Raw genomic sequence first — 67,755 nt, 5'->3', positions numbered from 1 at the left:
ATCCACTAGTGTCTCCCCACTTGTTTGTTTACTAGTGCTGCCCTTTTGGTGCCCAAAAATGTTGCTTACTAGTGCTTCCCACTTTTGGTCGAGGAGCCGGGAAGTGTTACTACTTCATCTTTTACCTCTTTGAGTGCCTACAAGATGGTGTCGTGTTCCTCTGTTCTTGTTATTTGTTGTCTTGTATTCAGTCCATACACTTATAGTTTACATTAAATCGATTGTGTTGTAGAAGTGGTAGTGTTATTGTCGTTGTCTATCTTGTGGTTTGTTTCACTTTTTTACTTCTGGCTAACAATATTGTAGTGTCTCCTCTGTTGATGGTATTGTCTTGTGTCGCGATTATTGAAGAAGTAGAAATAGTGGTGTTGAGTTTGTTGTTCATCTTTTAATCTGAAGTGGTAGTATTGGGGCCCAAAGGATCAAAGAGAGGGTGCTTGCAGGGAGTAGCGAAAGATATCATCTTACCGTGGCATCTTGGATCGGCACTAAGTCAAGGTCGCTTGATCACGGAAACCCTACAGCGTAGAAAGGAGACCCTGAGATGGAGGAGACCCAGTGGAGGCAGGATGAAGGAAGGAAAGGATATAAAAAAGAAAGTGAAGGGAAGAAAGGAAAGGGAGAGCCATGAAAAAGTGGAGAGAATAGTGTACGAAAAGAGAGAATAGTGAGAGGAAAGAGAGAGGCCTAACAAGTGTCGAGGCTAGGGGTTAGTGCTTGTAGTAGAAAAAGGGGCTGTAACATTTAGCTGCGTTTGTGGGGAAGAAAAATGGCACAAAAGAAGGCGGATTGGGTAGACCTCGGAAGGTAAGAGTCCTAGAACAAATGCTAAGGCGGCCAGTGGAGGGGAAGGGGAAGGAAGGGGGAAGAAAGAAGTTCAAATTATGCGGGAGGAGATTGAAAGGCTGAGGGAAGAAAATGAGGGGCTGAGGAAAGAAAGAGAGTGAGGAGGAGTCAGGGGGAGACAAAGGGAGGAATCGGAGAGCGAAAGGGTGGAAGAGGAGGAGGAGCGAGGGGGCCGACTACGGTGGAACAACGATGGCGGGATTAACGATGGAGCAAGTCCAACAAATGATTAACAACGACCGGGGCCGAATCTGCTTTTAAACGAAAGTTCAGACGGGCGCGGCCCGGTCAAGTGGTGGCGGGGCCGAACCCGCGGACCAGTAGGGCATCACGATATGGACTTCCCGAGGTGCCAAAAGCGTTTCAATCGGCCAAGGTTTGAGAGATATGATGGAGCGGGAGACCCGCGGATCACATCCACCACTTTCGTGAGATGCCCTCTTTGGCAAGAGGCAAATCTGATGGTCCCGGTGTATGATGTTCCGGCCCGATCTTAAAGGAGGGCTTCCGGCCCCGTACTATCGGTTGCCGTCAAGGAGCATAACCAATTTCAAGAGTTGGAGCAAGCCTTTGTTGATCACTTTATACATCGAGCGGAGGTGGTAGACATATTGACCTTATTTAATGTCGGACAAAGGTCCGCCCGAATCCCGGTCGGGGGAGTACCTATGTCGTTTCAAAGCGGAAACACTTAAAGTGGAAAATCTGGATGAGAAGGGCGGCGGTAATAAGCGTTCGAGAGGGGCGCGACCAGGTATGGCGGTACATCGATCGTGGCAAAAAAAGAATGAGATTGCGGCGTTACCGCGAGCTCTATCATCCGTGTAGAAGTATATCGAATCTGAGGACACTATGCAGAAAAAGACTCAAAGAGGGGAGCTAAAGGCGCGATTCTGTGGTAGAAAAAAGGAAGGGGCCTTGAGGGAAGGCGAGAGGAGAAAACGAGGTGGGGAAAGGCATCCGCGGTAAGACACATCGGTGGAAGGGAGAAATGGCTCGCGGAGGGAGGCGGAGGAGAAAGCCATACATGAAGTGGAACAAGTTCCCACTGGCGAGACCCGTTGAGTGAGATCTGCCATTGATAAAGAATGTGCGGGATATGAAGGTCCATGAGCGTTTCTGCCCGAAATGCCTAATAAGCCCCTAGTCGCGAATATCACGGTGCACAATCCGCGGAACAAATGACTGCTATGCTTTAAAATGGTTGGTTCGAGAGATTAGTGGAGAAAGGAGTGATGAGGGGGAGTTAAATGGCGGAACCAAATAGGGGCCGGTGCCCAATCGCGGGAAGAATATTGGGAACCATAAGCGTTATCTTGATTGGGAAGCATTGAGTCCACAATGACCACGGGATAAGGTCGGGGAGGACGGCGAGCATTCAACAAGTTAATGAGTACCGCCGAGGGCGAGTTCACGGCCGCGAAGCTAAGGAAAGGGGAAGAGGGGATTACATTCTCCATGCAGATCTCGAACCGTGGATACCCATGAAGATGCACTAGTCATCCGCGGTAGCAATGGGTAATTATGTGGTCAAAAAGAGTCTTGATTGGTATGGCGGCGCCATGGATTTATTGTTTAAAGGGAGCTCTTGAGGAGATGGGGATGGACCGGGGCAACTAAGGCCCCGGGACCCGTTTGTATGGGTTCAATGGGAGGCGTCCGCGAACTATGGGTGAACTTTTCTTTGCCCGGTGACAACGGGTCCGGTGGCGGTGTTCTCGAGATTTATGGTGGTGGACTCCCGATCCCGTATCTGGCGCGATCCTAGGGAGGAGATGGATACATGAGATGAGAGGTGCCCTCGACTTATTATCCAGTCATCTGCACTTCCCTACCCCTATGGGAACATCACGAGAATCCTTGAGATCGGGTGGCCTCGAAACGACCACCAAACACAATTAAGAGGGATGTCCCATGAGGCGGGGGTGGATCCGGAGAATCCGAGGAAAAGGTCGGCATAGCAATTCTGATCTTGGGGGCGTGGAGGAAGAAGAGGCCGCTGATAGTTCCGAAGACTTTAGATGAAAGCAGTAGTGGATCACGGGAGAGGGAGGAGGGAAGTTGGCGTCGATTGGATCAAAGCCCGGCGGAGTGGAAGGCTAAGTTGGTGCAATGTTTGGTGGAGAACATGGGCGTGTTCGCATAGGGGAATAGAGGATGTTCACGGGCTTGGATCCGGGATTAGCATGTCGCCGCCTACATATGAGGGAGGGCGAAAGCGGTGGGAGCGAAGATGAAGGAATGAGGTCTAAATGGCGGAAGGAATCCGGGAAGAGGGTTGCCGGGCTAAAGAATGCCGGGATCATAAGAGAGGTGGAGTTCCGCGAGGTAGGCTGTCCAATATAGTCAGCGGTCCCAAAAAAAAAAATGGGAAGGTGTGAATGTGTGTAGGACTTCCGGGGCGTAAACTGGAGTGTCCAGAAAGATAGTTATCTATGTCGCGAGTGGGCGGTTGGTAAAACGGAGACGGCCGGGCTTGAGAATATTCTCGTTTATGGATCGTCCATGGAATTACAACCGACAGTTCGCGATGTATGGTCTGATCGGGGAAAAAGACATCATTTGTGGTGGAAGGAGGCACATCTTGCTATCTGAGGATACCATTCGGGTTGAAAAATCACGGGGAGCTACGTTCAGCGGTTGGGAGAAAATGTTTGAGGGCAAGATCCGGCGGGGCATTGAGATATACATCGATGATATGGTGGAAAAAAGCATGTCAGAATTAGAGCACACAGGGGGTTGAGGGAGGCGTTCGGATCTCTGCGGGTCCACAACCTGAAACTTAACGAAGAAATGCACATTTGGAGTCCTGCACGGGGAAATTTCACAGGGTACATCGTGTGGCCGGGAATAGAGGCAAACCCGAGCAGATAAGATCGGGCTGGTGGAGATGTCGCCGCAGGCGGTGAAAAAGAGGTGAAGCGGTTGGCGGGTAAGTCAGCGGCTCTCCAGCGGGTTTATCTCAAAGTCATCCGACAAATGTAGGCCATGCGATTTGTTGAGGAACACCACAGATTTCAAATGGACGGTAGTCGCGAAGAGGCATTCGGGGCTTAAGAGTTATTTAGAGGAGACACCGTTCTTTGTCGCGGCCCGAAGTGGGAGAAAACTATTTTTGTACTTGGGGGGTCACGGGTTCTGCGATCCCGGCTCGATCCTCGTTCGGGTAGTAGATAAAATAGAAAGACGGTGTACTTCGAGCAAAACCTTATTAGAGGCGAGAGACTAGAGTGCGGTCGAGTAGAAATCGCATACAGCCTTGGTGTTCTCGGGCCCAGGCTGAAACCCTATTTCGAAGCCCATCACGATGTCGTGGTGACTAACACCTTTTCTGGCGGGCTCGAGGGGCTGAAAAATCGGGAGGATGCTGAAATGGGCCGTGATGCTTGGTTCATATGAGATTGATTATCAAGTCGGGGACGGTGGGAGAGAAGGCTTCGAGGCGGTGGCGGAATTCTTGGCGGAGTTCCACGCAGAGGATCTACATGGGGGAGGAGATGGTTTTGGGCCCGAGAGAGGAGGAAGCTGGATTATCCCGAACCCACGGGATGCAAGGAATGGTTGGAGAGGTGTTTGTTGATGGATTAGCGGATCTTTGTAATACGGAATAGAAGCGTGTCTTGCGGTCCTCCGGAGAACAATAGGTTAAAGCAGACGATGAAATTGGGCTTTGGCAAAACATCAAATAACGAGGGAGTATGAAAATTTGTGATCCGGGCATGAGAATGGCGGTAGAATTGGGCGTGAGAGAACTCACCGTATACTCGAATCAATTTGGTGGTATGCCAGCCGAATGGAGGATTGCGGCTCGGTGTCCTAGAATGGCAAGGTATTTGGGTCCTACTGCGGCTTGGGCCTCGAAGTTCAACCAAATCCGATTCATCCATCTGAACGTGGGGAGAACCGCCATCTTGATGCTCTACAGCTTACGTGGCGCCGCCATTCTAGGATCACGAGGAAAGGACAATTGAGGTAAGGAAATTGAAGGCGGCGAGTCTGAGGAAAGTTAGAGGTAATGATCCGCGGCGGAGGAAGGTGATGGATGGATGGGTCCGTTCAAACGGTTCTTGGAGGGTTGAGGTGAAAGACCACAAAGAAAGCGGAGATTGGAGTAAGTCACCGGAGGTACCTGTGGTCGAGGAGAATTATATAGAAGGAACTTCAACGGGCCTCTGTTGAAATGTTTGGGGCGAAGGCTCAAGAAGGTGCTCGATGAGCTTTCCACGAAGGAGGCTAAGGAAGTCATTCATTGGGCGGACAACGGTACACGGTTGTTAACACAAAGGTTACTTTTGCGCACATGAAAAAAGATGTTGTAGAGTTCTCGGGGAAATGTGAGAAATGTCAAAGATTCTCTCAACTGATATGGGCCCCAGCCGAGCGGCCTGACTATGTGTCGAGAGTCCGTGGCCATTTGCAATGTGGGCCCTCGACATAGTAGGGCCGCTTTTGTATGGCCCGAGGTAAGAGGAGGTTCTGTTGGTTAGCGACGGACTACTTTACAAAGTGGATTGAAGTCGTGCCCGCAAGTGGTAAAGGAAGCCCAAGTAATTAAGTTCTTGTGGGAGAATATCATTTGCCGTTTTGGTTGCCGTATGCTATCGTTGCAGATAATGGAGCCGCCAGATTCACGGGATCGAGAGTTAAGAGCTTTCTGCAGAGGCCTATCATGTGAAGCGGGGGTTCGGCCCGTCTGACCCGAGGGCAATGGGCAGGCGGAGTCCTCCAACAAGACCATACTAAACAATCTCGGGGAGAAAGTTGGAAAGCAAGAAAGGGTCCAGGCGGCGAGCTCAACCCGCGTGCTTATGGGAATATCCCGAGCGGCCTTGCGGACCACTACCAAAGAGACCCCTTCTCTTTAGCATATGGTGTTGAGGCGTGATACCACCAGGCCCCGGTGGCGGCTACTACTAGAACCTCAGCCATCGAGGATGGATCAAAGCTGGGGCATCTAGCGGAGATATGAATCTAGCTGAAGAAAGAAGAGAGCCACATGGCGCATCCGACTAGAAAGAGTACCATCGCCGCCTCAGCGATCTGACAAGAGGTGAAGCCTAGGAGCTTTAAGGTGGGAGACACAGTGCTGCTTGGCCCGAGTAACCCCAACACCAAGAAGGTGGCGAGGAAAGCTGGGTCCAACATGGGAGGGGCCTTATGTGGTGATTGAGGTGGGAGGGTCGGGCTACCTCTGGGTTCTGCGAACCTTGGAAGGAGAGGCTTGTGAAAGACCGTGGAATGTAAGGCTATTAAAAAATTTATGAGTAAATGTAATGGGGAGTGGCTGTAAACCACATGAGCTAGTTGTACATATATAAAACTTTAGCACTTTTGAGATGGTTAATGTCGGCGTGAATTTTTACTTCCTTGAGTAGAGGGAAGCGGAAGGGAGAGCCTTCCGAGGGGCGAAAGTCTAAAACTTCGGTCGGGGCAAAAGAGTGTCCACGGCCAGGTCGCGAGATCTCGAGCAAGCGAGCCGGGGAGAAGAGTCGCCCGGACCGCGATGAGAGATGCCGGCAAGGGAAGCGAAGAGGCTTCCTCTGCCCACGGACAAAGGGTCCGACATGAGTATAGGTCAAAGGCGTGGTCCCGACCTGAACAAAGCAAGGGGAGGGCGGGGCTCCGACAAGCGGGTGAAAAGCGATGATGGAGGATCATTACCACTAAAGTCATGCAAATATCGGATACTTGACAAAGGACACTTGGAATTTACAAAGACAAAATATTTGGTATATCCATAATCAGTTATCCTCAAACGGAGAGAGTAAAAATAAAAGCGAAAGGTATCAGAAACACTACAAATAGTAACAAAGAAGCGGGCGAGGGCACAAAACGAGCCATTTCAAAGCGGAAACACTTAAACATTTTCATGGATCAGCGACTCGGCTTCCTCGAGGCGGCATCCATCAGCAGGCGGCGTCAATCACCCGGCCACTATGACGAAGCGGCATCATCGACCCGGCTGAAATAGATTCGAAAGTGCGCCGCCACCTCTGAAGGGGACCCGCGATCGGGCGTCGGGGAGAAGTCGCCCCCTCTTTGATAAGCCGCTCGTGCTCCTCCTTAATCTTTTTGCCCCTCTCTTTGTCGGCTGGGCGCGAAGTGATCCCGGAGCTCATCCATGTCGGTGTCGTCTTTGCTTATTGGCGCCGCCATTTCAACTGGTGCTTCTCGAGAGGAGGCGAGGCGGTATCTTTGAGCCAAGAGTTTTCCGCTGATTACTCGGCGGTCATTAACCTTATCCATATAAGCGAAAGGGCGGGGCTCGGCGATCTTCCGGCTTCGTCTTGGGCCTGAGAAAACTCCATCTCCGCGCCCTCATTCTTTTGCTCCAGGCGGCAACGTCGCCGTCAATTGGTCGATCCGGCCCTTGCACCAAAAGGCCTCGGATCATGTAAGAGATGTCCAAGCTCATCTGAAAAGAAATAACGAGAGGTTAGGAGCATTCAAAGGAGGGGAAAAAAAGCACCCAAGATCTGAGAGAGAGTACCTTCTCCCGGCCCGGTAAAGGAGGTCCGTGAGAGTCAAACATTCCCCATCAGCGCAGGCCATGTCCCCAGGGGAGATGAGACTCATAGAAACGGAGAGGCCACGGCCACGCGTTGTCGAGGCGAATCGCGAATGTTGAAGTCGCGGTTCAGAACCTTGAAGGTGGGGTAGAAAGTAGGAATGGGCTCGGTGCCCCTCTTTCGAGGCGGGGGCCACTTCGCTTCCCGGGGCGGCCGCTTTCGGCCGCGAGGGAGCAAAGAGGGGCGGTCCAGCGGACTAATGGGCGAGGTCTTCTTCAGATGTCGAAGTCCGCGCACACTTGGAAGCGGAGGAGAAGAGGATGGGGCAGCGGTAGGGGGCGACAACGGCGACATCCTCATCATCGAAAGTCGCTGTCGAAAAGCTTGCGCTTGTGGCGCCATGTTGGGATGAGGAGAAGAAGTGGAGAGCGAATGAGGGGAAGAGTATTAGTCTTCCCAAGTGGTCGAGGGACGGTAAGGGTGTGGTCGTGGAATGAGGGTGGGAAGCGGAGGATGGCCGGAGGGGGGCGATTTTGGTCGGGTGGCGGGGAAGCTTTGTGGTGTGGTTCTTCTCTTGGGGAGGGTGAATCCGAGGCTTTCTCTTTTTGGCGGTGGGGCGGTAAAAGGGAACAATATTTTCCAATGAACTTCAATTTGGGGATCGGAGAGGAGGGAGAGTGGCAGTGACGGGATCAATTCCTAGTACCACAGACTGGGCCTGTCCCAGGTCGCGAATCTTCCTGAATGTGGTGGAAAAGAAATTCTCGTAGGGCTGCTACTTCAAGTCCGGACGCCAACCTGAAAAAGAAAATGGTCAAGTCAGAAGGGGGAGCAAAGAAGACCTACACCAAGGGATTAGTAGAGAGGCAGACTCACCGCTGGGGAGAAAGGCCAGATGATTAAGGCTCAAGTCGAGAGGAAGATCCGCGGAGAGGAAGTTCCCAGAGATGTAAAGGGGGTAATGGTGCCACAACTTGTCCGAGGAGGTGACACGAAGTATAAAATGTTGCTTCCTAAGTCGAACCACGAAAAGAATGGTATCCCACGACACATCCTTGGTGCTCTTTTTATGTAAAATGAAGCGATCATGTCATGATCCGTTATTTTAGGGACTTCGACCGGTTGTAGTGGTTCGCAGCATACATAACCCTCCACAAATTGCCGATGCCTCGGCAAGGAGGGATGTTGAAGTGATTGCATACGCCGACGTCAAGACGGCGAGGGGCAACAGAGGCCGGCCACAAATGCCCCACCGCGGGCAACTAGATGTACCCGGCTTATAGGGAACTAGATGAGGGTAGTAGGTTAGAGGCGGGGACATGCTCAATATGACGTCCCGGGTATGCCGTAAGCGCCTATGACAACCCGAGATTAGGTCACGGCTGCGGGGTGGGGGTGAGGAAGGGCAAAGGGGCTTCAGGAGGTGGAAGGAGCCCGATCCCGTCGGGGGGAGGCGACACCACGGGACGGGGAGGAGGATGAGGTGTCGGATCACGGAAGCCGACATCGAGGTCGAGGAAGAAGTTAAATGCATAAGACCAGTTGGAGAGAGAAGAAGCCAAATAGTCTCAAATTCAAGAGAGAAACACGCATATAGCAAATAATGGATTAAGGAGGAAAGGGGACCAACCTTGAGGGAAGGGAGGAGCAGCGGGAACAAAACCCTCCACAAAAGAAAAACGGGAAGAAGCGGCCGCGGACCGACGAGCGATTAACCAAGGGGAAGAGTAGAAAAAGGGAGAGCAATTAGGAGGAAAATGAAAGACTAAATGGAAGAAGGAAAGAATCGAAATGGCTTTTATAAAGAGGAAGGGCAAAAGAGTAATTGGAAGGGATCAAATCGAGGCGACACTAAAAGCGATCAATCGAGGATTGACGCGTGGATCGCAAAGAAACGAGGGGCGAGGTTATAATTGCGATGGGACTCGTGAGTCCAAATGAGGAAAAAGAATCTTGGGGAACCGCGGAGGAAATGTGACATCGGGGACTCTCGACTCCCGATCACCAAATGGTCGCGGACTTCGAGAGGGCATCTGTAGTGGTAGTATTGGGGCCCAAAGGATCAAAGAGAGGGCGCCCGAGGTAACGAAAAGATAGTCTGCCCGCTGGGCGTCTCGGATCGGCGCTAAGTCACGTGGTCGCGAAGATCGGAAACCCTACCAGCGTAGAAGGGAGACCATGAGATGGAGGGAGGAGGTGGAGGGCCCGGATGAAAGAAGGAAAGCATATAAAGAGAAAAGGAAGGGAAGAAAGGAAAAAAGGGAGAGCCATCGGAAAAGTGGAGAGAATAGTGTCCGAAGAGAGAATAGTGAGAGGAAAGAGAAGAGAACTGTAACAAGTGTCTGAGAGCTAGGGGTTAGTGCTTGTAGTAGAAAAAGGGCTGTAACAGAATCTATGATAAGGAGGAATGGATTGATGGTTGAAAAATCACTTTCTAGTCTTTCTAATCTTTCTTACTCTTGTTCTTGATATTTAAATGGTGGGAAACACTAGTTAAATAGATGTGGTTTAAAACATGAAAATGAAAACAAGATTTAAAATATGAATGAAAGGCAATGAACTAATGACTTGTAGAGAACAAGTTGTACTCATTGATTGAATACAAGTTGCTTGGTTTAGTTGGATGAACACATTGAAGAAAAGAACTTGTAGAGAATGAAAACTTGATTGAACTTGAAATAATAACTTAAAGACAACAATGGAAATTGAAATAAAGCAAATAAAATAAAATAAAAAGACTTTTAATTAAATGACTTAAATATAAATTTAGGTTACACTACTCCTAACAAACCAAATGGTTTGGACCCTAAAGCATTGGATAACTAATTCTCTACATCTCTTTGGTTTATATAGGACACCAATTATATATTTGCCCCTTCTTAAGGATAAGATTAAGCTTTGTCGGCTTTTGAATTAAACCCATCTAATTGAATTCTTGATTTGGCTTTAAGTCCTTGAGTTTTCAGCTTTTGGCTTTGAATTGAGTCTTTCAGAGTTTGACTTTGACAGTTGACTTGGAATTTTCGACACTTTTGCTCTTAAGCTGGAATCTTTCCAAGCAATGTCAATAGCAATCCTTTTAATGCTAAAATGCACGTTTCAAGAATATAAGTCCTAAATGGCCTGTATCTTGCAAACGGTATCAAAAGTTATAAGTTGTCTGTTCATTGAGCATAAGAAAGGCATATTTAAAGCATTGAAAAGGTAATAAAATGCACATTTAGGGACTGGTCAGTTATGTTTTCCATTGTTGAAGCCTAAGGACAAAAATAAATAGTAACAAAAACTTAAATGAAGAAAAAATAAAGAGTAAAAATTGAAACTTTAGACTATAAAAGTCTAGATCTGCATTGTGGTGGCCATTAATGAAGGCGGTAGAGGATGCAAATTAATATTAAGCTTTTTTGGCTTATAGAGTCTCTTGATCTAGCGAGTTGTTGTGTTAGACTGATGAACTCTTGTTTGCCTGCTTGTTTGGTATCGAGTAACAACTGTTGATGGAACTTGAAAGTAGTAGATATATTTTGACTGATAGTTGAAATTTGAATGTTTGTTTAACTTTTTCATTCCGCTTTTTGCCATGGTTGACTTCGGTGTTCTTCTCTGTAAGGGTGTGAGATCTGATAACATCTTGGAGCACTTGTGAAAATTCTCTTACGTTTTCACCAATGTTGATAGTTGTATTAGCCTCCCTTTGTTTAGTTGCTTTTGCAAGTTGTCGTTAAGTTTCTTTGTTTTTATGGGCCTTTGATGCAGCACTTCCAGGGATGTGTAGATCGTGGGCTTTCGTGGTATCTAAAGCTGCAAAGGTGAAGGTTTTTGGTATTGTGGAACTTGATTGCCTGGATCTTCAAGATTTTGCTAAGTTGTTTCCATCGGACTGTTGTGTTCTTGCTTGGTTGTTTACTTAGGATCTTGTAGTTGTCGCCATTAATGGACCTTGAAGAAAAAACTTAGAAGAGAGCCCATTGATAAGTACCGCAGATGGCGCCAATTATGTTTGGGCAATGATTCACCTAAACACACTAATGAAGTCGTAAGGGGTGTTGATTGTGGTGGAGGAGAGACTGAACCGTGTGGCTGCCTACGTATCCAGAGTGTTTTCCATAATCAAGTCTTCATGTGCGTAGTTCTTTGTTGAAATGAAATGAGGTATTTATAGGTAAGCAATAAGTGAGGTTTCTGTTTAGATAAAAAACTGTTATATTAAGCTGAGTAGGCCGATTATGCTAGCTACACAAGAGGGCAACATATGTCGGCCAATTTATTGAGCAATAAAAGTAGGCCAGCGTAGTGGGCAATAAAAATAGGCCAGCTTAGTGAGCAATAAAAATAGGTCAGCCAACTTAGTGGGCAATAGAAGTAGGCCAGCTTAGTGGGCAAGAAAAGTATGTTGCACTAGTGAGCAATGCCAGTATGCAACCTTTGGTACCCAACGATGGTTGCTTGTAGGGTTACGAATATAGTGATACATACTCCGTTATTGTATTAGACAATGATTGAAATAATAACAAATATCGTTAGTGTACGTTATTTGGCCACCACACTTCTCTCTCTAACTCTTTAACTCGATTATCGGGAAAAAAAAAACAAAACAAAAAACATCTTTAACTCTTAACTCTCAGTTTCTCAATGTCACAAAAGTGAGCAGCCAGCCCTAGGGCCTATTTGTTTTTGCCTAGCTTATGTCCACTAGGAGAAAATGGAGGTCCAATGGTATGCTATAAGAACAAGGTTAATTATAAGAAAACGTTTGCTTATTGTCAACAAAATTTGAATGGTTGAATATCCAGCAATAGCCCATTGGCATTTTCATTCATGAGCTAGTATCAATTGAAAGACAAAACAAAGAGTAAGAAAAACTTATTGGGGAGCTCGCAGTTGCATGAGAGTATGAGACCTTGTGAATGTCATGCTGCTAAAAGAATGTAGCATTTTGTTTTTTTGTTTTTTTTTCTTATGACTCAAAATCTTGACAAGTCTACATATAATAATACATTAATACGTATGTATCTTAATTATTACGAAATAAATGAATCGAAATCATAAAAAAAAAAACACCCCATTAGTTATTTAGTTTTTAGGTATGTCAAATTTACCTTTTACGCAAAATCAATGTTCACGTTTCGACAGGATATTTCAGTTTAAAAAAAAAAAGTAAAAAAACAACATAGGCTTGAAATATTGATGATTCGAAAATTAGTTGAAATCAAAATATGATATGGTCGAAATATTGTCAATTTCAGTTTTCTAGATTTTTGAAATTCTAAAATCCCGAACCATCTTGCAAAATAAAACACACCAAATCCCAATCCCGATTTATTTGGTTTTAGATAAAACTAGATTTTGGACCGGGCATACCTTAGATCTATTAAATATTTTGTGTGCTGAAAATGTTGTACAAAATGTCTCACACAAATTTTTCGAATCAATATATTTTTTATTGAAAATAAACCCGAAATACGTTAATAAGCGGCGATTATGGTGCATAAGTACTTGAAAACTAAGGGATCAAATTGAGATAGCCTCTTCACTTTGTGGTTTAGAATATTAATCCGTAATTTTCAAATAGAATTATCTTAAACTTCGATCTAGTTTGTATAATAGTTTTCTTAGATTTATGGTGATTTAGCTGCAAATTTTGAATCGTAATATATTTCTATTGAAAATAAACCGAAATACGTTAATGAGCAAATGATTATGGTGCATAAGTACTTGGAAACTAAGGGATCAAATTGAGATAGCCTCTTCACTTTGTGGTTTAGAATATTAATCTGTAATTTTCAAATAGAATTATCTTAAACTCGATCTAGCTTGTATAATAGTTTTCTTAGATTTATAGTTATTTAGCAGCAAATTTTGGAATCAGAAAATATTTTTATTGAAAATATTTGTATTGAAAATAAACCAAAATACGTTAATGAGCAGCGATTATGGTGCATAAGTACTTGGAAACTAAAGGATCAAATTGAGATTGCCTCTTCACTTTGTGGTTTAGAATATTAATTAAATAATTTTCAAATGGAATTATATTAAACTCAATCTAGTTTGTATAATAGTTTTATTAGATTTATGGTGATTTAGCAAAGAAATCATCACCGTTTAGTTTACGTACTAATGTGTACAAATCACTAAAACAGATTGATTGTTTCCATATCATCAAAGAATACACTACTCCCATCTGAAAAGATTTATCACATGAACATGTCCTATAAACGGGTGTCATTATATTAAATTATTCTAAAAAAATATTAGCAACTATGCATAGCTATGAAAAAATGAAAATTATATTAATTACTCATTTAAATTTCTTGCACCACTCTCTATAAAAAGGAAGCACCAAACCTTGATAAAACTCATCAACTTTTTTTTTATTGTTAGGTTTAATAATATAAGTTTAATTAAAATTTTGTGAGAATGTCCAATGTGGTGAAGATAATATTGAAGCTACTTGAATAGCAAGGCATTCCCAATCACAATAAAAAAATTATAATAAACACTATTTAAAATGCAAAACTATATTTGTCGAGACATTTATTCTCCCTACATATAATACAAATATGTTTTAGGGTTATTAGTTCAATGCATTTGCATCAAGTTTCTGATTTTCCATTAATTATATATTATTTGATGTTAGTCTAATGTAGCACGTTGCATCCAGTTTCAATTTCTCATTAATTATTCTTTGAGGTTAGTTCAATGCAATTGCATCAAGTTTCGATTTCACATTAATTATTATTTGAGGTTAGTTCGGTTGCAATTGTATCCACTTTATGATTTCCGTTAGTTATTCATTAAAGTTAATTGAAGCAATTGCATCCAGTTTTAGATGTTTAGTTAATTAGTCTTTGAGAATAGTTCATTGTTGATAAAAGCAAAAATATTATAGTATTCACGCTCAATTTTATATTAGTTAATTAAGTTTAATTTATTAAGTTTGATTTAGTTAGTGTATTTTCGATGATTTCCACGAGAATGGACTTAACATGATTAAAAGTGTGGAAAGCTGTCAAGATTCAGGATGTCGATTACATGAGTTTAAGTTCCTCTAGTTTGGTTTGCACGACAGGTGGTGCGGTTTAGTGGAGGTGCCCTAACAAGTGTTAGTAAACTTTAGTTGGGCTTGTGAATATTGGGCTAAGGAAAGAATAGAAGACAAAAAAAGGAATTAAATGGAAATGGGCCCATGGCTTATGGGCTTAAGTAACTAGAAGCTATTCTCTCTCACTCACGTGCCTTTACAAAAGCCATAACATTCATGTCCACCCGAGAAGTACCATGGCAGCCCTTAGTTCCTTCTCGGTTTCAAATTCATGCCATCGAATAAAATCCGAAAACCCCGCCCGATTTTATCCGGACCAAAAAGAGAACCTTTCCAAAGACAAAAAGAAGCTGCCGATCCCATACCAAAGGAAGGAGTTTCCTTTTGAGGAGGACGCCATGAATAAGGCGCAAACACAGCAAGATGAAAGGGGCTCTTGGCTGGAAGCATGGCGTAACAGGAAAACAAGTGGAGGTCGTCGGTTTGGCTGGAAAACGCTGACACACAGAGTGAAGAGAGGCTCTTGGCTGGTGCTGGAACGCAAGGGAAGCAGAGAATAGCGTGCGTCTCTTGGCTGAAAGTGGGGAGACAGCGAGGAAGGGGGAGAATCGAAATAAAGGAAAAATCGGAAAAGCGGACACTTGAACCCGGACTTCATGGCGATGTCGGTTTTGTTAATGGCTTTATTTTCTTTTGATATCATTTGTTTACAACGCATTATTTCCCATGTGTAACTAAATTATTTCTAGGGTGTAGATGAAACCTTAGATCGATATGGATGTTTGATATTTGATATTTGGTATTCCTGAATTGTTTTTAATGATTTAATTCTTCTTTGAATTAGTGATTAATATTACTATTATTTCTTTCACCGTTTCTGTGATGCATTTTCAGTAGTTTGAATAGGAGATTATTAATCAAGCTTGGAATAATTGTTAGTATTAAATCGTTTGATTGTTTGTCTTTGTAAGAAGACAAATAATGCTTTGGGTTTGATCTTTAGCTGAGTAAGAAGATAATTTTGCGAAGAAAGTACAACAAGAATTGTAACGATAATATCATCGAGAAAGCAATTGATTATCATCGATTGCTTCTCAGAAATATATAACCGGAATACCAAAGGTTAAGTTGATAGTGTCTATAAAGTTTTAAGGTGGATTCGATAGTCCTAGAATTCTCTCCACTTAGCAGACCCCTAACATTTAGTTTATTCATTTCTTAGATCGTAGTTAAATAAAATAGATTTAGTAGTAATTAATTCCAAATTTCTATAAAACAACATTGTCGAATTAGGATAAGTAATATTTTAGTATTCAATTGTCCCTAAACAGCAATCCCTGTGGGATCGACCTCGTTCTTGCGCACCTATTACGATAGACCTCGTGCGCTTGCGAGTATTAGTATAAGTAAAATAAGAATTAATTAGCCTGTTTATTTAGGCTGGTTTATTTCCTATCAATTGTATTTGCATCCAGGTTCCAATCTCCCATTAATTACTCTTTGAGGTTAGTTCAATACATCTACATCCAGTTTCTGATTTCCCGTTAATTGTTTTTCTATGTTAGTTCGATAGTTTACAATTTCTATACAGTTTACATACATATAAGAGTCTGTTTTTATAAACTTACTTTTGTTTTTGGTTCATAATTACTCGTAATTACTCATGTGAGAAGGCTAAAAAAGTGAACATTTATACTTTAAGGTCAGTGCGATGCAGTTACATCCGACTTCCGATTTCTAGTTAACTATTTTTTTAGGTTATTTCAATGCATTTACATCCAATTTTTTATTTTCCGTTAGTTAATCTCTGATTTTAGTTTAATGCAGTTGCATCTAGTTTTTGGTTTTCCGTTAATTATTCTTTGAGGTTAGTTTAATGCAATTGCATCCGATTTCCAATTTTATGTTAATTGTTCTTTAAGATTAGTTCAATGTATTTGCATCAAGTTTCTGATTTCCTGTTAATTATTTTTTTAGGTTAGTTCAATGCAATTACATCAAATTTATAATTTCCTGTTAGTTATTCATTTAGATTAGGTCAGTACAGTTTCATCCATTTTTCAATGTTTCATTAATTAGTCTTTGAGATTACTTCATTGCATTTGGATCCAATTTCCAATTTCCCGTTAATAACTCTTTAAGGTTAGTTCAATACATCTGCATCTAGTTTCTGATTATTTATGCTTTGAGGTTAGTTCGATACAATTATATCCGGTTTCTAATTTCCCGTTAACTATTCTTTGAGGTTATTTCAATGCATTTGCATTTAGTTTCCGATTTCCCACCAATTATTCTATGAGGTTACTTCAATGTAGTTGCATTCGGTTTTTGATTTTTTGTTTATTATTTTTTGAGTTAAGTTCAATGCATTTGCATCCAGTTTCTGGTTTCCCATTAATTATTATTTGAGGTTTGTTTGATGTATTTACATACCATTTCTGATTTTCCATTAAATATTTTTCAAAGGTTTGCATCCAATTTCTAATTTCCCGTTAGTTATTCTTTGTCGTTAGTTTAATGCAATTTGCATAAAGTTTTTGATTTCCCGTTAATTACACTTTGAGCTCAGTTATATATGTATTTGAATCCAGTTTCCGATTTCCTTATAATTATCCAATATGGTGTGTAATACCAACTTCTACTGATCCATCTGTAGTGTCCTTGCAAACGTGACATAAAAAGTAAATTATACTTAATTTACTATGTGGGATCATCGAAGATTATCCAGTTCCCGATTCCCCATTAATTATTTTTTAAATTATGCATGACTCACTATGTGGAATCTTCAAAGATTATCTACGAACAGGTGTTGTATATTAATTATTCTGAAAAATATTTGCAAATATACAGAACTATTATATATTAATATTATATTGATCACTCAACCAAATTTCTTATAACGTGAAAACCTCACTCTCCATTTAAAAAAAGAACTCGTCTTTGATAAAACCTTTCAACTTTATTTGTTGTTTAATAATAGAAGTTTGATTGAAGTTTTGTGAGATTGCCTAATAAGGCGAAGTTCATATATATTGAAGCTACATGAATACGGAAATAGATAAGATAAAACACCATTTTAAATGTAAAACTATACTTATCGAGACATTCTCACAGCATATAACCCAACTGTAGTGGCCCATTATACGCCAGAGGACTAAGTCAAAGAGAACGAGGCAAGGCAAGATAAGCAGGTAGGCTGGGGAGCAGAAACCCTAAGAACAAACGTGGCGTCAAATGGCTGACAAAGGGAAGGCCGTCAGATGGAGGAATGGATAGATGGTTTAGATCAAGGAGGACGGGGTATATAAAGAAGTAGAGGTGGATAGAAGGAAAGAGGCCGAAAGGGTGAGTGAAGAGAGAAGAGAGAAAAAATAAAAAGAAAGAGCGGTGAGATCTGAGTTTGGAGTGTTGTAATAATTCAATTATTGTTTCTTTCTTTGTTGTCTTAGTTTAGGTTCTTACATTTGGCGCCGTCTGTGGGGAAAAAGAAGCAAGAAAGAGATGGCACCCAAGAAACAGGTAGGGAGACCGAAGAAAGTGGTTACACAGGAACCGATGCATGAGGTAGTGGTGGGGAGAAAGAAGGTAACGTAAGAAAGGAAACGAGGAAGAGAAAAGAGATCGCCTCATGAGAGAAAAGATAGGGAGGTTGAGAGAGGAGAATGAGGAATTAAGAAGGGAAATGGAAAGGGAAGAAGGAGAGATGGAGGAAGAGGCAGGCGAGGATATGGAAGAGGAAGAAAACAATGAGCCAAATCTGGTGGAAAATCCGGTAACCAGTTTGATGGTGGAGCAGGTGTAAGAAATGATAAACAACAACATGGAGGCTAACAGGCAGCTGATGAAGGGTCGCGGGGGAGCAGCTAGTCAGGTGATAGCGGGGCTGAGTCACAACCCATTGGCGGATAGTATTTGGGCATCGGAAGTCCCGAAGCGTTTCAACCAGCCTAGGTTCAAGAGGTATGACGGAAAAGGCGACCCAGCAAACCACATCCTCCATTTCCGGCAGCAAATGCCACTCTGGCAAGAGTCTAGATATGACGGGTTGCGGTGTATGATATTCTCGGCAAGCCTAAAAGGGGGGGCATCGGACTGGTATTATCGGTTACCAGCGGGGAGTATAAGGAGCTTTCAAGAACTAGAATAGGAGTTTATAGATCATTTCATTCATCAAAAAAAGCGGGTTGTGGATATTGCGGCATTATTCAACGTTCGACAAAGGTCTACCGAGTTTGTGAGGGAATTCCTGTGTCGGTTCAAAGCTGAGACGTTGAAGGTTGAAAACCTAGATGAAAGGATCGCTGTGATTGCATTTGAAAGGGGACTGCGGCTAGGGACAAGAGTACACTAGTCAGTGGAGAAGAACGAGATTGCAACATTGTATGAGCTGTATCCGCGGGTAGAGAAATACATCCGATATAAAGATAGTATGCAGAAGGAATCCAAGAGATCTGGTAAGGCAGTGTTATCCTTGGAGAAAGACAAGGAACCTAGGAAAGGGGAAGCGACCGAGAAAGGAAGGGAGGGATACTGCGGCTACCCCCCAAGGGCCGAAAGAAACCGCGAAGGGATTAGAAGGGAGAACAGAAAGAGGAAACCATACCGTGAGGTAGAAGTTACACTGCTGAATAGGTCCTTGAGCAAAATACTACCGTTGATAAAGAACATGCAGGGATATGAGGGGCTGCGGAACACACCCAGAGAGTTGCCTGGTAAACCTTTCTACGCTTATCATCAGATACACAATCATGAGACCGACGACTGTTACGCATTAAAATGGATGGTTCAGCGTTTGGTAGAAAAGGGAAGGATGAGAGAGTTTATAAGGGGAGGACAAAGCGGGGAGGTGGTACCACCGACAAGATCGAATCCTTGGAACCATTAACGTGATCTTCAGTGGAGAAGTGCTAAGCCATAATGCCCACAGGGATAAAGTGTGAAGAACTGCGAGCATTCAGCAGATTAACGAAAGGGTTGATCGATCGCGGGCAAGGGCGGGGAAAACAGAGGACAGAGATAGGATCGTCTTTTAGCGGTCAGATTTTGGAAGTGGATGCCCCCATGAAGACGCGCGTGGTCATCACAGCGATGGCGATGGGCAATTATATGGTGAAACGGGTATTGGTGGATTGCAGCAGTGCCGTGGACCTGTTGTTCAAAGGAGCATTGGAAGAGATGGGGATTAACCATAGACAGTTGAGGCCTTCACGAACTAACCTATATGGATTCAATGGGAGCATGATCAGGCCAATGGGGAGCTCTTATTACCGATAACGATGGGCCCCGTGGATCTGTGTTCGCGTGATTCATGGTGGTGGACTTGTCTTCCCAGTACAATGCTATTCTAGGAAGGCAGTGGATTCATGAGATGAAGGTCATCCCATCAACTTACTATCAAGTGATACGATTTCCCACTCCCACGGGTATGTGTGAAGTTCGGGAGACCAAGTGACGGCCAAAATAGTCATAGGGGAACAGTTAAACGGTTGATCCAAGGGCCGAACGAGGAGGATTCCAATCCAAGGAAGAGGCAGGCATAGCAATTACAGAACACCGCGGTTGAAGAGAAGGGGGAGGCAGCAACAGGTCCGAAGACGATGGATGAGATTGAAGTGGTAAATGTGGGAGGAGAGGAGGAGAGGTTTACCGCGATAGGGGCCAGCTTGACGGGTGAATGGAAGAGGGAATTGATCCAGTTCTTATCAGAAAATCAAGGCGTGTTTGCATGGACCATTGAAGAGGTTACGGGTTACCCCTAAATTCACTGTCATCGTCGGTTACACATGAGAGAGGAGACAAAGCATGTAAGGCAAAAGATGTGGAGCATTAGACTGAAGTATGCAGAGGGTATTCGCAAAGAAGTGATGTGGTTGAAGGGAGCCAGAATAATACGAGAGGTAGAGTTCACGGACTAGTTATCCAATGTGGTGGCGGTACCAAAAAAGAATGGCAAGGTACATATGTGTGTGGATTTCACGGATGTGAATGCCGAGTGCCCGAAGGACAGTTACCCCATGCCGCGGGTGGATGAATTGGTGGATAGGACAGCATGGTTTAAAATATTCTCGTTTATGGATGCGTTGATGGGATACAATCAGGTTGCAATGTACGGGCCAGATCAGGAGAAAACAGCATTTGTGGTAAAAGGCGGCACATATTGCTACACAAGGATGCCATTTGGGTTGAAAAATGCCAGAGCCACGTTTCAACGGTTAGGGGAGAAAATGTTCGAAAGCAAGATCAGGAGGGGGATGGAAATATACATCGATGACATGGTAGAGAAGAGTATGTCGGAGAAGGAGCATTTAGACGGATGGAGGGAAACGTTCGGGATACTGTGGAAATACAATCTAAAGCTGAATCCAGATAAATGCACATTTGGGGTGACCACTGGGAAGTTCTTGGGCCACATCGTTACTCATAAGGGAATAGAAACTAATCCAGAGCAGATAAGAGCATTGGTAGAGATGTCGTCGCCACAAAATGTCACGGAGGTTCAGCGTCTCGCTGGGAGGATCGCGACACTGAACATATTTATTTTCAAATCATCGGACAAGTGTAAACCTTTATACCGGTTGTTGAGAAGCACGCCGGACTTTGTATGGACGCCGGAATGCGAGGAGGCATTTCAAGAGCTGAAGAGGTATCTGGGTAAAGCCCCATTACTTTCACGGCCAGAGCAGGGGGAGAAATTTTACCTGTATCTAGGGGCCACCGAGTATGCGGTAAGTTCTGTTCTGGTCAGACTAGCGGATAGAGTGGAGAGACCGGTGTATTTCCAAAGCAAGACCTTGTTAGACGCAGAGACGCGGTATAGCAGAATGGAGAAATATGCCTTGGCCTTGATCTTTTCTACTATGAAGCTAAAACCATACTTTGAGTCTCATTCGATAGTGGTGGTGACCAACCTGCCACTTAAACAAGCGTTAAGTGCGGAGAAGTTGGGCCGAATGTTGAAATGGGCAGTGATGCTTAGTTCTTAGGAGATACATTATCAGATTAGGACAGCAGAGAAAGTTCAACCCGTCGCAGAGTTTTTGGTAGAATTCCCAGCAGGGGAGAGGAGATGGTCATGGAGTCAGACAAGGACGGGACGCCCGATCAGTTGGATTCATGGGATAAGCGGAATGGGTAGAGAGTGTTTGCGGATGGGTCAGCTACCGACGCATGCAGCGATATAGGGGTGGTGTTGGTCACACCGAACAATAACCGGATAGAGTTGACCATGAAGTTAGGGTTCACAACATCCAGTAATAAAGCAGAGTATGAGGCCGTTATAGCAGGATTGAGAATGGCGGAAGACCTGGGAGTGAAAGATTTGATAGTATATTCATATTCAAACCTAGTGGTGTGCCACGCAAATGGAGGTTTCGCGGCCCGATGTCCAAGAATGGCCAAATATTTGCAGGTGGTGCATCAAAGGGCTAGCAAGTTCACAAAGCTTCAATTTATACACCTAGGGCGGGGGGAGAATAGACACGCAGACGCTCTAGCTTATGTGGCCGCCGCCATGCCGGGGTCTGAGGAAAGGACTATAAAAGTAGGAAGATTGGGGAGGCCAAGCACAAAGGAAGTAATGGAGGTGTGCCATGTTGCAGAGGAAGAGGGTGGATGGATGGAGCCCATCAAACGCTTTCTAGAAGGAGGACTGGTGACGGATAGGAACGAGAAAAGAGGTTAGAGCAAGTGTCTCAGGAGATATGTGCTAATGGAAGGGGAATTGTATAGGAAGAACTTCAATGGGCCGTTGTTGAAGTGTTTGGGGCCGCGATTATCATCAGAGGTATTGGCAGAATTGCACGAAGGGAACTGTGGGAGTCACTCCGCGGGGAGGACCACGGCACATCGGTTGTTGACGCAGGGTTACTTCTGGCCTCATGAAACGGGATGCGGTCGAATTTGCTAAAAACGTGATAAGTGTCAGAGATTTGCACTAAGGATATTTGCACCTGCGGAACCCTTGCATAACGTCTCCAGCCCTTGGCCCTTTGCCATGTGGGCATTAGACATCGTGGGGCCACTGCCCATGGCTAGCGGCAAAAGAAGGTATATATTGGCAGCCATGGACTACTTCACAAAATGGATAGAAGTCGTCCCGTTGCAGCAGATAAAGGAGGTTCAGGTGGTTATGTTTTTATGGGAGAATATTATATGTCGGTTCGGGCTACCATATGTCATCATTACAGACAATGGGACACAGTTCACAGGGGCAAAGGTGGCAGCGTTCCTTGAAGCCTACAAGGTGAAGCAAGGGTTCTCAGCACCCTACAATCCAGAAGGTAACGGGCAAGCTGAATCTTCCAACAAGACGATATTAAACAATCTGAAAAAGAAGTTGGAAGATAGGAAGGCACGTGGGCCGACAAGCTGAACCATGTTCTGTGGGCTTATAGAACCACCACTAAAGAGACCCCGTTCGCCTTAGCGTACGGCATTGAGGTGGTAATTCCCGCGAAACTAATGGCGACCACTAGGAAAACAAGAGCAGTGGAAGAAGGAACAAACTGGCGCATTTTAGCCGAAGATTTGAATTTGGCAGAGGAGAGAAGAGATTCAGCCCGCATCCGTCTGGAAGAGTATCATCGGAGACTACAGCGGCAATACAACAAGCGAGTTAGACCGCGGAAGTTCAAGATAGGGGAACTGGTGCTTCGCCGGGTGACACCAAGCACGAAGGAGGAAAAGGATGGGAAGTTGGGTCCAAACTGGGAAGGACCGTACACCGTGATGGAGGAAGGGGGATCGGGAACCTATAAGCTTCAAATAATGGAAGGAAAGCTAATAGCGAGGCCCTAGAACGTAAGAATGCTGAAATGGTTTTACAAGTAAGTGTACTGAAGTTCAGAGCAATGTAAAGAGGGTCCCAAACGGAGGACAATAGTTGTTTGTAAATATATAAAACTACAACACTTTTGTGAAAAGAAAATATGTTTATTATTCGCAATTTGCTGAATGGGAACGTGAACATAACAGACACCTGGGGCAATGAGAGGGACCCTATCTGGTCCCTATAGAGGGAAGCAAAATGAAGGGATGAGTCCTTCACGACATTACTTGGGGAACGAATCCCCGAAAGCAAGATGAGCTGCTCCAGCCAGAGGGATGGAGTCGGCGAGGATGATGAGCCCTCCGCAAATGGCGGACTTGAAAGGCACGTGGGGCAATGAGAGGGACCCCATTTGGCCCCTATAGAAAAGGAAGCAGTGAAGGGGATGAGCCATTCACTGACATTACTTGTGGAACGAATCCTTCGCAAGAAGATGAGCCGCCCAAAGAAGAAGAGGGAGTCGGCGAGCAGATGAGCCCTCCGCACAGCGGACTTGAAAGGCGCATGGGGCAATGAGAGGGACCCCATCCGCCCCCTATAGAGGGAAGCGCGGGGGGATGAGCCCTTCACTGACATTAGTTATGGAACGGATCCTGAGCAAGATGAGCTGCTCCGGCAAGGGGATGGACTCAGCGGAATGACGAGCCCTCCGTGGACAACGGACCGGACTTGAAAACACATGGGGCAACGAAGCGTAACCCCATCTCTAGCTTCAGAGAGAGATGCTTTGGAGGGGACCCGCAAGATGAGCCATTCCAGCCGAGGATGAATCCGGCGGAGCCGGGATGAGCCCTCCACAGACCTTAGACAAAAAGATACATAGGGCAATGAGAGGGACCATCTTTGGCCCCTAGAGAGAGAAGCAAGGAGGGGGCGAGAGCCCTTCACGACATTAGTCATGGAACAGATCCCCGAGCTAGGGAGCTGTCAGGAGGAGGATCAAGCCCTAGAGTAGGATGAGTCGCCGACGCATCGGGATGAGAGGTGGACATGGATGAGAGGTGCGCAATCGAATTAAATAAATGAAAGGAGGGGGCATGAGGGAAGACGGCAGGAATATAGCTCACAATCACGAGCAAAATATATTAAATCAAGGCGAGCCATATCGCAAGTTAATAACGTGTGGTGACAAATGGAAAAGACAAGCCAAAGTGTAAAGTTAACAACGGTTTGTGTGTACATATTAAAACTAGGGCATTCCCTAGGTGGACGATTCAAGGTTGGCTTCTCCAACAGCATCATCAACAACGGCCTTATGGGGATCTTCAAGGATGGCTTCGGGAAGGGGGTCTGCACCCATCTCAAGGTGTTATGAGGTTCCAGAGGGATCTGCAGACTCTGAGGGGGTCCGGCGGCCTCCGGAAACCGCCACCGGGGCAAGAGAAGTTGAAGGGGTAGAAGGCGGCCCTCTTGAGTAAGTCGGTCGAGTTCCTCCTGAACCTTCCAGTCCACCCGCTTCTCAGCCAAAGCTTTGAAACGATCACGAAGAATCGTCATATCATTTTCATGCTGCTCTAAAATTTTGGCGGTTTCATCTTTGTGGGCCTAGGTGAGGGCGGCCACGGCCTGCTGGTGTTGTTGGGTGCGGGCATTCGAGTCAAGCAGATGGTGTTGGAGAAGTTCTTCCCTTTGGCAGCTCAGGCGTTCGTTGACGGAGTCCATGTACCGCTGGTGGGAAGCTTCGGACGCAATTAGCTTGTCCTGAGCTTGGACTTTGGCCAAATTGACGGCGGCCAGGTTTGACTCAAGACCGGCATAAGACGCTCGCAAGCCCGAGGGGCCGTTGAGTTCTTGCTCCAGAGCGGTCACCTTATTCCTAGCGCGGAGAAGGCCGCGGATCATAAAAGAGATGTCAAGGCTCACCTGAGTCAAAAAGGGAGAAGGGTAAAAAAAGGGGGAAAGGGAGAAGAAGTTGTACCGTTCCCGCTCCCAAGTTGGTATACAAAAGGAAATGCGATGCGAATCAAATGAACCTCCATCCGCGATAAGCAATGTCTTTGGGCGGATGGGCATTGTAAAACAAGGAGGAGGCCACGGCGGCGTTGTCCGAGCGAGTCCGCGACATTTACCTTCCGATTTCGCACATTGAATATAGGACATAAGTCCTCAACCGGAGCAAGAGTGGAGGCGGGCTCCTTACCAAGTCCGGTTGTCTTTGGGAGGAGAGGGCAGCCGGATGAGAGGCGGGCCTTCAAAGGCGGGGGCTCGATGAGTTAGGGGACCGCTCTCGCCAGAGGTGGATGGTCGCGATCTCTTGGCTGGCGGTTGATCGGCGAGGGCATGCATGGCGGTAGGGGGAACTTCCATCACTTCATCATCAGAGTCACTATCAAACAATTTTTGCTTGTGGACGTCCATATCTGCGGTAGGTGAAGGGCGAGAGGTGAACTGGTCGTCCCAATGGGAGATAGAGCGGTAGGAGGGGTGGAGATCTTGAGGTTCACGGGAGGCGGAAGAATGGGAGGAAGATCGAGGGAGGGGGCGAGGGGAGTTATGAGAACGAGACCGCTTCTTGGAAAGGGGAGATGCACGGGGCTTGCGTCCTTTGGGAGGGGGAGGGCGAAAAAAGGGACCTGTTAAGCCGCAGAAAGTGTTAAGGGCGGGGATAGGCAGCAGTGGAGTAGCGGTGGTGAGATGAATACCTAAAAGGGCAGCTTGGGCGGCCAAGGTCGCAGATTTGAGCGAAGATGGGGCAGGAGATACTATCATAAATTCCAGATTTGGAATCTGGGCGCCAGCCTGCAAAGAAGAACAGAGGTGAGTTAGTAGATCAGAGAGAAAACAATTCGAAAGAAGGGAAAGAGCTATTATACTCACCGCGGAGTCTGAAGGCGAGGTGGTTAAGAGTCAAGGTAGGAGGTATATCCGCGGACAGAAAGTTGCCTGATACATAGAGCGGGTAGTGGTGCCACACTTTATCTGAGGTGGTAAGCTTAAGGAGAAAAGATTGTTTCTTAGGACGAACGCAGAAGGACTGGTAGCCTATACTGACGTCCTTGGTGCTGGTTTTGAGATAGTAGTGGGAGTAGATGTCGCGGCTGATAATTTTGGGGTCTTGGGACTTGTTATAGGAATTCGCAGCATACATTATCTGCCAAAAATTCACAATACCTTGGCACAGGGGAATGTTGAAATGGTTGCAAACTTCAACATCCAGCAGAGTGAGGGGAAGCCGCAGACCGGCAACCATTTGACCCACGGTGATGACAAGAGAGCCCGGTCGGCGGGGAACCAAATGGGGGTAGTGGGTGACAGAGGGCACGTGTTCTAGTATGACGTCGGCTGGAACACCGTAGGCTGCTCTAAGGGCGTCCAAATTAGGTCTGCGAGATCTGGGTGGAGGCGGCAATAAAGGGGTGGGGAGACCGGAGGTGGAGGGCACGGCAGTAGAAGTAGGGGGCGGGGAAGAAGACACGCCCGCTGAACGGGAAAAGGAAGAGTCACCAGATTCGCGGTCCGTCATCGGAAGGAAGATGAACGGATTCCAGGAATCAAAATATTTTAAAATGAGAAAGGGAAAACAGTTCACTAAAAAAGAGAGGGATCAAGATAACGTACCGATCACTGACGAAAAGGAGATAGGGAAGTCGTAAAAGACAGCCGGAGAGAAAGGAAAGCACCGGGAAGACCACCACAAGGAACTGCTCGTGCGCCGGTGAAGGTTGGTGAAGAGGAAAAATGGGGGAGTTTGAGTAAAGGAAGAGAAGGCGTTTGGGCAAGAAAAAGGAAAGTGAGGGAAAAAGAATAAGAGAGAGGGGTTTAAATAGGTGGAGGGCAAAACCGTAATTTTGGACGGTGGGGAAACCGAAGCATCAGCGAAGGCTCCAGCCAGAAGATGACACATGGATGCACGGGAAACCAGGGGCCGCCAGAAAAACACACGCGTGATGAGTGCCTGTCCCGTCGCACGCGTCCCAAAGTGATAGATATGCAATGCTAAAGAGATAGAACGGTGGAGGTTCTCGACCTCGGGCCAATAATATGACCGCGAAGTCGAGAAGGGGTATATGTAGTGGCCCATTATACGCCAGAGGACTAAGTCAAAGAGGACGAGACAAGGCAAGATAAGCGGGTAGGTTGGGGAGCAAATGAACCGCGTCGCGAAAACCCTAAGCGGGACGTGGCCAAAGTACAACAAAGGGAAGACCGTCAGATGGAGGAATGGATGGATGGTTTAGATCAAGGAGGAAGGGGTATATAAAGAAGTGGAGGTGGATAGAAGGAAAGAGGCCGAAAGGGTGAGTGAAGAGAGAAAAGAGAAAAGAGAAAAAGAAAGAGTGAGATATGAGTTTGGAGTGTTGTAATAATTCAATTATTATTTCTTTCTTTGTTGTCTTAGTTTAGGGTTCTTACACCAACTATATTTTGAGGTTAGTTCAATATATTTGCATCCAGTTTTTGATTTTCCATTATTTATATTTTGAGGTTAGTTCAATGCGATTGCATCCAATTTACAATTCTCAAGTATTTATTTTTGAGAAACGGTTCAATGCAAAGCATCTAGTTTCTGATTTCTCGTTAATTATTCTTTTTGGTTAGTTCAATACATTTGCATCCAATTTCCAATTTCCTGTTAATTGTTCTTCGAGGTCAGTTCAATGCATTTGCATCCAGTTTTTTTATTTCCGGTTAATTATTATGTGAGATTAGTTTAATGCATTTGCATCCAGTTTCCGATTTTTCGTTTATTATTTAATAAAGTTGCATTTGCATCTAGTTTCTGATTTTCCGTTAATTATTGTTTTAGGTTAGTTCAATAAATTTGCAACGAGTTTCCGATTTTCTGTTAATTATTTCTAGAGGTTTTGGATCCAGTTTATTTTTTTAGATTAGTTCAGTGCAGTTGCATTCGGTTTCCGATTTCCCGTTAATTGTTTTTTAATATTAGTTCCACGCATTTGCATTATGTTTCCAATTTATAATTAATTTTTGTTTGAGGTTAGTTCAATGCAATTGCATTCAACTTCCGATTTTCCGTTAATTTAATCTTTGAAGGTTAGCTCAATGCATTTGCATCCAGTTCGAAATATTTATCTTTAATACGATTGCATTATGTTGACTATCAATCATATCTATTCTTTGTACTTCGAAATATTTATCTTTAATACAATTACCCTTAGCAAAAAAAAAACATTTGCATCCAGTTTCCAATTTTCCGACAATTATTTTTTAATGTTAGTTTGATGTATTTGCATCCAAGTTTTGATTTTCCGTTAATTATTCTTTGAGGTTAGTTTAATGCAGTTGTATCCATATTTTGATTTTCTATTAATTACTTTTTAAAATTAGTTTAATGTTTGCATTTGCATCCAGTTTCGGATTTCCCGTTAAATATTTTTTAAGGTTAGTTCGATATGTTTGCATCTAGTTTTCGATTCTCCATTAATTGTTTTTTGACATTATAGTTTCATTCAGTATTATACATATTTTAAAATATTTGTCATTATTGTTTTGCCGTTATTTATTTTTTTCATTTTCTATTATATATTTTGTGATGTTATTTTTTGTATAATTGTTCCGTGTTAAGAATATATTCGAAATAAGTCGGTGTTTTATCATAGACACTAAAATTGTATGATTTGTAATAGGAAATTAGTTTCTACAAATTACCTATTTTTTAGCAATTTTTATTTTATTTTATCAAATATATAAGAATTGGAACACTAAAAGTGTTTGATTCGTAATAGGAAATTACCTTCTACAAATCACCTATTTTTTAGCAATTTTTTTTTATTTGATCAAATATATAAGAATTTGAAATACACTCAAACTCTCCAAATATAAGAATTAGAAATACACTCAAACTTTCCAAAAGTAAAGTAGATATGGTAGAATTTATTATTAAAATATTATCTTGCATATTAGAGTGTCACATATAATAGATAAAATGTTAACTCTCATATTAAAGTGCCACATAAAAGAGAAAAAAATCTCATCTAGAACTCTCTGCTTTATTATATAGATAATAGATGTCAAATTTACCATTTTACAACAAAATACAAAAAGTGGCGTGGCCCGACCAAAACAGTCCAACTAATTTGGTATGCACAACATTCAATCATTAATGATACAGAACTACTAATTTGACTTATTTAGCCGACTACTCTAATGGTAACTATTAATTTACATCGGTACATGTTTGAGTGTACTTCAATCCAAACGAACCTTATCGAAATAGTGAATTGAAATAATAGGTCTAAAAAATAGGTCCGTGACTATCAATTTGCATACCCAGAATATGTATGCACCATCAGATTCATTCAGTCTGCATTCAATTTCAAATCATCAGGGCATTATGTGCCATTGTGCCTGCAAACAAACAATGGGCGTTTTATGGGCGGGCCTATCTTTATTGCTAATGGACTCCAACTAAAAACTGAAAACCCGCTTTCTTTTTCTCTAATAACTAGAATTTATTATATTAATTTGGATGTTTAAATGTTTTTGCTGTAAACAGGCTGCAGAAGAGAATTGGTTCTCAGTATTTTATTTCGTTTGGTGGAAATGACGCTTAGAGAGGAAATAATAGCGGAAAAGAAAGGCAAAGGTGGAGCTGGAGATTTAAAATCTGTATTGAGAATGCAACATTTACAGAATATATCAGTATGGGCTGCTGGTGAAGTTGGTATGCCTTCTTATGCTGCCTTTCTTGGAAATTGTTTCGGTAAATACAGTGAAGCTTCTGGTCTTCCAATTGATCCATCTTTTATTCCTTGCCAGAGGTAATCCATCTTTTCTTGCTTTATTTTAAGTTACAGTGAACTATTTACTTTGAATAAAGACGTCATAGAAACACTATATTTTTGGTGTCATTATCCAAGCTAAACTTTAAGAATTAGAGTTAGACTAGATATATCCTTTCGCCACTAGTCTTGCCTTATGTTTGTCTATATATCCATCAGCTTTCTCTTTAAGCTCCAAAGCCCATTTCTTGTCTACAAGATTCATGGAGGGATGTTGTGGCACTAGTGTCCATGTCTTATTTTGAAGGAGGGCATTATATTCAAATGTCATGGCTGATTTCCAATTAGAATCCTTCGTAGCTTGTGTATGCCATGTAGGGACTAATATGTGGGAGTCGGTTTCAGAAATGAGAGCAGTGATAGGATGTTTTGTTGTTGTATAAGCTTTCTTCTTGAACATTCCTTGTTTGGACCTGGTTGCATGTAGGGCAGGGATCGGGTCGGGTTCGGGTTGAATATGCCAATATCTGAATCCGAATTTTTGCAAATATTTCTACTGAACCCGAATCTGAGCCCCAAACCAGATCGGGTAACACTGAAAATGTGAAAAATTACCCAAAACACGTATCCGAACCCGAACCCGAACCCGAACCCAAATTATCCGTATCCGACCCGAATTTAAATACGGTTATAGAAATGTATCCGAACCCGACATATTAGGGTTCGGGTCGGGTTCAATTCCCTGCCCTAGTTACATGGTGGTTGAGATGCTCTTATAGCTCTGGCAGTGACTTGAATATGAGGAGTGACAACAGTAGTTGATGTAATAGGAATTTGAGTGTGAGAAGAAACATTGTCAGAGTTGATACAAGATTGTAAATATGAATTAGGCATGGAAGGATCATTTTGGATGATTTGCGAGTTCTGCTGAGTGTTTGAAGGAATGAGAGTAGTTGTATCATGTGCAGGTGTTTGTGTTGAATGAGAAAGGGTTGCAGGAATATTTTTAGTAGATATGTCAGTGAAATGTAAAGGTGGGACAGAAAGTTTTGTAGTGGAGGGAATAGATGGAATGGATATAAGAGTAGTGGTTCTAAAAGGAAAAGAATTTGATTGAACAAAACATGTCTAGACACATATATTCTATTTGTTTGAGGATCCAAACATTGATAACCTTTGTGATCTGGACTATAGTCAATGGAAATAGGCTCTTTACTTCGGGCTTGAAGTTTATTTGTTGGATATGGCTTTAACCAAAGGAAAACAAGAACAACCATATACCTTAAGAAATGAATAATTGGGTGATAATTGAAAAGTTTCTGAAGAGGTGATTTGTAATTCAAGGATTTTGTTGGTGTTCTGTTGATAAGATACACACAAGTTTGAAATACGTTTACCCAAAAGCTAGGAGGCACATCGCTATGTGCAATTAGTGTCCTCGCCATTTCAGTGATGTGTTTGTGGTTTCTTTCAGCTAGACCATTCTGCTCAGGTGTTTGTGAACATGAGTACTGAGCAACTATGCCCTGAGGATTGAGGAACTTCTCAAGTTTCTTACTTTTATATTGCCCCCTCCATCTGGTCTAAGAGTTTTGATTTTGTGATTGAGAAGATTCTCTATGTTGGTTTTAAAGGTTTGAAAGACTGAAGAAATCAGATTTATGAAATAATGGAAATATCCATGTGAATCTGGACCAATCATCAATAAGTGAAACATAATAAAGAACACCAGCATGTGAAGAAATTGAGGAAGGCCCCCAAAGATCTGTATGAATTAACTCCGAAGGTTTGGTGGTAACAATTTGTGATGATGCAAAAGGAAGCTTGGTCATTTTAACAAGTTTGCAAGCATTACAGAAACTAGAACTTGTAGTTGACAAGTGAAATTCCGACAGAATCTTATTCAACAAGAGTAGAGGAATGTCCAGTTCTTTGATGCCACCTTGATGGTGTTGCTTTAGCTCCAAGAAATGCAATGTGCAGAGCAGTAGGATGAGAATGAGATGAATGTGAAACTGAAGAAGAGGTTGAGCTATGCTTGAATGTCATTGGGTAGAGTCCATTTCTATGGCTCCCTTGGGACCCGAATGGTTGTCCTTGACATAAAAAGAATAAGTGAATGTGATGGAACAATCATTATCTCTAGTGAACTTGTGTACAGATAATAAGTTTTGTGCAATAGTAGGAACATGAAGTATGTTTTTGAGATTAAATGATGTGGTGTGTGAACTATAGAGTTACTAACATGAGAATAGTCAGGCTTTGACCTTCACTAACCATCACTTTATCTTGACCAACATATTCAGTAGACAGTTGACAGAGACATGTTGCTCTAATCAGGAGTCAAATGGTTAGTTGCTCCAGTATCAGCTACCCGACTTGACTCATTTGTAGGAAACGAATTGTAACTTGGATTATATGCATTGTAATGTGAGTTGTAAGGATTTGAAGAGTTACCATTACCAGAGTTGAGAGTGGACTGTGATGAAGAGTATTGAGCCGCCATAGCTTGTAGTCTGGCAGGAGGGATTCTTCCTTGAAACGTGTAGTTCATACGATTGTAGCAGTCAATTGGTACATGACCAGGTAATGTAGAATAGCGTGGCGTTAGCTCACAAACAATCAATGAACCGTTCTCTAACCGAAACGATGATAAAGAATCAATCTTTAACCAAGAATCGATTAGAATAATATAAATAAACCAAAAAGCTGTCTTCTCAAAACCCTAAGTCCGCCTTATATAGGCATCTTAAACACGTTCAAATTAAAGACCAAAATATCCATTGTGTTGATCACAAGGACCACAAGCTACTGAAACAAAACAACACATCAAAAACAGCCTACAGGCACGCGCCTATCACTTAGTAAGGAACCATAGGCCTGCCCACCAAGTGAAAGCTGCATCATTCCTGTACTGCATCACCAGGTTTACCACATATCTGACATATTGGTCTGGAAGACTTGTTGCCATCCTGTTGCCAGGTTGATAAAGGAATCTGCTCTCTTGCTTGCATATTAGACTTGGACTTTGAGCCATAACCTTGCATAGGATTGAACCATCTTCCATCCCTTCCTTGATTATAGCCTCGTCATCTCCCTATGTTGTTATATCCTGTACCCCACGACTTGAATTGTTATAATATGCATTGTTGAAGTTTGCTGCAGAAGCCTGTGGAGAACTTTCAACTAATATCCTTTGTTTATCAGTTATATTTATCTCTTCACTCAACAAAAGGCCATGTAACTCATCAAAAGACACATCTTAAGTTCTCAATCTAATGGATGTACTTCATACTCGTGTCAGTCGTGTGTCAATCCTCGAAGTACTTGATCGACCAAATCACCATCAGAAATTACAACACCAACAACCATCAAATTATCAGAAATTTGTTTAATTTGTTGTAGGTAATCTGAGATAGTAGTTGCTCCTTTCTAAGTTACTTGTAACTTGTTCTTTAACTGAGATATTTGTGAGCAAGTGGAAGCAGAAAACCTCCTTTCAACCACTAGGGTAGAAGATTTTCTGAGATGGTGTCTTAAGCCAAATTAGTAGCGTCTGATCACTCCTTTCCCAAGAAAGATACAAAGGATTGATTGATGTTGTCTCATTTCCAGATTCATCAGTTAGAAATTTTGAAGGACAAGGATTTGTTCCATCAACAAACCCAAGCAAGTTGTTGCTTCGAAGTATAGGCAAGAACAATGATTTCCAGAAAAGATAATTATCTTATTTTGTTAAACAGATGAAGAAAATAGCTCTTTAATCATTTACTGAAGCTTTGTCGAGCACCTTTAATGGAGGATCACATAATCGCCTTCCGAGCTCTTGCTTTGATACCAAGAAGAAAGATTGAATGAAATAGAATTTGATTACTTGTCTCAAAACATTACAGGTGCTCTTTATATGCTAGAGACTTTCAGTTATTAGAGTTTGTTAGAACAATAACTGAATGTGTTAGAATACACAATTGGGTGCTAACGAGGATTCTCTGTTTTGTGTGATCTCTTGTATATGAGCGCCTCCCTTGAAAACGTTGTTGCAGGTTGAAGGTGGATAACAATTAACATTTGTTATGAATTCTAGCATAAAGAGTTTTTTGTCTTTTTTTCGCAGTAGTTTTTGCAGGGTAGCTACGTATGCTAGTGCCAATGCAAAATACTGCAAGGGCATTTGTGGAATTACGTTTTAAATGCATTATGTTGGAATATATATATATATATAATGTTGTATTCTGCATACTTGCTCATTCTCCAAATCTTGTTTTGTTGAATAAAGCTAGTTGCTTTGTTTATATATGCTTATAGTCAGATGTTAAGTGCTGTTTTTGTTTAGCATGCAATTGATGGTAATATCCTTACTATTATGTAGATGTGAGGCCATCCTTCAACCTGGATTTAACTGCACTGTCCGAATAGAAACAAATGGAGCCAAGGTGCGTAAGAGACGCAACAAATCTTATGTTCCGACGAAGAATATCGTGGTTTATACATGCCACTTCTGTTCAAACAGGAACGTTAAAAGGGGGACCCCGAAACATCACATGAAAGAGATTTTTGCTTCAGAACTGAAAACCGGTTCAGAATTTGTATCTACACTTGTTGACAAGAAATCAGGCAGTTCCATAAAAGGAAGCAAGAAGATTAAGAAACCGTTGGGGACTGTCCCACCACAAGTGATTTCAAAATCGGTTCCACATAATTCCAAAATTCACCCAGATCTAGCAAAAGAGATTCGTGCTGAGAAAAGTGCTGCAACTCCAAAAGAGAGAACAAAATTGTTTTTGTCAAAGGGAAAGAAGAGGAAAAATATTAGTCCTGGCTCAAAGGAACAGGTTGAAAATGAAAACAAAATTATGACGCCAAATGCAGAAAAGGTGGTTGGCGAGTCAAGTAGAAAAAGAAGAAAAGGTTGGTCCAGCCTGAAAAAGATCGCTGAAACCAGTGGAAGCGAAAACAACCGCAACATCAGTACTATAGTACTACCTTTCTTTATGTAACCAATATATAAATGGTGATTTGACTAACTTTGTGGACGAAAGCCTGAAACTGTTAGTTACATTAAAATTTGTCAGTATTTTCATTATCATTAATGCTTTGAGATTCTAGTTTGTTAAATTCCCACCGACGAAGCTTATTATTTACACACTACGGTTCTAACAGTTCCTTTGAGTTGCATCCTTTGAATTCATGTTTGCATGTTATTTTGTTGACAGTTAGTTTGAACGAGAAGGATAAACAATAGTAAAATAACATATTATTTCCTGGTAAATGATTCCTTGATTGAAGGGATTTCCTCCGTGACTAACTATATAATCATCAAAACAAGAGGAAGATCGAAAAACTTATTGGGAAGCTCGCAGTTGCATGCCAACTTATGAAATAATGAATAGAATGCTTACATGTAATAAGAACTTATGAAATAATGAATAGAATGCTTACATGTAATAATCAATAAGTCAATAACACCCCATTGTTTCCACTACCTATAGCATAATTTCTAGTTTCTAGCTAGATGAGCAGAAGAGGATACGAAGCTCTTAAGCTGCTAGAAATGCCCGTTGTTAATCAATAGGGCTGTGGAACCGAGTTTGTTCCAGTGCTCGGTCCCGAAGGTGGCACAGGCACATTCTTGGGAAGCTTTGACTTGAGTATATCCAAGTCCCTGAACGAAAAGCTGTGCTTAAAAAATGAATGGTGATCAATATGGATTCCAGCGGGAATGTATGCCTCCTGCAGTATGCGAGCATTCGAGTTGACCAAGAAAGAGAAAAGCATGCCAAGAACCACGAAAAACCATAGGAAACTCTTGAATAGATGAAGGTGTCTCATTTTAAGTCTCACCAATGTAAGTTAATTGAAATGTTACATGTTTAGCACATTCACTGAATGCTCTTTATAGTGCATGCATGAGCTGTTTTGGCTTCTCAAGATCGAATAACGATGGGCCGGCTTGTGATGACGCTATTTTTACAGGACATATCTTTTATTGAATGGTCAAAATGAGTTGTAAAATCTCAGATACTTGCTTGAAATGTGACAGTGGAATTTATATATTCCTCGGCAAAAACAGATCTTGTGCGCCATAATGCTTGATCCCTCATCAAAATTCCATGTAGATTATCTCATATATGTGATCATGCGAGTACTGATCTTAATCAAACACCTAGCTAGAACGAAAACAATCACTAATAAAGTTGATCGATAAATGTTTTGTTTAGGTGTATATATATATATATATATATAAAGTTAATCATTTATAATCATTCACAGCTTCTATGTTTGCAAGCAACCCAAGACTTTAGAGTACAGGATCACATTAGAAAATTTTGATGGATAAAGGTGCCGGGCGGCATTTAGGAAGGGGTGTCTAAATCACCTAAGTTGACATTTTAACGCCGGCCACATTGCTAACAAGCAGACTTTGCTAGCTGGGACGAATTTGAAGAAGAATATACATCTCAAGCCAAAAAAATAAGCATTATATGTCTTTTACTGCTACGGCATGTATGCAACTCCTTTAATTAACTGTTGCTTCTTAGGCCGAGTCTAATGGCCCTGTATCCCACAAAAGTGGAGCGGAAAGCAGCGGTTTCTACTTCTCTTCCAAATTTTACTCTCTGTATGTATAGAGTGATTTTGAGGAACGTAGAGTGCATATTATGCGAGATGAATTATATTACGCGAGATGAATTGGAGTCAAATGGAAAAACACAAATGGAGTGCTACGGTGCGATTTCAAGTAGCAAAAAAAATACATGTCATTTGACACCATTTGTAATGGTAAAATTGTTTGTTCCCCACAAATCACATGCCAATTATGAAATGGAGTACAATTGAAGTAGAGTATGGTTTAGACTATTGGACACAAAAATGTACTGTCAAAACACTCTTTTTTCTAGCTTTAGAGAAAGGGAGTGCATTACCTTTGTACTCAGCCTACCTTTCTCATGTTTCTAACACTTACCCTAAGTCCAATGGTTTGGTGCGGAAAAACACCAAACCACAATAGCACAATTGCTAGAATAAGTGCGAAAGAGTTTATAGACCCAATGGTTTGTTTTTTTACCCACCAGTGGCATAGGCGGCCAGTGGAAAAAACCCAAACAAGTCAACTCATCCTAGCACATGAAAAAAAAGGGTCTTATTACTGACGGACCCCATATTGTGTTGGGCAGACCCAAAAAAAAAACAATTATTACAAGTGTGTCATTGGCCCAAAAAGTCCAAAAAAAAACAATTATTACAAATGTATCATTGGTACCAAAAAATTGTTTTGTGTTGGGCACCTCCCAAACCAACGTGAATTTCCCTTCTCTTTTATTCTTTTCTCTTTTCTTCCACTATCCTAAATATTAAACCATGAAAACTATATCCTAACACTAACATTAAACACTAGGGCTGAATATGCACGTGACTAGAGTTGAATATGCATGTGTACAGTGGCTGAATGAGAAAATTCGAAAACCCCAAGCTTAAACGACCCGGCTAGGTCGTTCGTTGTGCACACCAAACGGTCTGGTCACACCGTCTAGACTGAATTCAAAACGATGTGGCCATGTCGTTTGGGATTTGGACTTAGAAAAATCCCCAACGATATGGCCACACTGTTTGGACTAAGTCTCTAACAATATGGTCACACCGTTTGGACTAAGTCTCTAACGATATGGCAACACCGTTTGGACTAAATCCCCAATGATATGGTCACACCGTTTGGGATTTGAACTTTGAAAAAATATAAAGTTCTATTTTTTGGCCTCTTGACCGATGTGGTCACATCGTTTGGACTAAGTCCCAAACGGTGTGGCCAAGTCGTTTGGGACTTAGTACAAACGATGTGACCACACCGGTAAGTTTTTTTCTAAGTCCAAATCCCAAACGACATGGCCACATCGTTTTGGACTTAGTCCAGACTATGTGACTAGACCATTTGGTTTGCACAACGAACGACCTAGCCGGATCGTTTAAGCTTGGGGTTTTCAAATTCAACTTTTTGGGACCAATGGCATACTTGTAATAATTGTTTTTTTTTGGACTTTTTGGGACCAATGACACACTTGTAATAATTGTTTTTATTTTGGGGTCTGCCAAACACAATATGGGTCCGTCAGTAACAAATACCAAAAAAATTTGTCGCACCATCTACCACTCCTATTGGCGTGTAGATTTTCTTCAATTTTGCTTTTGAATCTGCCCTCTTACTGGCGTGGAGAATTTTGTTTTTTAACACCTTGCCTATTTTACCCCTCCCATCTCAATTTATTTTTCTGGCCACCACTCATTCTGGCGTGCAGAGCATACACTATATCGTTAAAATTGACGGTATAGATAGAGAAACTTATACAGATAGCGTTGGCGGATTAGCGTTTTGATGCACCATTGGATAACAATTTACGTGATATTTGATATTTTGCCGCACCATTGGACTTAGCCTTATATTGAAAAAATGCGTGTTGGCAACACACATGCAATTGATTGGTCTAAATTTCCACATGCCCACGTAGCACTTTTTCTCTAGCTAGTTCACTCCCTACCACTTTTGTTCATGTAGCTTGAAAGGCAGAAGGAATTTTGAATCTGATTTCTCATTTGTCTTCTCAATTCTTTGCATTGGATCAAATAAAAAAAAAATCAAAGTCTTTGGAAAAAAAATTGGAATCAACAAAATTCGAAACAGAAAAGAAAAAATGAAATTAGATAATTAGATGCTCTTTTTAGGCAATTTTTTTTTTATCTAGTTAATACATTCATTTGGTAATCATTTTGAACAAATCTACGTATTAATTCAGCAAACATCTTAGACCTTTTAACACATTCATTCAATAATAAATATGTTCAACATGTTATATTAGTAAATAAAAATATGAAAGAGAGAGAGAGACGTACAAAAGTGACAGTTTTGATTTCTTGAAGCCTGTGAAAAAGATAAAGTTCTACTTCTCTAAGCTTTTATTTGATTTGTAACTTATTTCATATGATTTAGTAACAGAAAACGGGCACGTAGGACAAAATTGCGTTTTAATTTCGCTTCTAGTTTAGTTCCGCAAATAATTAAGGCTCCAGAACAAACCGGGTTGACCACTGCTGAAAGACGATATTACCCTTATTTAAATTTTTATCAGTTAAATCAAAATCAAAATGTTGTAGCTATTGGGAAAAACTCTCACGTGACTTTTCAAGCATATTCACATTTTATGTTAGGACTAACATGAAAATTTTAATTTATTTCATGTTGTACACATGTATAGTGGTGTTTGCATATTTGTTGAACACATGCATATTGGTGTGTGCATGTGTGGTAGTAGTATTTGTTGTTACACACATGCATAATGGTGTGTGCATGTGTGGTATACACATGCATAGTAGTGTCTAAATATTTGTTATGAACATGTATACACACACATGCATAATGATGTTTGCATGTGTGTTATACACATAGATAATGGTGTTTGCATGTTGTTGTACACATGCATAATGATATGTGCATGTGTGTTGTACACGTGCATAGTGGTATTTGCATGTGTATCAGACTACTACTCCAAACTTAAAAATATCATCGACGATAACAATATCGAAATCGAGATAAATCATACAAACACAATATTCGAGGATTTGAAAAAGAAATTCAATTGTTGTTCAATTACTTGTCGAACAGGTGCCGAAATCGATCCAATTATTTTTCAATTATCAATAATCTAGAATTGGAAAATGAGAAAAGTGTTTGTCATAAGAGAATAAAATGTTTTCTTATAGCTTAAATCACTAATCACAATACACAAATCAACTAACTCAAATATAGAAACAACTAGATCTAAAAAAAATTATAAGTTTCTAGTTTTAGTTTTTTTGTTGCTAAATAGAGAAGAAGATAAATATTTTCTCATATCTTAAATCACTAATCACAAATTCACAACACACAAATCAATTAGCTCAAAGATGGAAACAATTAGATCTTAAAAGTATTTTACAAGTTTATAGTTTGAATTTTTTTTGCTAGATGGAGAAGAAGGTCATAATTGGTATTAATAAAAAAAATTGTTGAAGTCCGAAAATGTCTTTATAGCGAAATTATTATTGATAGATGATGATGTCAGCTCGTTTTTGTCCTAAAACTGTAATTATTGATCAATCATGTCTAAAACCTAAAATATTGGTCAATTTATGTGTTTGGGCCTAAATTTGTGATTTAGTAATTATAATTGGGCTGGGCCAAAATAGGCCCATGGGCTAAAACAACATTCACACACAAAACCAGTGACTCTTCTTCTTCTTCTCTTCTTCTTCACATTACATTTTTCAGGTGTCCCCTCATATTTAAAAAATGGCGAAATCAAAATCAAAATCAAAGTCCCCATTACAAACAAACGGAAATGAAGAAGATGAAAAAGAAGATGGGGAATTCATTTCATCATCAACAAAGAAAGACAAAACAAAGCAAGAAAGTTACTCCAGCGAAGAAGAAGAAGAAGAAAGGAAACAGAGAAGAGGGCATAAGCATAAGAAGAGAAGTTCTAGAAGTTATTCGGATACGGAGAGTTCTACGGGTGAGAGTGATAGTGATAGTGAAGAAGAGAGGAGAAGGAGACGGAGGAAGAGGAGGAGAAGGGAGGAGAGAGAGTATGAGAAGGAGAAGAGAAGGAAGAGGAAGGAGAAAGAGAAGAGGAGAAAAAAGAAAGGGAAAGATGTGATGGAGAAGAAGAAAAATAAGGAAGGGAAGAAAGGGGCTGTTACTAATTCTTGGGGCAAGTATGGAATCATCAGAGAAATTGATATGTGGTAAGGATTAGTATTTTTATTTATGTTAGTTTGGTGTATAATCTCAATATTGTGTGGTCGTATGATTTTTATTTACTTATTCAAATATGAGCATCAAGAGATATAATGTTGTAGTTGTGGTGAAAAAGAAAAGGGTTACTTGCTTAGAACTTGGAGTTCTTTTTTTAAAATGGTTTATTGTGTGTAGTACATTTATATTCATCTGATATTAGTGACATATAAGGAGAATAGATCGATGTTATAAATGTTTTCAAGTTCTAATCATTTGAGATTAGTAAAATTTGTAATTTTAAAAGTAAGCATATGCGAATAATGGAGTTAAGCTGTTAGTGCTCAATCGTAGTATGATGTTACCAAAACTTTTAGTAGAAATGGCTACTTCGGTAGTGAGAGGGCTCAATTTTTGTTGACACCTCCACTTTGTGGATAACACTTTACTCTTAATGGCTGATTTTTTGGAGAACACCTCCTTTGGTTTGAATTGTTTTCAACTTTACACAACCTTGTCAATTCCAAGCCATGTATTGTTCATAAATCTTATTGTGGCATATATTGATCAATTAGTTATTATATGGGTTGCGGTATTGATAGTCTGTTTTCCTCATTTCGAATTTGCCTTTGTCAGTATAGTATGCAAAAATGATTAAGTAAAATTCGGAATTGACCAATATGATGGGATGGAAGTCGCTTTTTTCTATCTTTCCTATGATTAGAGGTGTAACCACTTTGTTGAAGAGAATCTTTAGGCAGTCTCTATGGGCTGAATGAATAAGAGTTTACAAAAATCAAGTGGTTAAATGGGAGACTATTTTCTCTATATAGACAAAGTGTCTGTGGATGCACATACATCAACCTAACAAAATGTTGTCTTTTCTAAATGGCTTTAGAGATGGGGTGTGGGCAGGATCGTTAGTGGCACAATGTTTTAGAGGATTAGTATGGGAAAGCAGAGCAGAGGATAGTTGGTCGATCGAGTCTTCTACTTGTCTGTACAACAAAACTCTTCGGAGAAGTATGGCTAATTGCACTCAATTTCTGAAAATGGGTAACCTCCTTTAATGGAAGGAAGTACATGTGATTTCATCTACTATTTTCATTATCTTTAGGTGGATAATTCACCGTTCAAAATACCCTATCTGTCATTCAGAAGATTGCTAGCAATAAGTATGCTCTTATCTTGAATTCTATTTCTAGAGACAACTATAAAGTGGTGTGCGATTTCTTCTTGAGTGGTAATTTGGAAGATGATGAATGCTGTTGGACACCTTACTTCTTGCTTTAGCATGTAACTTTATTAGTGAAACTTACATCTTACTTTAGGCAAAATCTTTTCTTCTGTATCCATGTTCTCAAACCTTTATGGTACCAGGCAGGCAGCCTTAACTTATACAACCATACTTCTTTTTCCATTTTATATTTTTATTGTTTGTCAACTGCCTCTCTCTCTCAGTTTCTTTGTGTGAAAAATTCTCCTTGTGCAAGGAGGTTGAGCATGTTCCATGCTTCTGCTTACTTGTATACTGGGGCGACTTAAAACTTAGATTGAAAAAGATTGTTTCTTCAAGCCACCCAGGAATCTGCCAACTCCAATGTTGAAAACATATCTTTACTTAGACTCCAGTTTGACTGCTTCCAAATAATTTCCTGACATTTGGACTTTTTAGGTTGGTTAGTTTAAATGCCGTAGGTTGACTTCTGCTAGACTTGTAACCCTCTGTGTAGTTCATCTGATATCACATATTTAATTCTTAATGAGCATGAACAAGAAGCCGTTAATATTAGATTCCTTCAGGCATACTCTTTTGAGAAGTAGTCTTTGTCATATATCTTCTGAATATTTTCCCGTCCTCTAATCCTTTTTCTCTCATTTCATCTTTTCCATTCACGTAGAGTTCCATGTTTTGCAGGAACAAACGACCAGAGTTCACTGCATGGCTACTCGAAGTTAAGCAGGTAAATTACATCCAACATCGCATCATATAACCAACTCAAAAACTTAAAACATGCATTTCTTTAATTCTTTATGTAATTACTCAAATGTCCTTGCGATAGTGCTAGATTAATGTCCAAAGAATGAAAGCCGGTTTCCTTGAGTCGTTTCAGATGCAGGTGTTAATCTCTGACATTTAGGGGTTTTTGGGCTTACCAAAGCCTGGTCCATAAGTAGTCAAACCTGATTGTTTCAAACCAAAACAATATATACTACTGAATAGTTGGAGGCAATGCAAGTTGCTTCCTTGCTTTGTATTGTAAATATGCAATTCAATTATATAGTGAAAACTGAAGAGGAAGTAGCTATCCTGCCATATAGTTTCGTTCTTTCATGCTTTTCCCTTTTTTTTCTTTTTGTTTTTGGGGTGGGAATGAGCACTTCCATACAATTTCGTTTGGTGCTTTTCTGTCTCAAGTGCATTTTGATTTGAACTATTTTTTCAAATCACTTGCATGGCTGCATCAAATATTGAGATCATTATACATATTATACTCTACTGGTTTATACAAATGATTGATTCTGACCGACATGATTTTTTTACTTTGACCAGTTCTTTCAGATTAGTTTAACCAGTTCTTTTACTACTTTGACCTATAGGTGAACCTGGAAAGTCTGCCTAACTGGGAAGAGAAGCAAATGTTCAAACAGTAAGGCGCATGCTCTAGTTAGTGTTGTTTCTATTAATTTTTCTCGAGCGTATATTATAGTCCGATGTCTCTCCCTCACATCTTCTGTAGGCCAGAAGTCAAACATACTATAATTATGATAAAAGTCCTGTCTTACTGTGCTATTCAAATGACTTCTATAGCCCTAACAGCTATTGTCATCCTTGTTACAGATTCATGGAGGATCACAACACAGCTACTTTTCCATCGAAAAAGTAAAGTTTTCTCTGTCAATCTTTATCCCTTTGTTTATTTGTTACTATTATTGATAACTGATTGCAAGTATGCTAGTAAGAGATAATCATATACCTTTGATTGCAGATACTATGATTTAGATGCTTACCACAAGCGTAAGATGGAGAAAGAAATGAAAAAGGGATATAAAATCCTTGAGACAGAGCGTACTGTTTTCAATGACGAAGAACAGAGACGGTATGTATGGTGCATGTATAAATTTTTTTTGATTACTACGCATCATTGCTGGGTGTTTAATTTTTTTGAGAAATTATAAATCAACGTGTCTCTCTGTCACTCTCTTGTTTTTCAAAGATTTACGTACAGAGATTGAGTTTGTCTTTTACCTATAATTTTTTTCATCGACTGACAGCAAATGTCATATGTAACCTGGAATTGAGTTAAGTCATGAGTGCAATACAGTCTTACCATATAGTTGCTGTAATGCCACGCACCACTTGAGTGGTGGATTGAGGAATATGTTTGTTACTGAGTTGAGAGTCCTGACTCCTGAGCATACCGTGTTAACAAAAAATTTACCATCATCAGCCTGTATCTGCTAAATCCTATGGAAGTATTTCACTCGGCCTCCTCCCCCCACTCTTCTCCAACCCCCTCTTCCTCTTTAGAGTAGGGAATGCTCTATTTTTTCTTCTTTTCCTCGTACGGTGGCTTTTGTGGTAGATTCAAGCCTTCAACTAATACAACTATTGGAGCATGCCCAATGTGCATCCAGCATAATGAACAGTTTCAAGTGAAAGTTTAATTTTCATCCCTCTAAAATCAATTTGGACAAGCCCCATGAGCACCAAGAATTTGGATTGATGGCACAATATTTGCCTCTTGACTATGCAATCATCACGACCTTATGTAGGGATTACTAATGGTTGGCACTACTGGTTCAAACAATAGTTTTCCAATCTCACAGAGCATGCAGCTGTGTGTTCTTTTTGTCCTGTTTGCTCAACGATGTTGGCAATGAGCTTTAGATTTTGTAGCCATCTCCTTTGGTTGTTATGGACTTTTGTTCCACTTTTCAGGCACGAGTTGATGCTGGCACGTGAAAAACAGAAAGAGGAACAAGTGGTAGCTTTAAAGCGCTCTATGCAGAGTGGAATGGTGGGTTTTCTGTATTATGATCTCCTACTATCCATTTTTAATTTCCTTAATGCAAATTCATTAGCTTTATAAGAAGCTTCTAATATATTTCCTCTATCTCATCCTCAGGCTCAAGCAATGAAAGAGCAAGCTCAGCTGAGGGAGGAAATGGCTCTCCATTACAAGCTAGGAAATTCAGAGGTGAAAGATCTCTCTGTAGTCCACCCCTTGCTGCATACTGATTTACTTAATTTATGTTAATGGTTTTTCTGTAAAAATGCTTAATAAGTTAATCTATTACTGCCTTATATTTTTAGGCTGCAGCTGCTATTCAGAGAAGATTGGATCCGGATGTTGCTATGTGAGCATGGCTCCATGGTATCTTTAAGTGTATGGAAATCAACGATGGGTGCTCGTGATCCTACTAGGGTGCAGATTACATTTGAGTGTTGGCACTTCATTCTGGTATATGAATCTTGATAACTATGATGTAATTGATTATAGACTGGAGTTAGTTTTAGGAGCTTTTCAACACCCCCAAAATTAGTTTTAACTGTTATGTTTTAAGATACGTTAGATGGACATGATGTGCCGCAGTTAGATTGGTAATCAGTTGCTTTGTTTGTGTTTCCCCACATTTAGGGATGTTGCCAGTAGAAAATGTTTTTGTTGCCAAAAATTTTAAATTGTTATGGTACTGTTTATTTACTCAGTGAGCTGAAAGACAACCCAAAGGACATAGGGTCGAAATCAGTTGGACATAATAAGACCCTTATTGTATGGATTGTTTTCAAAATATGGTCCTGTACTCCTTTAACATTAAAATTGACCACCACAGTTGGGGTTGTGACGCAGGTTATAACTTCACCCACCTTTAGCTCAGTTTCAAAGGCTTATTTCCAATACTGGCGGCACACAAAGTTATTTGTTGTCTCTATTTTGTTATGCTCTTTAGATCTTCACAGCATTACCGATACTGAAAAGGTCCTGTGTGTGATTCAGTATTAGACAGTTTCTTGGTACCTTGTCTGGGTGAGTTTTCTTGAACCTATTCAGTCTTGACAATGTAAAGACTGGTTCAAATCTTATAAATTTGGATTTTAACAGAAGTGTATATCGGAATGGAAGAAATGTGCTTATTAGAAGATATTCAGCACGACTGCACGAGGACAAGTATTCATAAAGAATGTTGTGGATGATGAAAGTGTCTTAATGATTGTGACGTTTAAATCGGATTTGTAGCCCGATTTGCATTATTAATTGGCATCATATACAATGCCATTTGACTGATAAGTTTGATGTACTATTTTTGGAAAAAAGAAGTTTTTTAGATTTTACACATCTTTGACATTTGCGTCATCATCTTCGCTTCTAAGACTTTCCGAAGAGAGATTTAGAGTTTAATTAGTGATAAATGCACGTGCTGAAATCAAAGAGTTCCAGTTCAGCATTCAATTTTGGACTACACTTGTAAGGTGGGTCAAAATACCAGGTTGGTTGCCTTGTTCCAGTTCATGGACTCTGCCGACCATATTGAATTGGGTCGGAGTGGGGTCCGATCCGATTGTATTATTGATTCTGGTTCGGATAGAAATAGTTTCTTTAAGCCGCAAAATGGTTGTTTGTTTAGGGTATATATCTGTATGAATTATGATAATCAGTCCATCATTCCTCCAGCTACTGTTTAAGGTAGTGTTCTAAAAAACGCTAGGCGGTGAGAGAGTGCCTAGGCCTTCCAGGCTGTGTCTAGATGGGCTAGGCGCTAGGCAGTTTTTTTTTATATATATAGGAATACACACTTATACTATAAGAAATGAAAAAAATCATTTACTATAATTCAAAAAATAAACATAAACAAATATATTTATTATAAAAATGCATAATAGTTGAATAATATCGACTTCATATAAAAACATACTCTTTGTTATAGTGACATATAATTTACATTAGACTTTAGTCTTTTAAACTCATTCAAATCTTAAGTCTATACGGACTTTTAATTTTCGACATTTAATTATTCAAAAAAAAAAAATGACTAGATTGCCTAGAGTCCGTCTAAACCTGCCTAGTCGGTCCACCGATTTTTTAAACGACTTGAGCTCAGGCGAATCGATTTGGCACCGCCTAGCGCCTAAAGACCGCCTAGGCAACCACCTAGACCGATTTTTAGAAAATTGCTTCAAGGTATATCTCGAAGTTGTAGGGCTCCGAATCAATTAGTGTTTGTAATTTGGATCCCATCGAACAGTCCATAGTCCATACCCGCTACAAAATTTGGGTTTAGGTTCTCCTCAAACAAAATGATTATTTAATTGATGAAAGAATGTTCTGATGGGTTTCCAAGTTCCGTGCTGTACTTTGCGACAATTCTAGATGCCACTTTTTTATTATTGTTAGTCCAATAGCAACTTTTTTAACTATGGCAAAACAAAAATTTTGTTTGAAGTGCATGTGCATATTAACGAAGAATAGAAACTAGTAGAAGAGAGAAAGGAAGCTGCCGCTTTACTTCCATCTATTGGCGGCAGTCACCATGTAGTCATGTTCACATTTATATAGTGTTCAAGTTATAGGCTAAAGAAACGGTTTGGCACACAATGAACGTGTAAGTAGTCTTAGAATTGAACTGGTTGACCGGCCATGGAACAAGGAGCAAACCAGAAGGCGATGAGGTGCCCAGCTCCATTCATATCCAAGACTTATGACATCCTTGAAGAAGGGTATGATGGATGTGATCGCGAGCGGATTGTGTCGTGGAACAGGGAAGGAACTGGCTTTGTTGTGTGGTCACCAGACAAGTTTTCGGAGTTTCTGTTGCCTAGATACTTCAAGCACAACAATTTCTCTAGCTTCATCCGCCAGCTTAACACCTATGTACGTTGTTATTAGTACTGTGCTCTCTAATCTTTACCATAAGCTATTTGATTTATTTGAGGTATATTTTGCAAGCAACACCATGAAATGACTGATATTGTTTTTCATGAAAACCAACACTGGCCTTGTTTATCAGCTTACTGCTTACTGTTCATCAGGGACAATACCTTTGCTCATTTCTATATAGGTGTTGCGATGCAACTCTTTGGTAGCTAGCTCCTTAGCATTAGTTTAAAAACCAAGTGAAAAGAAATGCAGCATGGAGCTTGTGTACACAACTCAAGTTTCTATGAGGAAAATTGCAGACTGGATGCAAAATACTATTACAAGGCAGTAGGGACTAGGGAAGAAGAGAAGGGATCAAAAGTTTCAGTAAACCATATTCAAGTACACATCTTTTCTTTCTCTCACATAATTTGTAGCCTTCAATTCTTGTGGAGCGAACCAGCTTGTACTAGGACTCTGCTGGGAATCACTAAGTAGGCGCTATTGGTCTATTGGATGGATAGACTTCCATGCTACAGTTTTTTGCCACTATAAAATTTTCTTTTTCCTTCCCTGTTGCAATTCACCGGCCTAATACATATGGAAACAAAATTAATTATCATACATCAAGATCCAAGAGAGGTCTCTATTAAAGTTTTAGAATCACAAGAATGCATGATCAACTTTGAATTAGGGGTAGTAAAAAATCATCTTCACTAGAAAAAATCACAAAAATCAAAACTAGTAGTTACGTTCTTTGACAAAATCTGATATTGTATTTTGATTGAACTATATATGGGGACAGGTGATGGCCACCAAAGTGGCAGAGTCCTGTCTATTTAAAGCCAACCACACACAATTGATTGTGGATCGAGATGCATAAATGCATAACCAATAAAGAGTTCAAAGGCTATATTACTTGTACTTTTTCGGCTCGAGGTCGGGTAGAAATGAAAAGGAAATACAACCTGCGATCTTTCATTAAATTGGATTATGTGAATGTAATGCAGGGATTCAAGAAGTCCGCTACCAACAGATGGGAATTCCAGCATGAAAAGTTTCAAAAGGGAAAGAGGCAACTGCTCGTGTATATATCAAGGAAGAAATGTGAGCCAAGTGCCTTCCCGACCTTCCTCAAGGCCATTGGGACAGAACAAGCAGGTGTTATCGAGGAGAGCAGTGACGTACTACTAGAGCAGAACAAGAACCTAAGAAAAGAGAACTTGGAACTGCAAATGCAGATAGCCCAATTCAAATCCCTTGAAATGAAGCTACTAGAGAGTGTCTCACAGTACTTGGGCAGCCACAACAAACTTAGGAGAGTATGTTAATTGTCAGACTCCAAAATGTACTGCATTTCTTTCTAGTTTTGGTAAAGAAAATGCATCCCATAATTTAGAAAAATGAAGAAAAGTACGAAACTTATGCCATGGAAGCGTATTTACTTTTGACTAAAGAAAGAATAACTTTGGTGCAGTGACATATTTTCCGCCTTTCCGGTAGTGGGAAGAGTTGCTTCCCTCCTTCCGTCAGTTCCGTGGACATTATGTTAGTAGTTTGACACGCAACTCGTAATTGCTAGTTCACTATATTTTTTAAATTAGGCCAATATTTTTGTAAATGTTATCTTTCATTCTCTCTAGTATACAGAACAATTAGTATTTACACAAAAAGTTAATTAAATCTGCAACGTCTATCCCCTCCCTTACCTCCGCCAAAGCCCAAATGTACTGAACACTGAAGAATTGTAGACCATTAACTTCAATTGAAATGGTTAGAACTTTAGAAATCTCATTAACTTTTTGTTGATATAATTTGTATTGTGAGGAGATCACATCTACAAAAGAATTAGGCCTGATCTAAAATTTATGCACCAATGTTTAAAAAAACCAAAATTCTATATGCACAAACTATTTTGAACAAACTGACGTGGCAAGTATCATGTTCCTTTACTTAGCTACAACACTCCTCAAGTTGCAAAACAGTTAAAAAAAAAAACAATTCGATCCCTTTTTTGTGGCGCGTAACCCCCATTCTCTCTCTCTCTACCTTCAACCCTCTATCTTCATCCATCCATGTGCATCTCCAAAGCTTAAAAATTCAAACTCTGTATCAACTATTAAAGAACATAAGACTACTATTGCAAAACATATAAATATACTCAACATTTTAAAAATTGAATATTTTTTTAACAATTGAGTACAAGTTCAATGGACAGAAGAATTGATTGAAGTTCAAAACATTGTTCAAAGAGTACTAGCAATTTTGTTTGTTTGTTTGTTTTTTTTTTTTTTTTTGGAATACGAGGAGTGTTGGTTTGAAAAGTAAGGGGCACGTGATGCTTGCCACGTGAGTTTGTTCTCTAGAGTTTGTCCAAATCTACAATGCGCAGGCTGCCAATGCATTCCAATGTACGCATATCTGGACTGTACATCTATGATCTTTCACATTTAAAGATGAGAAAATGTTTAAAGGGTAAAATCGGAAGAAAACTGGCCATAAAATTTGTTTACTTTTCTCATACGGTTCAAGTTTCTAACTGGCTCTAAACTCTCTCTCTCTGTCTCCCATTATTTTCAGTTTCCTCAAATTTCAAACACTTTTTTCTCTTCTCAATTCTTCATCAAACTATCGGGATTTAGTAATGGCGGCCCGAGCGGTCTTGAATTACCAGTAGGAGGAAGAGACTCGTTTGCACGAAGGGGAACTACTATGGGCTGCGATTGAAAGATTTTTTTGGTTTCGATTGTTGCAGAAAGTCTTAACTGTTTTGAAGATTTTTAGGCCTAAATTGCAATCACTTAATATCTTGAATAGTAAACTTTGAAGGTAATTTTTTTTCTAGCTCAATAGGAATTTTTGGAGTGGATTCTGAATGTTTGGAACTTGTATAGTGAACAATCAAATAAGGCAAATATCGATGATGATTTTTGCATTGAGGCTAATTTCTAATGAGTTATGAACAACCCTCCATTCAAACTGTAATCTTTGCATTTCCATTCAGAGGTGTTGTTTGTGTTGCTCACTTGTTCACCCTGTCACTTGAACACTTCCATTTCCTTTATTTTCCTCCATTTATGTGTCTCCTATAATACAAACTTCGAAGTTATAATTAATCATAAAAAGGTTGATATGGAAATTTGTATATAACTTTTTGTACTATATCTTATGTGTTTTTATATTGTAAAAGCAGAAAATGCATTGGCTCATCAGGCATGTGTTCTACGGTTGAACTTGGAAAATTCTCGTAAGGATTATGTTTTGTTAGTTTCAGAAATAGGTATTTCACTACTATTATTCTGTCCTAAATATGAGGAGATTTTTAAGAGAATTCTCAAGAATTCAATGGGGCTATTGATTGTTGTCATAGTTTGTTGACTGTTGTTATAGACTCTATTTGTGCACCATGTGATCTTTAAGAGCGCTAATGGTGCACATGAATATAGAAGAATTAAAAAAGTTGAAGGCACTAGAAGCAATTTGTTCGGAGGTGTGGAGAGCTTTTGTGGAGCTATGTGATTTAGACGAATTTCTAGTTTCTTATTATTAGTATTATGTTCTATTATTTATATGTAAACTATAGTTTGTTTCTTTGTTTGCTTTTGGACTTTGGTTATGTTTATTCTTTCATCAGACAACTTCGTCTTGCTTTGGATAATATTTGGATGGAACGGCTTATCTTTGTTTTATATTTTTATGGGATACGGACGTTGAGGATGACGATGCTCACATGCAGACGTTAGTCTTGGTAGATACTGGTGACATACGGATAATGAACAAGGAAGGTGAACTTAAATGGAAGGCGAGCGCAATCCGATTTTTAACCAAAATTGTGGATCTATAGGAGCACTTGAATTATCACCAGCTCATCCTCTATTCGGTCCTCCTATTCATGGTCGTAAAGGTCCCTTTAGCCAACAAGCAAAACAACTACCATTCGGCGTTCCTCAACAGCAACAGCCACAAGAGCAAGAACTAGCACCACAAATACAAACACAACCACATCAACAGCCACAAGAACTAGCACCAGAATCAGAACCGCAACCACTACAACAACCACCACTACAACAACAACAACAACAACAACAACAACTAGGATTTTCTCAACAAAGTTTAAACCAGCCGTTCTCTTCACTGAACTAGCCTTTTGGAGTTACTTCAGATCAGTAGGTCAATTAGAACATTGCCCCAAAATATCCAACCCTCAATAACTTCACTCCTAGATTTGGGTCTGAACCTCGTCACCTTGACTCTACCATTCAAATACTAGTCCAAAGACCCAAGAATTCTAGCACAGCTCTAACTTTCACCGAATTAATGACATCAATTCAAACTCAATATTGTTTCTATAAAGGACTTGATAGAGAATATTGCTTCCAAACATATAGTTAATGAAAGCAATCCTAGACCGTAAAGCTTCCTCTGCGCACACATGAGCATATGCAACATTATCAACGTATGTGTAGTGGTCATATTCGTGACATGAGAGGTTATATGTGGCAAGTGGGCTGGATGGAAAATAGTAAAGAAAAGAACATACTGCAGTATATCAGGTCCGCAGAACCCTGACTGCCAGGGGACCTAGGCGACACATGGAGATCGAGGTAGTGGACACAGGATGAAAGGGAGATCAACGAACCAGAAAAGAGGAAGTTAGAAAGAGAAAAGGAGTTATATGACTATGTTCAGGGACCCCTCAGCCTGTCCCTACATACATCTCTGCCAAGGATGGGGACAAGGCTTGCTTGCCCCCAGTATACGATAGGAATAGGAATCGACTACCCCAGTATGGTCGCGGACTCAGATTGTGATACTGATATGATGGCTTGTCTGTGGACAAGTATCGCTTTTCCCACTCATGGTATGCGGATTAGGCCATCCTACTACCACACTAGCCCTAGTCCGCACACTACTAGTCCACCAATGCACACACTATGCCACCATTTCCCACACTATGCCATAGTCCACACACTACAGCACAACCCACATGCCATAAGTCCACCCACATTACTACTCTACACACTTGACCACAATAGATTATAATTTGGATTGTCGTAGTAATTCAATGAAGCAATGAATGTGACACAGTACTCATACATTTTGCAATAGTTCACCATTCTTATGAACTTAACCTTATAATCAATCCACTCCCACAATGATGGTTCTACGCTAAATTTAAGTAAAGCGGTGAACTTTGCACAAGCAAGCAAATGAAATCATGATACTCAAGCTTAACATGTTATTAAGATATTAAAAAGGGTTAGTGCACATACCTTGGCCCAAGAGTAGAAGTGTTAATCTCGAAAGGGACGCAAGATTCACCTTGTATCGATGAAGCAAACATTAGATTATAAAATTCTTATTATGCCGGCAATAGAAGGCCAGTTGGTGGCTCGTAGCCGCGGATTTGCGGATGAAACTATTGACAGCGGTGGTGTTATATTTTGTTTGATAGCACAAAGCATATCCAACTGCCCCAAGCTCTATCTTTACCTGTGGGTCTGCAGATGGCTCCTCCCATCCGCCCTCATTCTTATGTGCAAGTTCAGCTAGTCCGAGAAATCACACGTATATTTATACAAACAATATATACAAACATTACTTTAAAGGCCTCAACGATACTTGACTCGTAGAAGCACACATTCATCTCTGGACAATGTGGACACTATAATTTTTACAACATAGACATCCTCATATAGGCTGGCCATATCCAAATTTCAAACAGGACTAAGTTTTTCCTCTTATACTCTAATAACAAACTTACTCAGAGCTCAAAGTTTTAGAACGGACAAACTGTTTGATTGGGGCAACAAATTCATTATAAAGACACAAGCCACAGTTCCAAACTCAATATCAGTTTTCAGCTCAACTCCATATGAGTCATTAAACTTTTTTAAATTAGGTGTAGTTCCAACAAAATTTGTCGTTTCATTAGTAATCACTAGACCACATAAATAAAGTGGTGTTAGAACATGAATAAAATAAAACAAACATCAAAGAAAGCTAACCATTCAGTGTCTGCACGCCACTTAACACCACTTAACTCATTTGAAGAGTTGTCTCTCTCTTTCGCCACTGTAGTATATTGAACTCGAATCCATTTCTTCTTGTCGTATTTCCAGAGTTGTTTTTCTCTTTCGCGCATTTTATCGAACACCTACAATAAAACTCTAAAGAGCCCCTTACAAAATTCAAGCGTGGATTCCTTTCTATGATTTTCATCGACCACAAATAGCGTTAGCGGCACTCTTACTTCTCACCCCATCTGTTATACTCACCTACTCGTTCCCCACAGACGACACCATTGTATGAACCCCTTTCATACACACTAATCTTACATGTCTCCACTCCTCGGTTTCATGCTGAAGATGAGAAATACTCGCCATTTGAATTGATCAGCCGAACCATTTTGGGTTGCCTATGTACCCCCGAGCCCTTCTCGAAGGATCAAGTTGTGTCGTAGTTCTCCTCTTTTCCTTCTCTCTTCTTCTCTCTCTCTCCTCTCCTCTTTATAACTCCTTTTCTCTTTCTAACTTCCTCTCTTTTCTGGTTCGTTGATCTCCCTTTCATCCTGTGTCCACTACCTCTCCATGTGTCGCCTAGGTCCCCTGACAGTTAGGGTTCCGCGAACCTGATATACTGCATTATGTTCTTTTCTTTACTATTTCCCATGCATCCGGCCCACTTGCTACATATAACTTCTCATGTCACGAATATGACCACTACATGCTATGTGAAAACAATTTATCATGCATAGTTTCTTATTTGTGTTGCAGACTTGTAAACATATTCTTCTAAATTTAAATTTTCATATATCAAGTTACTATGTAAATTTAAGTTTTCATAGCTCCAGTGACTATGTAAATATAGTTTTACATATATATGACTATGTAAAAATACATTTACATCTATTTTGTCAGGTGTCGGGAAATTTTCAATCCCAAAAGTGACTATGTAAATTTAAGTTTTCATAGCTTTAGTGACTATGTAAATATAGTTTTACATATATATGACTATGTAAAAATACATTTACATATATTCTGTCAGGTGTCAAGAACTTTTCAATCCCAAAAGTTACTATGTAAATTTAAGTTTTTATAGCTCTAGTGACTATGTAAATATAGATTTACATATACTAGTAAACGGGCACGTGCGTTGCACGTGCTAGGTGAGAAAATTGGGGTGGAGAAAATCAATATGTAACATGTTTTAGATTAATACATGTCGAGGTATGACAAAACACTTTAATAAGAAAAAAAAGTTCAATAAGCTAGTTGTGTTCTTTGTTCGATTCGATTTTTGCTACTCTGCCATGTTGTAAATAGATCTTGTCGAGCATTTACATGTGATTAAGGAACATTGTCGGATTCATATGAGTGTATTAACTGTAAGATATAAGAATATTATATCATGGTGTGCAACATAATTGCTATTTTACATTGGAGAATAAAATTTCTCAAAAAAAAATGCAAAAAGAATAACATTTTTTTTTTATTATTGTCTTCAAAAGGATCTAGAGAATCCATAAGCTCTTTTTTTAATGTGATTGTGATTAAATAAGCAAGTAGTTTGGACAGAGAAATAAATTGTAGCTTGCTAATAAATGCTATTTTTTTTTTAATATTTAGATAGATCACATTGAGAAACAATTAGAAAAAATACATTGGACATTGTTATATTTGTGATATAATATGTGGAGTGAATTGAATGTGCAAATTAAAGCTTTCTGAAAGATGTCTATGTGACAAGACTACTATTTAAAAGGTTTCAATATAATGTGGATCTTATTTCATGTGTATGGAGATTCAATGATTCAAATGATGGTGTGATGATTTTTTCAAACCATTTGTTTGGAGGCGACATCAAAAGGAAGAAATTATGGATGCTAGTCACATCACTGAATTACTTATGTTTCAACGTGTTGTTAGTCGCATAATTCTTTGATCAATTCTTGCATTGGTTATTGGTCCTCATTCTGAAAATGTTATGAGCACTTAATTCCAAATGCAATCTTTTTTACAGGTTTCGGACTTCAACAAAGAAGTAAACAATATATATTTTCTACTGTTTATGTTCCATATTATGATTTCCTACATAACTATCTCAAAAGCAAAAAATAAATAAACAAATAATACTTAACCAATATGTGGCTTTTATATGCAACTTGAAGATGTTGAAAACAAAACAACCATCACACAGAACAAATAAAGATAAACAGTCTAGCTAGTAAACCAATTTATACGAACTTTAACTCGTGATAAGAGACCCCAAGTTTTTTTATAGGAGAGAGGTTACACTTTCTTTACGGCTTGAAAGGTTTCATTGTGTTGAAGGAACTCTTAGTAAATGGGCACTTGTGTTGCATGTGTAAGTCATATAGTTGATTTATTCATATAGAATTTAATATGACCAAATGATATGATAATTGTAAGTACAATAATTCTCAGCATTATTGTTTTGAATCTGAATTTGGAGAAGCTAATTGTTTTTCTCAACTGTAGCTTTATCTTTAGTCACGTGCATTGATAAGAGCCCAAAACTGTAGTTTTAACCCTGTAACAGACATACTTTTAGACCAATTATGTGAGTAATAATTAAGAGTTAGCACTGATTACGTGTTTTTATGCATTTCAGGTTGCAAAGTCCATTATGTGCAGAAATGTGCCACTTTAGCGAGATAAAAGAGCAATGGTTGGTTGCTAAGGAGTTATGTGATTAAAGGTCAATTTTCAAGAAGACAAAGCCTCTGTAAAGCCCGGTCAGAAGATGAAAAGTCAAAGTCCACGCAGGCAGAAACAGTGCACAAAGTCAACAGAACTTCCGAAGACCATATCTTTGGACTCAGACCTCGGAATGAGGCCTACCTTATGTCAAAACGACCGGCTCGGAAAGAGCTTTCCAATGGTCTAAACTTTGATCCAATCAGAGGAGCAGAAGTGGACAAAAAGTCTGTTGAAGCCAACTGCAGCTGAAGAGGCCTTTTGAATTTGAAGAATTGGGTTTTGGGCCTGATTCTCTGGCCCAAAACATGGCTCCAAGCCCATGCACGATTTTTGGATCTGAGAGTATAAAAACCAAAGCTTCACTCTTTGTTAATGGTAGTTAGTTAATGGTAGATAGTTAGACCTAGATTAGATTTAGATTAGTTAGCCTCCATTAATGAATTCTAGATCTAGTTTTTTATGGAGATTAATTAAGTTTAGTTCCATTTCAACTATTGTATTAGATTAAACCTTTGAATCTTGTTCTTCATTTTGATTAGATCAATAAAGTAGTATTTTTTATCAATTTCGATTTTGTCATTTCCATTCCTAGATCTAATTTCAATTCCTGTCTTTATTTCAATTGAGTCATTAAATTAGATTTCATTATTGTTTAATTAAGTAAATTTCAATTCTTTATATCATGTTTAGTTTAAATGTAATCGAAATGATTAGCGTAATGATTCTCGGCTAAACCTCCATTAGAGGGGGTTGAGAAGCCTTGATGAAAGCTTGATTCCGAATATCGTAGAATCGTCGTAATTTCCTTTCCACTCTAGAAACGATTAGTTCACCATGAGAATGGGTTTAATCGTTCACATGCTAGTTATGAATTGGTAGGAATGCCATGTGTAATTAGGGATTAGGAAGAACCACTTGTTCTGCGAAGCAGTTCAATTCGGATTACTGACGATTAAATGGATTAATAGGATTAAGTCGAGTTAAGGTGGAATCAATCCCCCTCTAACTCCTTATCATCGAATCAACGTAGTATTCCCATAGTCGACTAGTTGCATTTTGTGGGTAGTTGTATCGTAGTCTAGTTGCCTCATTCGTAAATCTCTCATTGACTTTAAGTAGAGTACTTACACGTGAGAACATAGCATACGGAAGGACTAGGAGTGGAACGAATCACTCTACTCCACTATATCTCATAGGATTGAGAGTAGAATCTTTGATAAATTAGGCACATAAATTAGTTTTAGTTTTACTTGCGTTTGTAAGTTACATCGCTTATTTCGTAGGTAAAACTATTCATTTTACATTTATCAAATGGCGCCGCTGCCATCTTAGTTTCACTTTCGTATTGTTTTCGTAGTATTAGTACTGTTCTTAAAGTTCCATTTCACCCACCCATCCTTGTTTGATTCATACTGTGGTTGTTCATTTTGAGTTGAAAAATTCGGGTAAAATTACAGACGCTGGCTCTCCTGGAGTGACCCGCCCTAACTCACTGGACATAGAGCGCGACACGCCCCCATGTGGAGCGCGACCCGCGCTAAAAACACTGCAATTTGAAAATTACTTTCGAGCGAAGGCTATCTATGGCCGTCGTCGCGGCGGTTTAAATTTTTCGGATTTCAACAGTTTGACTCGAACTTTGCTCTTTCATAGTTTTCAGTGTTCTAACCTGCTATATACACTGAACAAGCGTAAACAAGACGATATTCATAAAGCGAAACAAGGACGCTTAATCGGTATTCCTTTCTTCCAAACCTCGCGTCTCCGTTAGAGGTTTATACTAGTATATCGAAATTGTTTGGAGTGTTGGCGTGTTTAGCTAAGTTGGTCTTAGCCTTGTATGAGGTTAAGGTCTGGCCGAACAAAAACACCGAACGTAAATACACAACAACATCAACAATCAAGTCTATCTAGTATACCACACACTACACCTCTAGCTACTATTTCATAGACACCACCTGATATAATGGCGGAAGAAAGAGAGACTCCTCTCTCTGACTTCTACAAAGCCTTGAGCGATAGCCCAAAATCTTGCATCGTTCTAGCAGACCCAGCGGGGGATTTCCGAATCCCTCCAAATATTTTTAATTTGTTACCCGTTTTTCATAGATTAGACCATGAAAAACCTTATCAGCACATGTGTAGGATTGAACAAGTCCTAACAACATTCCACCATCCTACGGTTGGTACGGAACAAATTAAATTAAGGGTATTCCCTTTCACCTTAGCCGATAAAGCGGCGTCTTGGTTAAGCTGCCCAAAGCGCCTAATTCGTGGACTCGTGGGCTAAACTTGTTCAAACTTTTATGGAACATTTTTACCCACCCCTAAAGACGGATGAGATGCTTTCCAAGATTCATTTCTTTAGACAAAATCCTCATGAATCATTTTCAGAGGCTTGGAATCGTTTCACCGATCTCCTTATAGAGTGTCAACATCATAACTTAGCGAAAGACACGTTAGTTCGTGCCTTTTTCAAAGGACTTCTACACCACCATAAAGAAGTCCTAGACATAATGAATGGGGGTAGTTTCTTAAGCAAAGGAGCCTCAGAGGCTTATAAATTTTTAGAGGATCAAACTAAGCGAAATAACAACTGGGGGGGTAGTGACGATTACTCCCGCTCCGCTAGTTCTTCTTCCACAGTTAAGGCTACCAGTATGTTTGAGGTTAAATCAGATCCTGAGCTTAAAATTCTAATTGAATCCCTCACAAAAAAGGTAGAGGCCATTTCTGTACAACAAAAGCCAATCCCTGTCATGAATGTAAATACAAATCCATGTAGTTTCTGTTGGAGCCCTGAGCATCCCGACTCACACTGTCCTATTGCCTATGAACAGGCTTGTTCCATTAATAGTGAACCTAACGCCCCTTGGAGACAAAATCCCAACTTCGGTTGGAGAAATAACCAAAAAGTCACACCTCAAGGGTACAATAATCAATATGTTAGGCCTACGCCGCGGCTTTAACCAAGCCCCACTACGACAAAGGCGATTAATGGGAATTTTTTAATTATAACAAACCAAGTGCAACCTCGACAAGGTCAAGCACAAGGTCAAAGTAGTTATAATAATTATAATGATAATAGAGGTATCGTTCCGGTAAATAATAACTATCAAAATCCACCCATAAATAATTCACGTGAAATAGTTCCAGTCACACCACCCGTGACTACTACACCCACACAACCGGATCGGCTTGACACCTTTATACAAGTTAGCCAAAAACTTTTCCAAACCATGGCTCAATCCAACCAACAAACTTCTACAATCCGTTAATAATTTAACCAAACAAATTGGCTCAAGATAAAACCCAACCCAAAGGTGTGTTTCCAGGTAACGAAATACCTAATCCTAAAACAACAAATACAGCCTTTGAGGTAACCGATAATACTAGTAATGAGTATGAAAATGTAGGGGAGCTAAAGGCCATCACCACCCTCCGTTCTGGTAGAGTGGTTGATAACAAAGTAACTATGCCTATAGTTACCCCACCAGTAGCCCCTACACCTGCTATATTACTAGATACCGAAATAGAAACTGAAGAGCCTACCACTGTAGAGGTACCAGTTACAACACAACCTAAGAAATAGGAGGCCACGGTTAAGCATCCAGGTAATACCATTGCTACATATAGACAGAAACCACCGTTTCCACAAAAATTAGCCATGTTAACTAGGGATACAAATTACGAGGAGATTAGGGATGTTTTCAAGAATCTAACTATAAACCTTCCCTTCCTCGAAGCTATAAAAAAGCTACCACACCATGCTAAGTTTCTTAAGGAGTTGTGTACTACTAGGCGAACCCATATACCAAAAGACGCTTTCTTAACGAACAATTCCCAACTCTATCCAACATAATGGAATTGTTAAGTACAAGGACCACGGTCGATCCCCATTGCATAATGCACCTTAGGAGATTCTTATACGACGACCAGCGTTATTAGACTTGGGGGCTAGTGTCAACTTACTCCCCGCTTTATTTGTATAGACAAATAGGTCTAGGCGAGATGCAACCCACTAGAATGACGTTGCAATTAGTCGATCGGTCTATTAAGTATCCTAAGGGTGTCGCCGAAAATGTTCTCGTAAAAATTCAGGATTTTTACTATCCGACCGATTTTGTCATCCTCGACCACGAAGTCGTTAACGACTCTCTCGATCATCTTAGAAGTCCTTTTCTGGCCACCGCCAATGCGCTCATTAATTGCCGCGATGGTTCAATGTCCATGTCTTTTGGCCATCTTGCTGTTTGAAGTCAATGTTTTAAAACAAAGACACAACGCATCCGATTCGTCTATGGATGGAGAGGTTAGCATGATCGAGAGCTTTGCTCGAGATTATTTCAATAACACGTTCCTTGATAATCATATGCCCAAATTTCTTTCCTTTGGAAGTTCAGACTCCAACATTTCCATCCCTACACTAGTCGATACACATATTACAGATGAGGATGAGATAGATGACTTTCTCAAAGATGTAGAGAACTATAATAGTAACGAGGATATGACCAATCTAGATGAGCAATTCGATGAGTTTCTTAGAGCAGGTGACGATTCACCCTATCAAGAACTACCTTGCACAACATCCACCTAGATGAGTTTCCTTCCACCCTTTCAAAGGAATCTAGATGAGTTTGCATGAGTTTGCGATCCTGTGGTTTCTTCTGTGCTTCATACTTTTTTAAATCCACCTAGTAAACAAATACTACAGAAGAACAAACCATTTGACACCTTCATTTTCAGACTTGAGACAGTCCCTACACACACAATGAATGAGTTTTGTGCTAAAACCACATCCTTATTGTTTACAGGCTGTCTTTCTACAACTTATCCATATCCACCATATTCTCCACAACCATTCATTTTTCCACACTTATTTACTAGAACATCCACTCATTCAAAAATGAAAAAGAAGGTGCATGCTAGGTTAAGTAATAGGGTTATCCGACTTCGCTTTCATTTTACTAGGTTGCGTCATAGGAAATCTTGGTGCTTAATTGTGTTTGAATATGTTTTCTGTGATATTTATTTATGGAATGATCCACAACTATTTCGGTTGTTGATATATGATAAACTGCATATTCACACATATGTTTAGATAAAGTCTCGAGTATTTGACTATAAACGACTCAACTTTTGTATTTGGTGCACTTCCTCTCATTTCCATATATTGGTGAGTGCACCATTAAGGTAACCGGGCCCTCCCCATGGAGTGTGTGGCTGTAAGTACCGGATCCTAAGTCCACGTTTAAACATAATTCACGTTTTCCACTCTTGCATGTTTTCTCGGATTTTTGAGTCATGTTTCTCTATGGGGTGAATTATGTCCATCTTGTTTATTGTTTTTACTTTTAAAATTAAAAATATATATATATATATATATATATATATATATATATATAAAGAATAAGTATAGTAACCTAGTCTCTCGAATCGACTTTAAAAGACCATCGCTAAAACAAATTTTCTAAGCTTCGTTGTAAAAATTTGTTTAGGGTTCGTGTTTTCGCATTCCATTACTAAATATTTATGTCCCATTAGAGTTGCTTAGGCCATTTTATTGTATTACGATTCGGGTTGACATAATCCATGAATTTAGAGTTCAATTGTTCGCATAACGTACGTCATGCACGCACTTTGAGGCGTTTTCCACTATCTTATATGTCATCCATGGTCGGAATGGAGTGTTTTATGGATCATTGGATTGGAAATTCTCTCCTGATCATTTCCATATCTCATTCGCAAAAATTGGACCGGTAACGAAGCGGCAATTTTGATTTGAAGTTTCGCAAAAAATCGGAAAAAATCCACAAAATTTCGATTTTGGGCTTGGGCCCAACCCGCGCCCACGGACAGCGCGCACGCGCCCTTACCTCCACCAACAGTCGCGTTTCTTCTTCCTCCATTCCGCCATTAACGCCAAGCTTAAAACAAAACCAAAACAAAAAAATCAAAATAAAATGAAACCAACAATTAACCCACGCCCAAAATAAATTTCCATCCCAAATCGATCACAAACACCACCGACCACAACCACCACTGATTTCCATCACTCAAAACCTCCAAAAATTAAAATTTTGGTGCTGCCGCGCCACAACTGTACCACCACCACTGTTGTTTCAACCGGTCTATTTAAATCCCACCACCACATCACATTTAAACCCCCACTACATTCCAAACTTTCCATGGCTCAACAACGCCGAATTTTACCGGAGCAAGCTTTTACCGGCGACCACTTTCATTCCGCTTCTCACGGTGATTTAAATGATCGGTCGAGGCTGGAATAGCTTGTGGTACTTCGACCGAAAACCTATTACCACGAGGATTTAGTCGGGCGGTTCTATGATACGAGGGAGTTGGAAGGGACTAGGATTTTGTTGTTGTAGAATAAGAGGCGGAAGGAAGTGACGATCGGTTGTTGGTGAGATTCTAGGCATTCTCGCCTAGAATCCATTTGATGTCATCGCGTTGCAGGAGTCCCAAAGATAATGGGGTAGAGCCATTGATGCACGAGACGATCATTAGAGGGGACTACAATGCGAGATCGCGATTGTGTTCGACATTGCACTTCCCTTAGGACCAACCACCACCTACTGGATTTCGATGGATTAATCGGAACATCCGAGGGAAGGGGAAGGTCGGCGATATCGGCTGACCGAACCCTCCACATCTTATGGATACTCCAGAGCGGAAGTATGAGTTCTGCATTTTAGAGTTTTTGTTGAGCATGATTAGGGGAGTAGGGAGGACTGTTGCCCCTCTCCCTGTGTTGATAACAAAGATCATGCTCAAGTTGAGAGCAGCTCAGGCGACTGATCGGACATACATCACTCTCCACCGTAACCCTCACATCTATAAGGAGTGTGTCCAACGGGTTTGGAGATTGGCTGAGGATAGAGAGGAAGAAGAAGAGGATGGAGGAGCTGAGAATGCCGAGGAGGCTGGGGGACATCAGGATGCCTCCGAGGACGAGGATGACTTGACCTGTTTTGACGTGGATGCCTTGGAGAGGTGCTGGACATATGCAGAACGCATGGCTGTGATCCATCGAGGCATGCGTTCGCTTAACACTATCTGTGAAGACCTCTGGACTCGACATGCAACGATGCATCACAACTACGAGCTCCGTACCCAGAGAGAGGACGAGAGGTGGGAACAGATGAACGCCGAGCTAGAAGCTCAGCGCCAGTTCCGGGACGAGATGCTGACTCGATTCCCACCTCACAGGGACTCTCCTTCTGAGGACACACCATCCAGGCACGAGCGTCGTCGCCGAAGGACGAATGGTGCTAGCTCTTCAGGAGCTCAGGAGCAGTCTCCGGAGTATGTTCCCTCCGCCACCAGTTCCGGAGTAGCTAGGGATAGTATAGTTTGATGTTTTATGTTTTATTTGTAATTTCATTATTGTTATTTATTTTATTGCAAGTTTATTTCCGTAATTTGAATTTTGTAGTGTAATGTACTCCGAATGAAAATTTTAATATAAGGGGTTATTTTCAATATGCGTGGTTGTTTCATATTGATCCCACCTTCCCAACTTGTTTGGGGGTGGTTTTATCAATTCAAGCATTATTTTTATAACCCTCGTGTTAGAATTTATTGCGGAGTCAAGGTGAAAATTTGGCCGTTTAGGCATATCTATGATTGAGTATCATTGTAGGATGAAATCTAGATTAAATAGGTACATTCTATCATAAAATCAACATAAAAGATACTGGGTTTGAATTAGAATCAAGGATATGAGTTGTTTCCGTTTTCGGTTTGGAAATTTTAAGATTTCAAAACCGCCCGTAATTAGTTTTGGCAACTTCGATCCATTTTAGCAACTTTAAACCTATATAAACTTGATACAATCTATCCTCACAACTCACACTACACCTAAACTCCATCACTCACCTTTCACTCCCGCGATTCCCTCGTTTCGGCTCATTTTCCGAGTTTTTGCAACTCCGAGCGCACTCGCGCCCCAGGGGCTTTCAGCGCCTCAGATATATATTTTTCTGAGTTTTTGTCGAGCGCCGCTTCGGCAGTTGAAGCGACCGACCAGCAAACACTGGAAATTTCAATTTCTTCAGCGCGACAGCGCCACTATCGAGCGCTCGCTCGCCGACTTCCGTGGACCAGAAAATTTCCAGCTTTTAAGCGCGTAGTATCCGGATCATTCGCAGCTATTCCAAAGCGTAATTTTGAGATGACATCTCCAACATTGATACCGAACAGTCTTTTCGAAGATTTGTTCTAAAGCACTACTTATGGTGCTTGGTTTTGTGGCGATCACATTCGTTAATTGGGGAGCCGCTTATGGTAAGACCGATGCACTTTATTCTCCGACTCTAGCATCTTATTTTTACGATAACTGCATTTTTTTTTGAAAGACCGGATGGAGAACAAGTGTTCTCCATCAACATTGATAATGAACCAATGGAAATTACCGGGTTCTTGCTAGCATTTGTTTTTGGATCGGCTATGCCCACTGAAATACAAGACCCATGGTGCTATTGGGTCGATAATATGTATGTCTACACTTATGATTTTTGCATGAGTCGTATGGCGGGCATTTTCTGTATTGAGGACCAAGGGGAATATAACGTCGCTTTGGTAGCCTGTCCATGAACATAGGAACTGTTATGTTTTGGATCATGCTAAACATTTTAGGGGAATGGCGTTTTTCTTCTGTGAATGATGCCACTTGCGGCGTCTTCCTTGCTTTAGCCACGGGACGTATGTGTCATGACCTTCCCGAACCTTGATGTCTAGTTTAGCTCGATCCCATAGCATGAGGCATAAGTACCTTCTTATGCCCGTTCTAGTTTCTCGTATTATGCTATGTTTCTTTCCTATTTTTTGTACACGCTTCACGGATTGGATTACGGTCGATTAATCGCATGCGACCTACCAATAGTATTATTCGATCTTTCCGTGCAATGACTTGGCAAGGGTGGAGGATACAACCTCATCCGGTTGCACCCTACACCCGTCAGACCAAGTGGCTCTTAATAGGTTAGCAATCATAGATGATAAATGGCGGGAAGCCTGGCAAATTATCATTGAATGGCAGGACGTGAAGGAACCTCACTTCTTTATGAAAGAAGAGAATGAGGAAGATGACGAGTAATGCGGGGAATAAGGTAATTGTTCATTCTAGTTAGTGTCTGCTTATGTCCCAAGCAATTTCATTCTTGTTAACCCCATAATGGGTAGAACTCGTATAGAGTTGTGTCAGTTTTTATTTCCTATATTAGTACGTTTTAACTTTGTTTTGCAGATGTTCCTGAATTTCACGCATTTCAATGGTATTTTTACTACCCTCTTTATTTAAATGCTTTGAGGACAAAGCATGCTTTTTGTTTGGGGGCATAGAAACTCGTCTAATTAAGGCATCTGTTAGGATATAGATAGAGTTAATATACATTTGTTTTCTAGTTAAAATTTTAAAAATTCAAAAATATAAATAAATAAGTTCATGCTATACACTTAGGAATAGTGGTATTGTTTTCCTTCTCTATGCTCTTAACAATCTAGAAGTCTCACGTAGCTTTTGCATTAGAATAATTGTTAGAAACTCAGGTTAAGATGTAGGTAATAATCTTTGCATCTATCTATAAATATATTACATGAGTATCTATGATTGTTAGCAGTAAGTTTATGAAATCTAGGCTAGAGTACTTATTCTACAAATCCTGTGAGAATATAGCCTAAAGCCTGATATGAGCGAAACATTCGAGAAATGACACAAGGGAGAAGTAAAATCCGGATAGAGATATCACACGTCCACTTGCTTGATCACTATGCCATATCCTAAGCGAGAATTTAGGCCCTCTTTGGATCGATATAGCCAGAAATTCAAACCTATGAATTATTTTCCGTTAGTTAAGCCCCTCCTCGAGCCTTTTCTTAGCCTTCCATGAACCACAATTCCTTTTACCCCTTTACAAAAACAAAACAAAATAAAAAAATATATATATAAATCAACCTACCCAATTTAGAATAAGTCCGAGAATAGAATGAGGAAGAAAGAAGAAGAGAAAACCCTGTGTAAAAACAAAAATTAGTTAGTTGCTTGAAAAATAAAGAAAAGAAGTTTCCATCCAAGGAAAAGAAAAATAAAAATAGAAATAAAATAAAAACTCCAAAATAGAATAAAAGGTAGTCAAAAGCCAAAGAAAAAAAAAAAGAAAAGAAAAAGAAAAATATGGCTAAGGATGGAAACAAAGTGTAGAAGCGTATAAATAACAAGGTTTTCTCTAGTTACATAATATGAAGACTCTATTATCTCGGACTTGTCCTTTTTGAATATCCATTTCCTTCCTTCTTAAACCATCTCCTAATCCCCGAAACACCTAATAAAGACCTCTAGCTCAATTAGGAATATGTTAGTGTGATAGTAAGTGGCGATGTGTTTGATCGACTCCGACTTCCTTGTGTGTCATTGAGATTGTAAAGGTAAAGTGTGCCCATCTTGCACTAGAGTAAATAAAAACTTGAGTGGAAAAATCGAGTGTTGTATCTTGACTATTATTGTGAGAACCTACTTAAGGACGTTATTCCGAGTTTCAGAAACGGATCTGCTAGACATTTCATAGTATTACTCATTGTATATATGTTTATTATAGATGATTGAGTATTATGTATATATTAGCTTAGGTTTGTGACTTGGTTATTCTTGTTCATAGCTAGTGAGATGTATAGATAGTTTGGAGCATGAATAAGGAAACAATAGTTTTATTTCTTAGTCGTTGTAGTATAGATGAAGTTTGTGAGTACCTTCATGGAAAACTCTCACGAGGTTATAACTTCGTCCACTAGGGAATTCCTAGTGGTTTAAGGCCTTGTTGCATATGGTCAATGCAATCGCGACTCAAATAAACGAGTAGTTAGAACTCCATTTTTGGTCACTTATTCTAATTTCTCATCTTTGCTTGAGGACAAGCAAAATGCTGTTTGGGGGTGGTTTGATAAGAGCCCAAAACTGTAGTTTTAACCCTGTAATAGACATACTTTTAGACCAATTATGTGAGTAATAATTAAGAGTTAGCACTGATTACGTGTTTTTATGCATTTCAGGTTGCAAAGTCCATTATGTGCAGAAATGTGCCACTTTAGCGAGATAAAAGAGCAATGGTTGGTTGCTAAGGAGTTCTGTGATTAAAGGTCAATTTTCAAGAAGACAAAGCCTCTGTAAAGCCCGGTCAGAAGATGAAAAGTCAAAGTCCACGCAGGCAGAAACAGTGCACAAAGTCAACAGAACTTCCGAAGACCATATCTTTGGACTCAGACCTTGGAATGAGGCCTACCTTATGTCAAAACGACCGGCTCGGAAAGAGCTTTCCAATGGTCTAAACCTTGATCCAATCAGAGGAGCAGAAGTGGACAAAAAGTCTGTTGAAGCCAACTGCAGCTGAAGAGGCCTTTTTGGACTGAAAGAATTGGGTTTTGGGCCTGATTCTCTGGCCCAAAACATGGCTCCAAGCCCATGCATGATTTTTGGATCTGAGAGTAT

General features: G+C 40.4%; 3 protein-coding genes and 1 long non-coding RNA gene across 5 annotated transcripts; all 4 read left to right on the top strand.

Annotated features, from left to right (window-relative positions):
• Positions 1 to 29,165: 29,165 nt before the first annotated feature.
• LOC147476213 (uncharacterized) lies at positions 29,166 to 35,066 on the top strand. Of its 2 annotated transcripts, XM_086583770.1 has the most exons (3): positions 29,166 to 29,946; positions 34,277 to 34,340; positions 34,418 to 35,066. In XM_086583770.1, the coding sequence occupies exons 1-3, from the start codon at positions 29,729 to 29,731 to the stop codon at positions 34,424 to 34,426; spliced, it is 291 nt and encodes a 96-aa protein (XP_086439896.1). In that variant the 5' UTR covers positions 29,166 to 29,728; the 3' UTR covers positions 34,427 to 35,066. The 2 variants fall into 2 exon arrangements, with proteins under 2 accessions (XP_086439896.1, XP_086439895.1); XM_086583769.1 differs by having other exon boundaries at positions 34,277 to 35,066.
• Positions 35,067 to 40,128: 5,062 nt separating this feature from the next.
• On the top strand, positions 40,129 to 45,349 carry LOC147476212 (nucleic acid-binding protein). The gene is made up of 8 exons (XM_086582558.1): positions 40,129 to 40,680; positions 42,588 to 42,633; positions 43,271 to 43,320; positions 43,512 to 43,553; positions 43,660 to 43,770; positions 44,613 to 44,691; positions 44,800 to 44,871; positions 44,988 to 45,349. Exons 1-8 carry the CDS (start codon positions 40,226 to 40,228, stop codon positions 45,033 to 45,035), a joined length of 903 nt encoding a protein of 300 aa, XP_086438684.1. The 5' UTR covers positions 40,129 to 40,225; the 3' UTR covers positions 45,036 to 45,349.
• Positions 45,350 to 45,572: 223 nt separating this feature from the next.
• LOC147476211 (uncharacterized) lies at positions 45,573 to 46,008 on the top strand. The gene is made up of 2 exons (XR_015207672.1): positions 45,573 to 45,702; positions 45,778 to 46,008. It is a non-coding gene; the product is annotated as an uncharacterized LOC147476211 (long non-coding RNA).
• A 1,168-nt stretch (positions 46,009 to 47,176) lies between these two features.
• On the top strand, positions 47,177 to 49,005 carry LOC147476210 (heat stress transcription factor B-3-like). Its single transcript, XM_086582559.1, has 2 exons — positions 47,177 to 47,544; positions 48,540 to 49,005. The coding sequence occupies exons 1-2, from the start codon at positions 47,311 to 47,313 to the stop codon at positions 48,858 to 48,860; spliced, it is 555 nt and encodes a 184-aa protein (XP_086438685.1). The 5' UTR covers positions 47,177 to 47,310; the 3' UTR covers positions 48,861 to 49,005.
• Positions 49,006 to 67,755: the final 18,750 nt, after the last annotated feature.

This window comes from Coptis chinensis, chromosome 9 (assembly GCF_015680905.1).
Source record: "Coptis chinensis isolate HL-2020 chromosome 9, ASM1568090v1, whole genome shotgun sequence".
Classification (NCBI taxonomy): domain Eukaryota; kingdom Viridiplantae; phylum Streptophyta; class Magnoliopsida; order Ranunculales; family Ranunculaceae; genus Coptis; species Coptis chinensis.
This window is presented reverse-complemented; position numbering and strand designations above follow the sequence as displayed.

Coding starts and splice junctions, on each gene's coding strand:
- LOC147476212 (XM_086582558.1), top strand. CDS start 40,226: ATGGCGAAATCAAAATCAAAATCAAAGTCCCCATTACAAACAAACGGA. Junction 42,634..43,270: donor GGCTACTCGAAGTTAAGCAG/GTAAATTACATC, acceptor TTTGACCTATAG/GTGAACCTGGAAAGTCTGCC. Junction 43,771..44,612: donor AATGACGAAGAACAGAGACG/GTATGTATGGTG, acceptor TCCACTTTTCAG/GCACGAGTTGATGCTGGCAC.
- LOC147476213 (XM_086583769.1), top strand. CDS start 29,729: ATGACGCTTAGAGAGGAAATAATAGCGGAAAAGAAAGGCAAAGGTGGA. Junction 29,947..34,276: donor TCTTTTATTCCTTGCCAGAG/GTAATCCATCTT, acceptor ACTATTATGTAG/ATGTGAGGCCATCCTTCAAC.
- LOC147476210 (XM_086582559.1), top strand. CDS start 47,311: ATGGAACAAGGAGCAAACCAGAAGGCGATGAGGTGCCCAGCTCCATTC. Junction 47,545..48,539: donor TCCGCCAGCTTAACACCTAT/GTACGTTGTTAT, acceptor AATGTAATGCAG/GGATTCAAGAAGTCCGCTAC.